Below are 52,622 nucleotides of genomic sequence, written 5' to 3' on the forward strand. Positions count from 1 at the left end.
TATTACCCGTTCTAAAATGGCGGCGGCATGGGGAGCTTCCGTTCCGGTAACCAAGATCGCAGCATCCAGAACAGGTCCCAGAAACTAAGATGGCAGCATCCTGCATCAATGCTTGGCCGCGAATAACATGGCGGTCTTCAGCCAACTTCAGTTCCACAAACTAAAATAGCTGTACCCAGGGAAGCTTCAACCCCATGGCAGTAGTTGTGTTGTGGCAGAACCCAGAGGCTCCAGTGGAAGGAGTGGGGGCACTGCAGGATTCAGACTAATCCTCTCTGTCTGCCATAGCTCAGGCTCTAACTAGCCAGAACCATGCACAGTCTAGGCCATATGTTACACACTCCCAGTCTCAACCCCACATGACCCTCTCTCTGAACCTCCTCCCCAAGCCACTGGTATCTGAACACATAGGCATAAATGAGGCTGATCCAGCAGGGATTGAATCAGGGCCGCCACAGTTTAAAGCATAAACTGCTACTGTTTGAGCTAAAGAAGCAGGCTCCGTTGCTAGGCCTGTAACAGACTCACAGGCTGTGGCGGCTGGGGACATGTAACACACCAACCAGTCAAAATACACAGACAAAATACCAGTGACTCCAGCACCCAGAAATGGGGCCTACCCTCTGCTCCACCCACAACACTCACCACCTCTCCCAGCTCTGGAATCCACACTCCAAGAAGGCCTTCATTCCCCTTCTGATCCCATGAGCTCATGGCAGGGCCCTTGCACACTCAGTGGCTTTGGTTCTAGTAACCAGGAAGATGACCCCTCCACCCTAAGGGAAAGGGGTGTTAGTGGTAATGGGAGAGGCATTATTTCCTTGCTCCCAATACCACAATAGGAAACAAGATGAGGATGCCCACACTGCTCTGGACCAATGTGATGACACCTGTGTTTTGACCATCCCACAGCCAACATGGCAGCACCCAGGGGAGGCAGATGGTGCGGTGGGAGTCACACGTTCAAAGACAAGCTGGATGTCAGGGATCATGTCTCATGTTTATTATCTGTGAGAACAAAGAGTGACTGGAAAATCTCCCAAGTGTCATGGGGCAAAATTGCCACCCAGTATCCAAAGGTGTTCCTAGTGTCCTCAAGAAGGCAGCATTTCCAGCTGGCAACAAGCCAGGATGTCCTTGAGCAGCTTGGGTCCCACTCTCTGATATGGGGCCCCAGCATGTCTCTTGGAAGCAGAAGGCTGTGGTTGCGGTTCTCTCTGGGGTGATCCCATAGCTACTTTGACTCAAAGCTCTTCTGGAAGAGAGGGCTGAGGGTAAGTGAAGGACAGAGCCAAGCACCTGGTGGGGCTCCTTCCAGAAGTCTCTTCCCCCACCCCCACCTTCCCATCATCATCCCACCCCAGCCTACGTCTGCAGCAGATAGGACATGGCTCCCCGACCCACCCTCATGGAACCATGCACTACACAGACTGCAACCCCACCGGGAATGGACGCTCTGCCAATGCAACAGGTAGCCTGGGATCTTATTGTGTTGTGGTACCTGGGAGTGCCCTGGGAGAGGGAGCCCCAGCATGGGGCACCCAATCCTGCTCTCACCCATTCCCTGGGGCAATTGGGGGTGTTAGCACTCATCTGGTGCTGCACAGAAACTGTTAGCCCAGGTCCCTCTCCCCTGACACACCAGCATTTGGTTCAGCTCCTCCACAGTCGCTTTATCCTCCAGAATCCTGAGCAAAGGGGAGAAGAGCTTCCATTACTGATGTGGCCCTTGACCCCCACATCCCCGCACCCAGAAGTCCTCCCTGCCCAGCACAGGGGATCACTAAGGCTAGATGGATAATGCACCTGGCAAAGGAGCAATGCTGAGATGGAGAAGATACATGCTGCCTGTGCCCATCCCACTGCCACTACCTGACGTCCGCAACTACTGCCCTTGCTCTCCATGTCTTGTATCCTTCTTTCACCCACGCCTGTACTACCCTATACAGTATCCAGCACCCTATGGCCACCCCTCCCAAGAATTAGCAACAATATAAACTCTACCCACCCCAGGGGAAGCTGCCTCAGATACAACGACTCGGGGAATTAACGAGTCTGAGGCTAGGAAAATTTGGGGTGGGGGTATTGCTCACTTCAGAGGCGGTTCCTCTCCGACCCTAGGACCAGTCCCCACACACCTCTCCAAGGGAAGGATCCCAAGAAGGGAAGTGGGACCCGCGGAGGATACCGGTTGCTCTATCTCCAGCCCCCCAGAGGATCCCAGGCGGGGCAGGGCTTGCCCTCTCTCCAGCGCCCTGGGGAAGAGGGGTCCGTCCCAGGCGGCGTCCCCCGGCTCATTACCTCTCCAGCGCCCCATTGATCCGCCGCACGTTGGCCGTGATAGCCGCAGTGGCCCCGCTCAGCCGGCCGAGCGCATCGTCCAGCACCTGGGCATCACTCCGCGTCCGGCTCGACCCGGCCAGCAGCAGCCCAGAGCTCCGGCTGCGCCGAGCGCCACCCGGGAGCGGAGCCGCCGCCTCCATGTCCAGACAGGGAGCGCGGGCAGCGTCGCCTCACGTGTCTGGAAACGCCCACGTGGGGTTGCGGGGGGCAGCCCAGCCTCCTAAGGAGCAGCCCACTGTCCCTCCGGCTCTGGGGCTAGGCCAGCCCCCAGAACCGCTGGCGGCGAAGGAGGTGCCGAGCCTCCATTCCCCGACCCAACCTCGGCGTGGGCCACTACCCCCCCCCAAAAAGAGCACATTAGGGCGCGTGCACGCTGCAGCGGTGACAGGTGTGGAGAGAAGCGAAGCAGGGAGGTATGGCGCCAAATAGGGCTGATCAGACAGTCGCAAAGGGGCTTTTAGGGTCTAGGAGACCCTTCCCCACATGGAGCACAAGCCCCTCCCCCGTTAGGCTCAGATTACCCCCCAGCACACGGTTCCCAGGGCCCAAACCGCAGCAGCCACTCTCATAGGGCCTGCTCTTGGGAAGAAAGGGTATCCCTTGCACAGCTAGAGGGAAAGCACTGGAGTCCATATTAACAGTGCGCTGACACTGGGCGTCGCCACCAAGTGCTAGGCCCCTCCATGCTAGGGCCCACAGCGAGCTGCATGGGCACTAAGACTTCCATTATACAGCATGGAGCAGGCAGAGTGAATGCAGGGGATCTGAATAAAGGAGCCTTATGAAAAGAGCAAAATTAGTCTGGTCTTTTGAGTTTTCTTTTTATTGGAGAGGGGAAGAAGAGCCAAAGTATAGAGACACCTACGAAGTCAGTGCAGCAACATAAGGATGTTAAGTCAAGCCAATGGTTATTTATTCTAAAAATGGAAGCTATTGCCTACATTTGCCAGAATCTGAAGGAAAGTTACAGATGTAAACAACCACACAGTTACATGTTCAATGGTAAAACCCTTTTACTGGCCACTTCAAAACGTTTTACAGTTTGTAAAAACATTTACAGCCTTCATGTTCTCTCAAGCTTTCCCTCTACAGCAACTAAGACGTACAATCATGAAACACTAACAGATCTAAAACAGGCTGCATTTCCTTGTTTACCATTTAATTTTTCTTTTTTTTCCTCTTTTTTTTAACAAAAATGTGCAGAAAAAGACATCTACTGAAGTCGCTAAGATCTCTTGGTCTTACGGACAAGGATGTGGCAGTTCTAGTCATCCCCAGAAAAACAGGTTTTATTTAAAAAGGACTATAGCTTCAAAAGTTATTCTGTTAACGATGACAGCGCCTCCTGAAGTGATTTAAGCTTTCCTGGCTCCAGTGCCAGTTACTCCATGTCCCCCAAACTCAATGAAGCTGTGGAGGATCTGCACACTGGAGGCTGCCTGTGCCCCACCAATTGGAAAGCACACCCCACGAAGGAACTTTTTAAAAATACCAAAGCATCGAACACCCTTGCCAGCACACACCTACTGCAGGCTCCTGCTTTCTCCCCTTTACCCCTGTCCCAAGAGTATTTTCTAGTGGCCTGAAGCATCATTTAAAATACCAGTTGCTTTGTTATAAAAACGGTCGTCACACAGTCACACGTTCAGATACACACATGCGGCACTGCAGTTGGAGACAGTAGAACTCTGCTTCTCACTAGTTCTTGCATTGGGAAGTGGCACAGGGCTGGGAGATCCCAGCAACCTGTTACCTGTGCTCTCTGGTGCTGGCAGAGCCATGTCTCACCATGTCCTGGTCTGGATGGAGGGGTTTAGTCTGGGCTGGGATGTGACAATGGGCATTGGAGACAGGGCAGCTTGCAATGGTAGGCAGAGAATAAAAAAATTCAATTTTTAAAACAAATTAAAATGTTTGTATTTCAAACAGCAAATCACAGAGAGTAGAAGATAATCTTCAAGCAGGGAAGGAAAGGAACAGGGGGACTGGACATAATTAGCTCCCTAGCCAAATCCAAGGCTATAGGACCAGAACCAAGAGTATTTACAATTCACTTCCTAAGAGGGTATCTTGTCCTCACTGGGAAAGAAGGATGGGGGAAGAATCGCAGGGCGGGAGACAAACTGATGAGAATGAAACAAAAGTAAAGATCAATGCTAAATTTCATAATGGGAAAATAAATCCCCCACCCCCCGCCCAAAAAACACAAGCCAGCCATATCCACTTCTGCCATGAATGCACTCCCTACACAAGTTGCTGCCCCCCTTTCTCCCCCCAACACACAACTATTTGCCTGGGAAAGGAATAATTTCTGAAATTATGCCCCCTCCTCCCACCCAATCTTACAGAAATTCTGAAGACTGAGGACAACCCAAATTTTATACTGAAGCACGCTCTAAGCACTGAAGGGATCCTCCTTCACACAGTGTCCTCAGGAACCCCCCTCCCCTCTTGTGGGACTAGACTTAACAGCTAAAGAGTGTATCAAAGTCAAAACCCTATTGTTTTCAAGCCATGGGGAGGGGAGGGGAGGGGAGGGGAGGGCAGGATGGACACACACACACTCACTCACTCACCCACCCACTTCAGGCTGGTTCACTACTGCACTCAATCGCCTTCCCTAGTTTCCTATATACACGCTCTACCAGTTTATCAAAACCACAGGAGCACTTTAACAACTGTGCCCTCTTCTTACGGTATAAAATTGTTGCTATTCTCAGCACTATCTCCTCACAGGTGAAGGTTACACACTGCATGGGTTGCCTATATACACACACATTACGCTCTAATGAAGAAAAGATCCAGCAGAAACCCTGAGAAATGTTCCTTCTCTTCCACTAAAGAGGACAGACACTATACAGAGATGATTCAGCACCTGGCCAAGCCTGCTAGCCTCGGGGCGAGGGGGAGGGAGAGAGGGGAAGAGAACAGAGTCTCACCAAGACAGTCTGCTTTGGCCAGGGAAGACCGAGAATTTAGGGACCGGCATACTAAATTCCTGTGCTTCCTTCTGCCAAAAAACAGCTCATGATTCCACTTACAAGCTTTCAGGGAAATTTAATAGCCAGGGGGGTGAAGCAAACTGCTCGGCTAAAAAACACAGCCTTTGGCCAGGGATACGTTACATCCAGCCAGCACAGCACTGCCAGACGAGACAACAGCAGGAACGTGGAACTCTGCCAGATTTTCCAAGGTGGAAACGATCCCTTCTCCACCAGTCATTGAAGAGCACTAGACTCCAGAATCACTGTGGGCAGAGCCCCACACATCACCCCAAAGCTAGATCAGCAAATGATAATCTGGAAGGAAATTAGTTTTGCAAGTGAATGATCAGTCAATAATTAATATTGCCTGCCCTCCCAACCCTCCCTCTGCCCCCAGGGGATGCTGGCCCCTCTATTCTCACTCATCTGTACCTCCAGGTTCTTACATGTTCAGTTCCCATCACTGAGCGCATCTTGCAAACCCCTGCACCTCCCTGCCCGGCTGCCAGTCCAGCTGCTCTAGAAAGTTGTTAAAGGGTACGTGGTTTTCCTGCCCAATCACAGGGTACAGGCCAGGCAGCGCTAAGTGCTGCACTCTCTGCGCAAACATTTTGATTACAAATATCTAACTAGGTTTGAAATGTTTTATAGAATAAGACAATATTCTTTTCAACAAACTTTTTAAAAAAAAAATTTACAGTTTTTTTCCTCCTCCCACCCCTCCCCCCGCCGCCGCTCTCCCCCCAACAGCCCTGTTTCCATTGGTTGTGTTTTGGGAAGTTGCAGACACCTCCGCAGATTCAGCTTCTTGGCTGAAGGGTGAAGACGGCTGGGATTTCACCGATATCCTTGGTATCCGTAGTAGTTCCTGTAGTATCGGTCTCTGTCTTGGTAGTAGTTCTGCCACTGGAAGGAAAACAGAAGCAGTTTGTATCCAGGGGCACTGTGCTGGAAAGGCCATGTTCCCCCTATAACCATACAGCTATAGCGTCTACGCAGGCCCCTGGCCTCCTTCATAAATGTCCTAAGACAGCAGCTCTCGACTATGAATATGCTACTCTGGCTTAACCTGCTTGCTTCCACACTGCTCCAACAGGTGACCAGGCTCTTCATTGCAATGAAAACTCAAGAGACCTCTAAAAGTGATTGGAACAAGAAGGAGCTGTCAAGCCTTGTTGCCAATACATAAGAGAAGCAGTAACAGGAACTGTGTTCAATAGGACAGGTAAAAACAACCAAACACTCACTTAATACCACTCTTCCACGTGGAAAGTTGCTATAGTTGCTACAGGGATGCTGGGATGATACTTCTACAGGTGGACCATGGCAACAGGAAATGGGAGTGAGGTGTTCACAAGACATCTACTCTTAAGGTTGAAAAGCCCCTCCTAGAATTATTACTGCCCCGTGGTGTGTGGCCACTCACCTCCCGGTTGTACTGCCTGTAGTAATCTCGGTATCTGTTGTAATCATACTCGCGTCCGTAGAATCGATCATAGTCCCCTCTGTACCGGTCATAGAAGTTACGGTAACCCTGTGAAAACAGAGGTAGTTACCTAAGCACACCAAACAATGTGCTCTGTAGGAAGATATGGTCCTGTGGGAAGCAGAACCCCACCCTATGGCAGCACCCCATAGCCTCCTATAATTGGGTTCTATAGTCTCTTCTACCCAAACATCTCAAAGCATTTTATACAGAGGTGGGTGCATATCCCTGTTTTAGAGATGGGGAAACAGCAAATCAGTGGCAGCCAGGACTAGACCACCTAGGTTCAGGCAGCCACCAAGATGCAGCACGTGACGGCTGCCAATACCCTGAGTACAAGATGTGGCTTAAAGGTAAGGCATGGTGCAAAGGATCCCAAAGGCTACCAGGAAGGACTCTATCAGTACAGAAGTTACATTTTTTAAAGTCTCCTTCTCATGGGAGGAAGTGTGGCCTAGAGGCTAAAACACTGGACTGAGACTCAGAACATCTGGGTTCCATTCCTGGTTCTACAACTGCATGCTCAGAGTCCTTGGGCAAGTCACTTTCCCCTCTGTGCTTCTGGCCTCCTTTGTCAAGTACTCTGAGGTCTATGGATAAGAATCACCATACAAGAGCTAGGTATTATCTCCTCCTCCTCTTGGGAAGAAAATGGAGCAAGAATCACCCCAAAACTCCCTCTTTCCCTGTAGAGGAAAAATCAACAACAACCGCCATATCCCCTGCCTGTATTTGGTATGAAGTAGTCAGAACTAATGCACTCACTCCTCTGTTTCCAGGCTGCCCCCAGTACTGCTGCTGTCCATAAGATCGATTGTCATAACCTCGGCGCTGTCCACCGACTAGAAAGGAAACAGGCAAGGTCTCAGACAAAGCTACAGATGCAGTACCTCGTAAACATCAGCAAGAGTCAGGCTGTTCCTGAGCTGCCCCATGGCTTGCAATCCCCTGATGGCAGAAGGCAAAACTTCCTTTTGTCAGACGTTCTAATCACAGGTCAGCACAGTAACTTCCTATTGGTTGCATGTTTCCCCTTTGGGGAGTGAAAGCAGCAAACATTCAGTACAGAAGAAACCAGGACTCTATAGGGAGAAGGTTAGACTAGGTTTAACTTTTCTGTTAAAACAGCTAGAGCCAGAAGGAGAGAAATGAAACCACAGATTAAGAAGAAACAAAAATTCTGTCAGGAAAAACTAGCAAAGATTCCTGTATAACCGACCATACCAGATTTTACACCCTCCAATAAAGTTACAGGACAGAAAAATCCAGCAGCAGCCCCACTTATCCCAATCTCAGTAGCTCCCAAGCAAAGTGAAAGAATGGTGTTTGGATAGGAAAAGCATAGCATGAGACAGGCAATACACCATAAGCAGAGGATAAACATTAATGGAACAACATCCCACTAGGGAGAGATGTCCAGTAATGCTCTGCTGCAGTCTATAGAATGACTAGGACTAATTCATACAGATATTGACAACCTACAGGAAGTAAAACATACACTGGGTGTTGTTTGTCAGGGATACTGAACAAGTTAGAATTGTCGGAAGTGGAAAGCAGAGGGAGAGAGAAACTGCAGGATGTTCTGGAAAGGTGAGAGAGATGGGGCAATGGGAAGAAACTCAATTCAGATAAATAAGGCAGCAGGGGGAAGCTGTCTGCAAGCAGGAGACTGGAGAGTTGAGACAAGCAAGAGCTTACATCATTGTGATGCTGCAGCAGAATAATGCACATTTAAGACTAGTAACAAAGTCTTGGGGTAGAAAGGACACATGCAAATTAAGAAAAAATTTTGTCACCAGTGAAGGTTACAAAAGCTTATGGGAACAGAGCACTCTATAATACAGATTTAAGATGGTTACTTCTGCCATGACAGTAAGAATTAAGGACACGGAGGGAGCCCAAGTTTCACTGAAAGGCAAATGACTATGAGGGCTGAGATTTTCAAAAGCATCAGTTAGCACAAAACAAGAACAATTTAGGCTCTGAATAAGGAAGAGGAAGTTAAACCATGAGGGCAACTGGGCAAGGGAGGTGCTTGAGAAAAGAACTAGAAGCTGGAGTGGTGAGAAAGTTCTGTTCTCTTGCTGAGGCCTGCACTGAGTGACCCAAGTCCCTTCTTCAAAACCTAGGGAGCAGAATCCTTACAGTTTGCCTTGACATCAAGAAAATACGGCAAGAGGAGCCTTTAGATACAAAAGAGACCAGAGAGGCAGTGCTGCCCAGCCCCTACAGAGCCTCACCATATCCCTGGCCACGGTTGCGGTTCTGACGGTTGCGCTTGTTGCGATTATTGCGACGGTTTGCCCGTTTCTCAGATGGAGGGAGCAGTTTTCTGGCCTCCTCCTTGTATTTGGTAACCAATGGCTGGGCCTCCTCCTTCACCAGCTCTTCATACATCACCTCATCTAAGTAATCACTCTTCTCCGGAAGTGAGAAGTTAGCTGCGTTAAAATGGAAACAGCAAGAGAGTTCACAAGATCAAGGCAGCTTTCAGTGGCTCAAGACCCTATTTCCCAGCAGAGAAGAGATTCAGGAGGTTAATAGACTTCCTACCCCATCACCCCAAAGGGGCACCTGGGCTCCTACCACTGCCCAGGACTCTCTGGAACTAGCTAGTTTCTCTGAATTATTTAAAGATTGTTAGAGATGCTGCACCACAATGCAACAGGCTTGGTTGAGCCTGTCTACCTTTCATTTCCAGCATCACCGATTCAGGCACATCCTCCCCCTCAACCTCCTTCCTCAGCTCCAGCCTCTTCTTCCAGTCTTCTTCATTGGGGACAATCACAACCACCTTGCGAGAGAAACCCTTGAAGGCAAGCAGCTTCCGTCGCTGGCCGGAGTTATACACATTACACTGAGGGGGGAAAGAAACAGGTTTCAGAAATTCATCTGCCACTAACTCAGCCCAGTCTGGATCCCCTCCAATCAGAATGGGACATGAGCTGAGGAGCATGCTCAGCGTGCCCTGAAGTCAAAGTTGCTCAGGTCAGGAAGTCACTGGGATTTAGTAACAATACCTGATCAAGAATGTAGTTTCTCTTGGCCCTGGGAGCAATCTGGACCAGCTTGCTAAGGCACTGGGCAGCTTGCTGGATTAACAGGTCTCGGCTCTTGGGATCCATCTCTTCATCCTCAAGGCCCTTTGTCTGGCAAGAGGAAAAGGGACATCAATAAGAGATTCTTCAGATATACACAGTGTTCTACCAGCCCTGTGGTTACCCATCTCTAGCACCAGGTGTCAGACACAAGCTATTGGTGCAGAGATAACTCATAATGCAATTCCTCTAGCTCGGCCACTAGTTCTGTCCTCTGGAGCTGAAGCCTTCTTCAGCCTGGAATCATGTACAGATTGACCTTAAAAGAGGGGAAAAACCACCCCTTTCTGCTCTTATCAGAAGAGTCCCCTCCCCTTACTACTCCACTAAGCAATTTTCTGCAATGCCATAGTTATAGCAGAACATTGGCAAGGGGATATAAAGCCACTATACTTTCTAGGATTGTCCAGCCAGCCCTGCCCAGTGAAGGCTCTAAGTGATACCACTCTACCCAAGGGAAGGGCTTACCCTCATCTGGTAGAGAACAGTCTCTGTTCCCAAGATGTTGTATCGTTTCTCTTGATTTTCCTGGGTGTACTTCTGTGCCCACTGGGTCTTCCCAGACCCTGGCAGTCCAACCATCAGCAGTACCTGCAGGAAGCACCACACAGAGGTTAGAGGAGAAAGAGCTGAAATGATTAAATATCTGAGTAGAAACAGTAAAAGTCAACACCATGCCTTGCAGGGAATGGCTCTTTCCATATGTACGTCAAGTTTTCCTTTAAAAAAAAAACAGACCAATATGCCATGCAACACAGCCACTAACTCACAGCCATGTTGACTCCTTACAAGCAATAACTAGGCCTGTCTGGAACAAACCCCATTACCTCACACTCCTCTGTGGTTTTGGGCGGAAGAGGCGTGCGCACTCGGTCCTCAACCGGGATGGCGTGGATGAACACATATTCCTCAGGAATTGGGAAGAAGGGCTCCTCCTTCTGACCGAAGTTCAATTCAACCACACAGTTTTTGCACAGCACGTGTGGCAGGAGGGCTCTGTCAGCGAGAGATTCTTTACTGATCCGGAAGGCCACTCCCAGTTCCTCCCCATTCTTGGAGAAGGACAGCTCCACCTCTTCACTCTCAAAGTTCTGTGACAACAAAGAACACAAGAGTCCTGTGACCAGCAAGTTTTGAGGGGTGGCCACTATTTCTCCCTTCATTGTCTTTCCTCCAAATCCATCTCCCAGCAGGCTCCTGCACGAACAGGAGAAAAGCCACTTCACATATATTTTGGATGCAAGGATAGAAGTCTTCCCCCTCCTCCGCCCCTCTGAGATGGCAACCACAGGCCTTAGCTACAGCAGGGGTTCTCAACCTTTTTCTTTTGGAGAGACACTCCCCCCCCCCCCCCCCCCGCTATAAAACCTCCACGGTCCACCTGTGCCACAATAACTGGTTTTCTGCATATAAAAGCCAGGGCTGGAGTTAGGGACTAGCAAGCAGGGCAACTGCCTGAGGCCCCATGCCACAGGGGCTCCCAAAAAGCTATATTGCTTAGGCTTTGGCTTCAGCCCTGGGTGGTAGGGCCCAGGGGCCAGACTTCAGCCCCAGGGTGCTGGGACGTCAGCTTTCTGCCCTGGGCCCCAGCAAGTCTAATGCTGGCCTTGCTTGGTGGCCCCCCCAGGGGGCCCCAGACTCCTGGTTGAGAACCACTGATCTACAGCACTTACCGCAAAGCAACTAATCACATCATTCTCCCCAAAGGGCTGACCAAACTCTTCAAACTGCCCATTTTCAGCCTTCAACCCTCGTCCATCATAGCCATAAGAAAACTCATCCTCACCTGGAAAAGAGCAGCAGCTATTACACACATGTTTTCCCACACTGTGTCACTGCTGAGCCAAACTGCCCACTGCAGCTCTTAGAAAATCCCAGCCCAGGCTGCAGCAGCAGCTCAACAGCTCTGTAACCTGCCCCAGTCATAGCTAACATAACAGAAAAATGAGCTCAGTTACCTAGCTGGGAACGAGAGAAATCCACAGACCATCCAACCCGAAGAAGCGGGACCTCCGTACTGCCTTCCTTCACTGGGAGATTCTGTGTTACCTAGACAAATAAAAGAGAAGGAGTCATTTAGCATGTTGTGTGCAAAGCTAGAGTCAGGCCTCTCCGAGACTATAATCCTCCTCCAGGTGCTAATCATACCTGGATTTACATGAGCTGGAGGCATGCGCAGGTCACAGATCTCTGTACCAAAGCCAGAGTTAATGGGGTATTTCCCCTACTTTCTCTGTAGCCTATTCAAATACACATCTCATCTGCTTCCAGCAGACAGGCATTCATGTCAGATACCCTAACAGTCACTACATAGCAGCAGCACCAAATCACCTCAGCCATTTAGAAGTTGATTCCCCAAGGCTTAGAACAAACAATATTTCTATAGTCTATTCCTTTGGTGCAGAGCCTAGTGAGAGACCTGACCAAGGTGTGCTCCCCCAGCCAATCCTTGCGTGGCAGGGCTATTGCTTGGATTAGAGACTGCACTGGTAGGACTATACTCACTTGCTTCCCTTTACAAGGCTCTACAGTCTCCATCCACCCATTATCTCACAAGATCAGAGACAGTAGCAGGAGTGGAAGACAGCACTGGGAACCTGCACCACATAGAAACTTGTGTTGCAATTTTGAGTGAGAGATTTTGGCAGCCTGTCTCAGAATTGGGATGAATAGATTTATGTTCTGAAACCCATTTAACAAGACTGCCAAATTCTGAGCCTCAACCTGCATCCTCATGATTATTCTCATCAGAGAGGAGATCCACCAACTAGAAATTCTCTCAAATGGGAGACTGAAGTGATAAGGGTAAACCTAAGGAAGAATGTATTCTATGCAAAACTAATTCCTGTCAGTGTATGGGCACACCAATACCCAAGGTAGAGCAGCTATCGGTGAAACAGTGGGGAATTCCCCCCCCCCCCAAAAAAAATAAAACAGTTGCTTTATATGGGAAATTCCACCACAAAGAGAGATATGTTGTGACATACATTTAAATGCTCAGTTTTTGTGAGTGTAAGTGTTGTGCTCTTTTCATTTTCCCCAGGTAGGATGAAAGCAGCCTGAAAGGTGTTTAAGAAAAGCTTTTATACATTAGATATCTACAACTAGGTTAGACAGAGGCTGCTGTGAATGAAGAGCTAGTGGAGTTAGTATCATAAAAAACTGACAGCTGAGCAATAAAGAGGTAAAGGGAGTTTTATCTAGACTGATTACAACTCTGCTTTGAGAACACCTGTATGATTGGGATGCATAATTAACACTTGGAAGAAAGGAAATCTTTGCTAAAGACTAAACCCTCCATAACCCTTCAATTAAGGACAGAAGGCTCACAAAAACAACCAAACCCCTCCCCGTCCCATCCCCCTCTCCCCTCTGGATGCCCTCCAGCAAACTAAGGGAGCCCAGACTTGATAATCCTGATATTTCAAAGCAGGGAAAAAAACCCTAAGAATTTGCAGGCCATCTCTATATTCAAAGTAGCAAAAGGGTACAATCACATAATTTTAATCAGAAATTTGTCTCTAACTGCCACAAAAAGTAGGTCTACATTTGCATTTTTAAACAGAGCCAAGGCCAAAGAGTTAATTCTGACAGATTGCCTCTCTCAACACTCTGGGCAGGATCTTCTCATCACCACAGCACCATATCCAGACCTTGTTACACCCCCCCCATGAGCTGCTCTACATTTCAATCCGTTAAATTAAATACACTACATTCCTGATTAAATTAGACTAGCACAGACCCAACATCTCATTCAGTGTTGAAAGTGCCAGTTACCCAACAGAACACACATGCCACTTCCCAACATACAGACTCAGCACATCCATCTAGCAAGTGCCCCACCTTTGCCTCAAAGCAGACTTTCCCCTTTATCACTCCATGGGTGCTCCTTGCCCCAGACCAAAGGGAGGGGAACTTCTCTGAGAAGAGAGGTTGTCCTCCATAGCGGTCCTTGCTTGCTTTGAAGTGGAGATCAGATGTATCTGTCAGAAAGAAGAGATCAGTTTACTCTAAGTTCCTTTTTCAGATTTACTCAAAAAGAATTAGACCCCACAAGCACCAGTAATAGTCTGGCTCATATCCAGATAGAAACTGACATGTTAGAAGGCAGTTTTCTACCATGCCACAGTTCCAACGCTAGGCAGGCCCAAAGGTTGCTCTAGTGTAGTGGTTTTCAACCTTTTTTCATTTGCGGATTCCTAAAAAATGTTGAATGGTGGTGCAGACACCTTTGGAAATCTTAGACATAGTCTTCAAACCCCCAAGAGTCCGCAGACCACAGGCTGAAAACCACTGCTCTAGTGCTACTGCATTAATGCTGCACTTACCCAAGTACCCCCATATATCGCCCAAAAGATCAAAAAAAAATTAGAAATGTTCCAGCTGGAGAGTTACACTTACACAATCTCCTGTAAATCCTATGGCGGCTGAAGGAGTAGAGTGGCCTCTGTTATTCTGACACACACCCCATTAGCTATGATGCTTGGTTTCTCAAATTATATACCCAATAATTAAATCTCTGAACTTTAAATTTACTATACATCAAATAACTACCACATGGCCTATACATACATGTGTCCAGGATCACAACAGTTTCATCATCTTCCTCTCTCGGTTCCTCTTCTGGAGGTGGTGGAGACTTAGACCTAGGCAGGAGTGAGAGAAGAAACAAGCAATCAGATATCAAAGAACATCCAGGAATAAGAACAATTTAGAATAGGGAAAACAACAGAATATAAAACAAGAACACACATTCTGCCTTATAGTCCCAAACCAAATTCTATCCTTTTCCTTGCATCCACATGCAATGTCTGTCTAATCCCAGAACTAGCTGATCAAATCTAGTTTCATTCATTGCCTGGGAAGTGACTTGGATTGCCAGTAAAACCAGGACCAGAGATTCCCTTCTGCTCACCGGCTATTGTAAGCCTCCTCTCGGAATTCATAATAAGCACGGCCATGTTCTTCTTTTTCTTCACGTTGTCTCTTAACCCCTCGCCGCTCTCCATCTGAGCCTGTTGGCTTTGATTTATCTTCATCCTCTTCGTCCGCTGTGAGGGACAGAAGAAAAAGTCAGCAAGCCTTACTGAAAGTGACACAAAACCTAAAGAATGCAACACCAAAGCCCTGTAGGTCCCACCTGCCTGACATGTCCTCCTGGCAATAAGATGACACCTATAAAGTGCTTCTGTCTCAGGGACATTCTATAAAAAGTCTGGTCATTTCATTAAACTTAAAAAACCCAAAAACTGTTAATGGGACACCATCAGCTTAACAATTACACTTCTGCCTGACTTCCACCTATTGTAAAGTGACAACCAAGATCACTAAAATCAGAAGATTCTGCATTTCAGTATGTTTAATTTGTGCATTTTACAGTAATTTGATTAGAGTCAGTTTTGCTATTTCCCATTTTGCTCATGTGCATCTTTCACACAGCAGCTTGGGAGAATACAACATTTCAGAAACAAAATAGGATTTTATAAAAACAAAAATTTACAGATGTACTCAGGGGTATACTTAGTCCCAGAAACTATTTTTAACGTTTTAAAACTGACTAGACTTGAAGTTGAATCAGTAACACAGATGTGCATTGAAGAACTAAAGTGTTCTTAGAAGCAAAACATTTTGAATTCAGTTTCTCTCTAACTTGCATACCAAAACCTGGGTTCAATGTTCATTAGTTAATTAGTAACATCTGTAATTGTCTGAGGATGAAGAGAGCCGTATAAGCACTAAGTATCAGTATTAATATCCCACGTTTCACCTACAAATAGCTGAGAACATGGATATGCCCTAAAGAGTGCAGGTAAAGCTCCCACCAGAGAAACAACCCTCTTCAGTCTGGTCTTGCCAGGAGAATCCATGAGAAGATTTGTTTTTAATGTATTCTAATTTTGTTAATTTTGCATTTTTATATTTTTCCTACTTTGGGGCTTTAAGGTTTTTTCCCCCCAGGTTTGGATCCTGTAAATATTTATGCACGTGCTTATCTTTGAGTCCCCCTAATTCAAGAGCAGGCAGGGGGGAAACGGGATGGAACAGGATGGTCCTGGTAGCAAAATTAAATGTGTGTTTGAAAGCTCAAGGTCTCTGTTTGTAGCCACATGCATATATTTTATAGAGAAAATGAAGCTGTACTTGTAATAGTAATATAAATCTAAGCAAACCAGAACCCAGAAAAAAAAAATCCAACTTATTTATTTATTTTTTAATGGTCAGATGGGCTTCCCCCTCCTCCAAACATCTTGGAAACCAAAATAAGGGAACAGAAAAGAGGGGGTGATGCCAAAATGAGGCTCAGCTTTTTATTAATCAATACTTTCTATCACGTATTGTTTTCATTTGCTATTTTACAAATTCATACCAATTAATGACAAACAGCTAGTAATTAACCTGGAAAGTCTCTCAAATATAGAACTTTGCACTGAACTCCCCCTCCTCCCCAATATTTTATTGTGGGAAATAGCAAAGATAACTATAAGTTTAGAAAAATTAGAGAGACAATGTGGGCAAGATCGTATCTTTTATTAGATCAACTTCTGTTGGTGAGACAAGCTTTCGAGCTTATATAGACCTGAAGAACTCTCTAATAAAAGATATTACTTTGGACCTTGTCTCTCTAATATCCTGAGACCAGCACCACTACAACTACCCTGCACCAACAATGAAAGGTTTAGCAAAATAGTTTGTTTGCTATGGACCTTTGACAGTGGTTTGTTTATAGTCGGTTTTCCTCCCTCTTTCTCTATTTTTTTCTTTAGATTTCATGGGGAGACAGCAAAAATTTTACAGTGTGTTTAGGTACCGACACTCATCACTAAAATTGACAACAGACTTAGTGACAAGTGCTGGTACCTGTAACTACTTTCAATTTAAAAACAGATTAGGATTTTATTCCAAAACGACACCAATAAAGAGAACTGTCAAGCTATTACATTGGTGCTGATAGGGCTTTACCTTTACACCCTGTAACCCCCTTCTGGAGTTTATAGCCCATGCACAAGACATAGGATTTCTGAATCAAAAGCCAATGCAAAGAGATGTTCAGAACAAGTGCAATAGTGAATTATATACAGGGATGTTATCACTGAGCCTGGAAATGCCCTTTCAGGAGGCAGGGCAGTTTGTGCCATCCAAATTGTAAAGTTATATGGATTTCCTCTGATCCTGCATATGTACCACGAATTGTATAAACGAACTTGGAATATTTAAAATATTATGCCACAGGTTTACAGACACCCATTTAACTAACATGTCAGAAACTAGAAGCTCCCAATGCTCTGGTCTGCTCCTCCAAATACCTGCTGCAGTGATACTGGAGAAAAAGAATTGGGGAAATAGGAGTAAAGATCTGGGGAAAAGTGGACCAGGATGCATGGGGTAAGATGAGGTATCCTGTAGGGTGTTTAGATATGAGGTAAGGGAACAGTCCCAGATACACAGGATAAAGAGAAACTGGTGGGGGTAAGAGATCCCCGTGAGAGATGTGGGAAGGGGCCTGGATGTGTAGGATAAAGGGAACGAATGTGCAGGGTAAGGTAATTCCATGGAAGATGTGGGATAGGACCCGGATGTGCAGGGAAAGGGGGATGCGAGGACCTATGGGGTTCCCCGCGGGTGGGTGGGAGAGAGTAACAGGATGTTCAGGAGATGACCATGATGTGCGGGGCATGACCTACGGGGGTCCCCGTGGTGGGGAGGAGGAATCGGCGGGAGTCACCTACGGTGGATATTCCCCCCACCCTGTCTGGGGCCTCACCGGGCTCCTCGCCCCCCTCTTTGGTCTCAGCCTCGGCCGCCGCCGCCTCATCCCCGCTGGGCCCCTCCTCCTGCGGCTGCTCCGCTCCATTCATGCCGCCCCCGTCGCTCCCCTCGGGCTGGGACTGCGCCTGGGCCTGGGCCGCCTCTTCCTGGGGCCCGGGCTGAGGCTGGGCCTCCCCGCCCAAGGCCGGCGTAGACTCCTCGTCAGCCAACAGCGCCTCCTCGTCCTCCTCCTCCTCTTCTTCTTCCTCCTCCTCCTCTTCGTCCTCGTCGTCGTCGCCCTCCCCACGCGGATGGGCTCCGACCGGGCCCCCCGCAGGCCCCGGCTCCACCCCAGAGCAGGCCCCAGCAGCGCCGCCCTCCTCGGGCCCGGCCGCCAGCATCTCGGCGTCCAGGGCCTCCTGTAGCCGCTGGGCAAGCTCCACCTTCAGCCCACGGGAGTCGAGACCACGGCGACCCAGCTCAGCCCGCAGCTCAGTCACCTTCAGACGCTTCACGTCCATGGCAAGGGGGGGACAAGGCAGCGAGCGAAAGACTCCGACCGACCCAGCGCCTCGGCCGCCCGCGCCGTTACTGCGCATGCGCCGAACCCCACCGCCGCCTCGCTACAGCACAGCGCAAGCGCGCCCACCGCACGGACAGACCACCGCGCAAGCGCGGGAGGCTAGTCCCATCAAGGCGCACGCGCAGCCTCCAAGCGTCGCTTCGGCCGCTCACTGCGCAAGCGCGGGCTCGAGGCCGCCCACGCCGTCGCGCAGGCGCAGAGTCCAACGGCCCCCTCGGCTCACCAATATGCAGGCGGGGTTCCCCAACGGCCGCCGAAATCCGACACGACGCACGCGCATTCTCCCCACAACCCACGCAACTGCACATGCGCACATCGCCTGGGCCCGAAAAGGCGCACGCGCCCTTCCCACTCGTTGATGCTGTGCGCAGACTCCAATTGTTTTCCCTCAGCCGCCGTAAAAACCGCATGCAGCGTCTTCGATCTAACCATTTAGCTGCGCACGCGCAGCCTCCCCCTGAGTCCCTGCCTCCCTCGCGCTGCCTACGTACGTAGCGATCGGTTTAGGCGGGTGTTTGAGGCCTCTGGGGCCCAGCCGTACGGGGAGGCTGCTGAATTTTTTGTTTGGCTAGTTCTCTCCAATCCCAAAGAGCCGAGGTCTCTAAGCTGCCTAGCAACTGCAAGGCTTGCTTTTGATTGGGTGGTCGCCGATGAGCTCTCAAATGCCCCGCACCCTGCTTCAGCCGATACAGTCGCCATTTTGTGTCTTAGTACCTGAGTCTGAGAGGAAAGAGCTGGGAGAAATGAATCGGCCCCCCCGACCCCAGCGTACCTGACCCCCAATGTATTGGGGGCATTTACCTCACCCCATATATAAATATACACACACTTTCCCCAGGAGATCTACCCCCAAATAATGGGAGCAATTACCGCCACCCCAGGATCACTACCCGCAAAGATGGGAGGCAGTCCCCTCCCCCGCCAGCGTATCTGCTTTCCCCCCAGACATGAGCAGATGGCCTGCTCTGCAAAGCTGCCCTGGTTTAACTTAGATGGGGTGTGTGAAAAATCCAAACCCAGGGGCTTTGGGAGTTGTTTTTTTGGGTTTAGTAAACTAGTTGGGAAGAGGTTTAAAATAAACCCAGATCAACTGGTCTTAATCCCACTAAGAGCATCCACACAGGATTTTGCATCCAGTGAAGTCAAATGGTTTAAAAAACAATTTAACCCAGAGCAACTTTCCCACGTAGGCAAAGCCATCTGCATAACTAGTGCCTGTAAGTACCAACATAGATTGATAGCCAGGCAGGACCACGGTCATCTAGTCTGACCTCCAGCATCAGGGCCGGCTTTAGGCCAATTCAGGCGATTCCCCTGAATCGGACCACGCGCCTAAGAGGGCCCCGTGCCCTCGCTGCTGCCAGTATGCTGTATGGGGCGGGTGGCTTCCCCAGGGGGCAATGTAAAGGGCCTGGGGCTCCCAGCAGGGGCTGGAGCCCCAAGCCCTTTACATTGCCACCAGAGCCCCACTTCTGGAGCCCTGGGGTAGGGCTCTGGGGGCTATTTAAAAAGTCCAAGGCTCCCCTTGCTTCTACCGCCCCGGCCCTTTAAATAGCCGCTGGAGGCCCACCGCTTCCCCAGGGCTCCCTCGGGTATTTAAAGGGCCGGGGTGATAGAAGCAGGTTTTCTTTTTTTTTTCTTTTTTTTTTTTTAAGTCATCCCTGCCGGCGCCGCCGAAAATGTTCAAATTGGGCCCTGCACTTCCTAAAGCCAGCCCTGGCCAGCATAACAGGCCAGAGAACTTCCCTGAATTCATTGCCATTTAAACAAGAGCATACGTTTTAGAGAAAAGATGGGGAAGAGATATTTGATGGCAGAAGCAGTGGCTTACCCAGGAATTGAAATGGGGGGGGGTGTGTTCGAATTTATAGGGGGGGTGTCAGGGCCGATAAGGGGTGAGATTGTAAGGGTGAAGGTGGGCTGTATGGCACCCTAGTAAAAACTGGAAAATGTTTCATGACCATTTTATTAAATTTAACTCATGTTTTAAAATCATCACACAAATTAAAGTTGGCTACTCAAGCCTTCTATGAAACACTACATCTACATCCTTCTTGGTTTCTTGTTATAATTTTGCACAACTCTGTTAATTAACTTATTGAATGCAATGCGTTCATCTTTGGTACTTCCATTTTTTCAGTTGATATGCTCATTAGTTCATTCACATGATCAGGCAGAAGGCGACTTCTTTCAGAACACAAAATTCTATTCAACGATGAAAAAGAACACTCAACTGTAGCTGTTGTGACTGGGAGTTGCAAGAGATGAATTCCTACTTCTTTCATCCCAGGGAACAGAACACAAATCATAGAATCATAGAATCATAGAATATCAGAGTTGGAAGGGACCTCAAGAGGTCATCTAGTCCAACCCCCTGCTCAAAGCAGGACCAATTCCCAGCTAAATCATCCCAGCCAGGGCTTTGTCAAGCCGGGCCTTAAAAACCTCCAAGGAAGGAGACTCCACCACCTCCCTAGGTAACGCATTCCAGTGTTTCACCACCCTCCTAGTGAAATAGTTTTTCCTGATATCCAACCTGGACCTCCCCCACTGCAACTTGAGACCATTGCTCCTTGTTCTGTCGTCTGCCACCACTGAGAACAGCCGAGCTCCATCCTCTTTGGAACCCCCCTTCAGGTAGTTGAAGGCTGCTATCAAATCCCCCCTCATTCTTCTCTTCTGGAGACTAAACAATCCCAGTTCTCTCAGCCTCTCCTCATAAGTCATGTGCTCCAGACCCCTAATCATTTTTGTTGCCCTCCGCTGGACTCTTTCCAATTTTTCCACATCCTTCTTGTAGTGTGGGGACCAAAACTGGACACAGTATTCCAGATGAGGCCTCACCAATGTCGAATAAAGGGGAACGATCACGTTCCTCGATCTGCTGGCAATGCCCCTACTTATACAGCCCAAAATGCCGTTAGCCTTCTTGGCAACAAGAGCACACTGTTGACTCATATCCAGCTTCTCGTCCACTGTGACCCCTAGGTCCTTTTCTGCAGAACTGCTACCTAGCCATTCGGTCCCTAGTCTGTAGCAGTGCATGGGATTCTTCCGTCCTAAGTGCAGGACTCTGCACTTGTCCTTGTTGAACCTCATCAGGTTTTTTTCTGCCCAATCCTCTAATTTGTCTAGGTCCCTCTGTATCCGATCCCTACCCTCTAGTGTATCTACCACGCCTCCTAGTTTAGTGTCATCTGCAAACTTGCTGAGAGTGCAGTCCACACCATCCTCCAGATCATTAATAAAGATATTAAACAAAACCGGCCCCAGGACCGACCCTTGGGGCACTCCACTTGAAACCGGCTGCCAACTAGACATGGAGCCATTGATCACTACCCGTTGAGCCCGACGATCTAGCCAGCTTTCTATCCACCTTACAGTCCATTCATCCAGCCCATACTTCTTTAACTTGGTGGCAAGAATACTGTGGGAGACAGTATCAAAAGCTTTGCTAAAGTCAAGAAATAACACATCCACTGCTTTCCCCTCATCCACAGAGCCAGTTATCTCATCATAGAAGGCAATTAGGTTAGTCAGGCACGACTTCCCCTTCGTGAATCCATGCTGACTGTTCCTGATCACTTTCCTCTCCTCTAAATGTTTCATAATTGATTCCTTGAGGACCTGCTCCATGATTTTTCCAGGGACTGAGGTGAGGCTGACTGACCTGTAGTTCCCCGGATCCTCCTTCTTCCCTTTTTTAAAGATGGGCACTACATTAGCCTTTTTCCAGTCATCTGGGACCTCCCCCGATCGCCATGAGTTTTCAAAAATAATGGCTAATGGCTCTGCAATCTCACCCGCCAACTCCTTTAGCACCCTCGGATGCACAAAGATCGGGTCGAGCCACTAGTGATGATAAAAAAGAAGTTGAAGTCAAATCTTCATTCATTCGTCGTATTATTTTCCACTCTGTGTTCAAATTCTCTATTCTGTCCTAATCACATGGCAGCCCCATTGCTGGTAGTGCCTCACTCCACTCAACTGTTCGTGTTTTATAGGACAGGCATCTGTAAAACCTATGTAGAGGTTGAGTAGAATCTAGAAGTTGCTGATGTAGATTTTAAAAAATCAAGTCTGTGTACTTTTTCAGTTGTCTTAACAAACACTTCTTGTCTTCTTCACTTAAGGATTCAATATAAATGCCTTTATTAGTCAACTTCTGGACTGAAGTCTTTGCTTCTTCCAGTACTTTTTCAACGGATAGATCTTTGATCCAAATGTTGCTTCTATTGCTGGACAAAGATCTACTACTGTTGTAGCAGATGCCTGGATGGCATTGTTTAATGACCCAAGTGGTTTCAACAGTAGACTTACGAGAGAGAGAATGGCAATAGTCTTCTCTGAATGTAATAGCAAAAGTAATCCACCAGCCTCACTACTTAGATCCATTCCATCTTGGTAGATACTTTCCAAAGCCAGTAATAACGTCTGGAGTAATTTTAAGACAACAGCCAAGGATCGCTCATGAGAAAGTCAGCGGGTTTTCCCAGGTTGGACTAATTTGAACTTCAGTCCCAGTGTATCTTCTATATTTTTCAAGATATTCAGTCTTTTTGGACTCTTGCTGAAAAAAGAATATAATGAAGACATTAAATGTATAGCTTTTTAAATGTCTTTTGAAGATTCTGCAGCTTGTACTAGTGCTAGTTGGAGTAGATGGCCTCTGCAGTGTGTATAGGAGAGATTAGGGTTACACTTTTCTCTGAGCAAAGCTTGTACTCCACCATGTCTTCCAGAGAAGTTTTCAGCTCCATCAAATGCACAAGCAGCCATCTGTTTCGGGTCCAATTGACAAGCATTTAACTCTTCTAAGATGTGGGTTGTCACAGATGCAGCCGATGTGTCTTCTATAACTTGAACATCTAGAAATGCGTCTACTGGCCTACCCCTGACATCAAGATAACATACACAATGACTTAATACTTGATGCCTATTTGCATCAGTGCATTCATCAGCCATGTATGCAAATTTTTTGAATATGGTGAGAGAGTTCTCCACTTTTTCAACTGTTGAGTCTTTCACTGTTGCACCGCATGCTTCTAGCCAGTCAGCTGAGTTTCTTGCAGAAAGATAGTGAGCATTTGCTGGTCTTGTTCGGAACCAGTGTTCAACTTCAGGATGAACAAGTGACAATGCACTTAACATTGGCCTCCAGTTTGTAGTGTGTGGTATCTCTTGCTTAAATAGAAAGTAGGCTGCCACAGCCAGGTTTGTTCGCATGAACTGTGTTGTGTCTACAGCATTCTTAACAGCCTCATTAAGGACTTCTAAAATTGGCTTTGAAAGTGGACTTATAAGGCTTTCTGCATGTTGATACACTCCAGAGGCCTGGTGTTTTGCAGCCTTTTCACGTAGTTTGTCAGCATTGGCTTTGCTGATCGGTTTGACAAACCAAGCTCCTCCACTTTTACCAATTATAGCATTGGGAAGCTTTCCTTCTTCGTAAGCTTTTTTGCAAGAGGAGCACCAGTAGCCATCTTTTGTAACTTCAATAAATGGGAACACTTTGACCGACAAACATCGGGAACTGCCTTTAGGTTTTGGAGACACTGTTTCTTCAATAGGTAGCTGTATTTGTGCTTTGGGCTGGTTGGATATAGATATACCACTTGAACCTTCAGGTGACATGTTGATATATTCTTGGTTCTTGATGTGTTCTTCACCTTGGTTAGTTTTTGAGGCCTTTGAGTGGAAAAATTATTGTATTGTTTTTTTGTCTTTTCATTTTCACTTTGACCTGCAACATATAAAAGAGATATGAATAAAGTAAATGTTTTGATAGGATAATGCAAATTTAACATAAGGATAATGCAAGTTACACCAAAACACGTAACAGGTCTAGATTTCTAAAAATATATAAATTAAAAAAAAAGTATTTAATTTAAATTGACTTTTGAAAAGTAAGCCCTCATGAGATAAGAGGGAAGTCCTCTCATGGATCAGGATCTGGTAAAAAGATGGAAAACAAAGGGTAGGAATAAATTATCAGTTTTCAGAATGGAGAGAGATAAATAGTGGTATCCCTGAGGGGTCAGTACTGGGACCATTACTGTTCAACATATTCATAAATGATCTGGAAAAATGGGTAAACAGTGAGGTGGCCAAATTTGCAGATGATACAAAACTATTCAAGATACTTAAGTCCCAGGCAGACTGCAAAGAGTTACAAAGGGATCTCACAAAACTGGGTGACTGGGCAACAAAATTGCAGAGGAAATTCAATGTTGATAAATGCAAAGTAATGCACATTGGAAAACAATCTCAACTATCCATACAAAATGATAGAGTCTGAATTAGCTGTTAACACTCAAGAAAGATCTTGGAGTCATTGTGGATAGTTCTCTGAAAACATCCACTCAATATGCAGCGGCAGTCAAAAAAGCAAACAGTGTTGGGAATCATTAAGAAAGGGATAGATAATAAGACAGAAAATATCATATTGTCTCTACGTAAATCCATGGTATGTGCACACCTTGAATACTGTGTGCAGATCTGGTCACCCCATCCCAAAAAAGATATTTTGGAATTGGAAAAGGTACAGAGATGGGCAACTAAAATGATTAGGGGTATGAAACAGGATGAGAGATTAAAATGACTGGGAATTTTCAGCTTAGAAAAGAGACGACTAAGGGGGGATATGATAGAGGTCTATAAAATCTTGACTGGTGTGAAGAAAGTGAATGAGGAAATGTTATTTAATCCTTCACATAACACAAGAACTAGCAGTCACCCAATGAAATTGATAGGCAGCAGGTTTTAAAAAAACAAAAGGAAGTACTTCTTCACACAACATAAATCAACCCGTGGAACTCTTTGCCAGGGGATGCTGTGAAGACCAAAACTATAACAGGATTAAAAAAAGAACTAGATAAATTCCTGGAGAATAGGTCCATCAGTGGCTATTAGCCAGGATGGGGAGGGATGCAACACCATGCTCTGAGTGTCCCTCTCCTGTTTGCCAGAAGCTGGGAATGGGCAACAGGGGATGGATCACTTGATGATTCCCTGTTCTGTTCATTCCCTCTGAAGCATGTGACCTTGACCACTGTCGGAAGACAGGATACTGGGCAATATGGACCCTTGGTCTGACCCAGTATGACCATTCTTATGTAATCAGCTGTGTCTTTAAACAGTGGAGAGGGACAGGTCCCCACCCTCTCTCTTGATGCCCTCAATCAGCACAGGCTCAGTACAGTTCTACTGCCCTTTACTCATACAATAAGAACAACAACATTTCATCCCTCCCCCCCCCCCCGCATTCAAGTGATTTGTAACCCAGCCCCAACCAAAATCTATCACTTGGGCCACACAGTTCTGTTTGCTGGATACCTAGGTAGATTAGGTGTGAATGTAAATACAATCTGGTCCTGAAGCCTTTCCCTCCAGGCCCAGCTCATCACTAGCTGTCAGGGAGAGCTCATTTAGACTTTGCTTACAAATCATCATTTGAAATTATTAGGTTGGCCATCATCACCGAAATGAATGCACTGACACTGTCATAAAAACAACAGCTGTATAAGGAAGCTAGTCTATGTTCATACTTTTCAAATCTATTATACTATTTTCAGATACATGTATTTTATCATACACTTTTTATGCTTTTAAAGTGTGTATTAATGTTTCAATTTCAATTCAAATTTCCAAACAGTCACTAAATTGGCATGTAACTAGTTCACAAAATTGGGGGGGGGGTGTTGGGAAAATTCAGGGGGGGTGTAGGGAAATCACTGGGCAGAAGGCTCTTTAATCTCATGGACAAAGGCAGAACAAGATTCAGTGGCTGTGTTGCTGAAGCTGGACAAATTCAGACTAGAAATACTGTGCACAGTGTTAACAGGGAGGGGAATTAAATTTCACTAGGGATGTAGTGGGGTCTCCATCACTTGAAGCCTTTAAAGTCTCTTTCTAAAAGATATACTTTAGCTTAACCATAAAATATGGACTGGTTCAGGTTTTGGTGACAAAAGCTTGGAAATGTGTCCCAGATGTAGTCAGAATGTGAAAGGGAAAAAAATTATTTTTTAATATAAAATACAAAAAATCAGATTTTTAACCCCAGAAGGGAACATTAGAGCTTCTGGTCTGCCCTCCTGTATAGCACAAGCCAGAGTATTTCACACACTTACTTCTGCATTGAGCCCAATAATTTGTGATTGCTTACCATCTTCCTGAAAGACAGACAGCCTGGACTGGAAGCCATCAAGAGATGGGGAATCAACCCCTTACCTTGGGAGTTTGTTCCAGTGGTTAATCGCCTTCCTGGGGAAAACAGTTGCCTTGTTTCTAATTTGAGTTTGTCTGGCTTTAACTTCCACCATTGGGTTCTTCTTCTGCCCTTCTCCACAAGATTAAAGAGCCCTCTAGTATTTTCTCACTATGAAGGTATTTATACACTGCAATCAAGTCACCTCTCAACCTTCTTTTTGAGAAGCTAAACAGATTGAACTCTTTAAATCTCACACTGTAAGTCATATTCTCTGGTCCTTGCATAATTTTTGTGGCTCTTTTCTTCATCCTCTCCAATTTTCCAACATCCTTTTTACATCATGGACCCTTTTACCTTATCCCTCTTTAACACATGAACTATCTCCATCCTCTGCATTTATGACCTTCAAATACAAATGTAGGGTTTCCAACCCCAGGGTTTAAAGATAATGATTCAGCCTTCAAAAATATTAAATTATCTTAAAAATAACAAGATACTGGATGCAGTTTTCCAGTATCAATCTCATTATTTTAAGAACAGGAGTACTTGTGGCACCTTGGAGACTAACAAATGTATTAGAGCATAAGCTTTCGTGGACTACAGCCCACTTCTTCGGATGCATACAGAGTGGAATAAATATTGAGGATATATATATACACACATACAGAGAGCATGAACAGGTAGGAGTTGTCTTACCAACTCTGAGAGGCCAATTAAGTAAGAGAAAAAAAAACCTTTGAAGTGATAATCAAGCTAGCCCAGTACAGACAGTTTGATAAGAAGTGTGAGAATACTTACAAGGGGAGATAGATGCAATGTTTGTAATGGCTCAGCCATTCCCAGTCCTTATTCAATCCTGAGTTGATTGTGTCTAGTTTGCATATCAATTCCAGCTCAGCAGTCTCTCGTTGGAGTCTGTTTTTGAAGTTTTTCTGTTGTAATATAGCCACCTGCAGGTCTGTCATTGAATGACCAGACAGGTTAAAGTGTTCTCCCACTGGTTTTTGAGTATTGTGATTCCTGATGTCAGATTTGTGTGGAAATTATTGAAATCATGGTGAAATTCCCCAAGGGCTTCTTTTCCACTCTGTATGCATCCGAAGAAGTGGGCTGTAGTCCACGAAAGCTTATGCTCTAATAAATTTGTTAGTCTCTAAGGTGCCACAAGTACTCCTGTTCTTTTTACGGATACAGACTAACACGGCTGCTACTCTGAAACCTGTCATTATTTTAAGACAATTTAATGATTTTTTCAAGGGCTGAATCATTATTTATAAACCGTGGAGATTGGCCACACTGGCAACCCTACATTTGCATTTGAAGGTCATAAATGCAGAGGACGGAGATTGTTCTGGGTAAAAGGGGCATAACAAGAAGTAAAGGCTGGGATGGCGCAAAGGAAAATAAGCTGAATATCAGGACAAATTTAGAGACAGTGAGAAGACTGAGGCTCAGGCCTAGTCTTCCAAGACAAGAAATGGGAGCCCTATTGCTGTGATCTGACCTTAAGCATTCGTGAATATAGTGAAGGAAATAATTTTGCACTGGTCCCTATTGTGGATAGACAAGAGAGACTTTAAGAGCTATTGGTCCTTTGAAATCTACTCAGTTTCAGACAAGTAATTACAAGAGTTTTAGGTGCTCTATGGACCCAAGTGTCCCCTGCCAATTTGTGTGGTTTCACAACCACATTTTGTTATGTTACTGTCATACCGAGAAGTTAGATAAAAACATAAATACTCTTTCTGGAAGGTTGTAATGTCACACTACATTATTTCTTAGAATTCAGAATGGTAACACACAAGAACCCCAAAACATTGTGAGACAAAGCAGGCTGCTTCCTAAAACAGAAAGGCAAAACTCACCACACCTTACTCTAGGGTTTCTGTCGGCAAACTGGCTGCTGCTAGGCCCAGATCACTTCTCTAACAGAGCCCCCAGTCTGTGTGCAGCACAGGAAAACCCCATGAACATTTCAAGGTATTTCAGTACAGTTTTCAATATACCCCATCACACATTTACCGTTTTTGCCAGCTCCCATGATTTCATCTCTCTTTGTTGTTTTATGAAATACAAACAAACCTGAAAACTGATTATAGGGAAAGAGATCACGCATGAAACAAATGCTAGGCAGCTGGTGTGCTGATGCCACAGACTACCAGTATTGTCTCATTGTTTCCTCAATGTTCTCTCATCTGTCTGTATTCAATTCTTGTCTCTTGCTTTATACTTAGATTGCAAGCTCTTTGTGGCAGGGACCATCTCTATTCTGTGTTTGTATAGCACCTATCACAATGGGGTCCTGGTTCATGATTGTGGCTCCTAGCTGCTATGATAATACAAAATAAATAATAATCATCAAATATACAAAGCAAACATATTTTTCAATTGACAAATTTTCCCCTTCCATACTTAGGTGTTGCTTGTAACAACAGCAACAAAATATCAATGTGATATGTAAGTTGATAGTGTCACTTTGCAGAAGGAAAAACATTTTCTAACCCAATGTTGCAACTCATGTAATAGTTGGTGTTATTTAAGCCTCTGCTCCAGGAGTCATGAGAATCTCTGCTTTCATTTAAAAACAAGAGTAAGGCCTTGGCTACACTTGCGGATTCACAGCGCTGCCGCGCTGTGAAGCGCGAGTGTAGTCGCGCCGCAGCGCTGCGAGAGCTCTCTCGCAGCGCTGCAAGTACTCCACCTCTCCGAGGGGAATAGCTTGCAGTGCTGCGAGCGAGCGTGCAGCGCTGCAGGCGCTGATTACACTGGCGCTTTACAGCGCTGCACTCCCTGCGCTCAGGGGCGTGTTTTTTCACACCCCTGAGCGCAGCAAGTGCAGCGCTGTGAATTGCCAGTGTAGCCAAGGCCTAAGTTTCTAGCCCAATTTAGGCTTGAATAGAGACTGGGAATGGCTGAGCCATTACACATGTTGAATCTGTTTCCCCATGTTAAGTATCCTCACACCTTCTTGTCATTATCACTACAATTTTTTTTTCTCCTGCTGATAATTGCTCATCTTAATTAATTAGCCTCTTTGAGTTGGTAGGGCAACTCCCACCTTTTCATGTTCTCTGTATGTGTATATATATCTCCTTAATATATGTTCCATTCTATGCATCCGATGAAGTGGGCTGTAGCCCACGAAAGGTTATGCTCAAATAAATTTGTTAGTCTCTAAGGTGCCACAAGTACTCCTGTTCTTTTCTAGCCCATGTGGCTGCAGAGAAAAGCTGAAGAACATGACCTCCAAATGCTCAAAAAGCAGAAAGTCAATAAAAAGACCCCAACATTTATTGTTTTTTAAAATCTCTTGGTTTTGTGTGGCCTGCCTCGTGATATTCGAGTGCTTGAGGTTGGTGATGCTGCCAACCTATGTGCTGGAATATTGAGTCATAAGGTTACACGGAAATTTTTTTCATGTTTTTAGTACTATATGAAGGAAGAAATTGAGACATGAGACTATTGATGGGATTAACGGGCTAATTCAGGCCTGTGTTTAACTTTACACTGAGGAGTAGACACATTAACCTTGGCTGAATAGTTTCTATGTTTGTAAGATCAGGGCCTTAATGTTATGGCATCAGAAACACACATATTTGATTTACCTCTACCAGTTAAGTAGGGATTTGGAATTCCAAGCTCACCCCCCAACCCAGTTGCAAAAATTATTTGAAACTAACACTTTAATAAATTTTTGCAGTGTCCTTGTAGCCGTGTTGATCCCAGGATATTAGAGAAACAAGGTGAGGTAACATCCTTTACTGGACCAATTTCTCTTGGTGAAAGAGATAAACTTTTGAGCTCTTCTTCAGTCTGGAAAAAGTATTCAGGCCAGGTCTACGGAACAGAACTATATTCGCATAACTGTCACTCAGGGGTGTGAAAAATCCACACCACCCCCCCGAGCAATGTACTTATACTGACCTAACTCACCATGTAGATGAAGGAGTGAAAACATTAGCGCTATGATAGGAGCATCTTCATAACGCACTACACCGGCGCAGTTGCACCACTGTAGTGCTGCACGTCAACACAAGCTCACCAGTGTCACAGCTAAATACAAAGTGGAACAGATTGTTTAGCATAAGGAGTTAACCTGGTGTAAAATACCATTCAAGGTGAAGTGAGCACTCAACACCTCTGCAGTCATAGAACAAAGGAGGATTAGTGGGTTATAGACTGTTGTAATGAGCCATAAATCCAACGTCTTTATTAAGTCTGTGATTTTTAGTGTCGAACAAAGTTATGAATGTGAGCTCCCAGGCTTGTCTTTTGAAGATGTTGTACAGGTTTCCTTTGAGGGTGAGAACTGAGAGGTCATATATGGAGTGATTGTTTTGGGGAAAGTGTTCACTGACAGATAATGTGGTGTTTTTGTCTTTACCATTTTTCTGTGTGAGTTCATCTCAGAGCATAGTGATTGTCTCGTTTCACTCACATAGTTGTTATTGTGGCATTTAGTGCACTGGATGAGGTACACCACATGTTGTGACAGGCAGGTGTAGGACCCATGGATCTTGAAAGGTGTGTGTGGGGGTTATTGATCATTGTAGCAGGGGAGATATGTCTTCAGGTTGTTATGGCAGGGTCTGATGGCACTTTGAGTGGGTGGGTCCTGGTCCATGGAGAGCTTATTTCTCATATTGAGCCTAGTGAGGTTGTGGGCTTGTTTGAAGGCCTGAAGAGAGGTTTCAGGAAAGATATCTTTCAGGATGTGGGCCTCATTGAGTATGGATTGTAATTATTTAATGATCCCCAGTAGGGTTCCAGTACGGGATGGTACATGATAACTAGTTTATGTGCTCAGAGGGATGTTTTTCTTGTCCTTATTGAAGCAAGTTCTCTTGGGGTATTTGGGTGGCCCATTCCATTAAGCAATCTACTTCTCTGGTGGAGTGTCCTTGTTTGGAGAAGATGGTATTAAGTGTGTTAAGGTGTGCATCCCAGACTTTCTCTTCAGAGCATATTCTGTAGTATGTGAGTGCCTGGCTGTAGAGAACAGATTTCTTGGTGTGTTTGGTGTGGTTACTGGAACTGTGAAGGTAGCTGAGGTGATCTGTGGGTTTCTTGTATATAAGTTGTCTTAAAGGTTCCATTGCTTAAGCTGATCATGGTGTCCAGGAAGTTGATGCTGGTTGTGGGCATGTTCTAGAGCAGTGGTTCTCAAAGCTGGTCTGCCGCTTGTTCAGGGAAAGCCCCTGGTGGGCCAGGCCGGATTGTTTACCTGCTGCGTCCGCAGGTTCGGCCGATCCCGGCTCCCACTGGCCGCGGTTCGCCGCTCCAAGCCAATGGGGGCTGCGGGAAGGGCGGCCAGCACATCCCTCAGTCCGCGCCACTTCCCGCAGCCCCCATTGGCCTGGAGCGGCAAACCGTGGCCAGTGGGAGCCGGGATCGGCCGAACCTGCGGACGCGGCAGGTAAACAAACTGGCCCGGCTGGCCAGGGACTTTCCCTGAACAAGCGGCAGACCGGCTTTGAGAACCACTGTTCTAGAGAGAGTTTGGTGGATGATGGTAGAAATCTATGAAGGAGCTTAGGTTGCCTGTCCAGAGGCTGAAAATATTATTGATGTGTACCATTGGCTTTGTGGTGCATTTGTCCAGAAATTTTTCCTCAAGGTGTCCCATGAAGAAGTACCCATAGCTGTTCCTATGGTTTGGACAAAGTGTTTGTTGTTGAATGTAAAGTTGTTGTGGGTGAGGATGAAATGGATGAGTTTGGTGATGTGTTTGGGGTGGATATCTGAGTGTTGTCCATTGTCTTGTAGATATTTGAGGTGGGCAGTGATGCCGTCGTGAGGGTTGTCGGTGTACGAAGAGGTAACATCCGTAGTGGCAAGAATAGTATTCTGAGGGTGGTGGTTAATGTTGTGGAGTTTCGGGAAGAAGTTGTCTGTGTCTGGAGGAAACTGGCCCTTTGTACATGGAGTGGTTTGAGGATGGTTTCTGTAAGTCCTAATATTCCTTTAGTAAGAGTGCTATGGCCAGATATGATGGGTCTGCTTGGGTTCCCTTGTTTGTGTCTCTTGGGAAGCATGTAGAAGGTCCTTGGGGTAGGTTTGTGGGGGATGAGGTTGTAGAGCTTCTTTTGAAGTTGTTTGGGGTGTTGTGAGAGGCTACCAGTGTGGTGCTTCTGCTTTCTCCTGTTGATATCACTCGGCTGCGTGCTTGTGTTCCCTCTGTGTGCTGTCCCAGCTCTGCGCAGATAGCTGACACAGCAGACCCGACGAGAATCCCCAATAACCACAGAGTCTACTAAGATACAAAGGCACCTCGGCCAGGTTTATTGCGATCTCGGACACAATTGCAGTTCCCTGTAGGTTTCTGAGCCTCATTCAGGGCATACTACGAGAAAAGTGCCTCTTGGCAAGGACCCGGCTCAGTGGCGGGACTTTCCACTGCCCCCGTGGCCGGACAAAGACACCACCCCAGGGACACATTCTTATATGTGTCGGCCTGTTCCATGTTATCTGTGGAATGTTCCGGTATGGTATGTCATGGTACCATGTTTATACTTTAACTTTGCTAGGTGAATATATATTTATGCAATATCAGCCCTTTCCTTGCCAACTTCTGTGAGCAGGGCCTGCCTCTTGCTCACAGCTTAACTTTGCTTTCTATGCTAGCAAAGCCTTGACCATTACTTTAGTTTGGTTCAGGCCTCATACTGGGCCTTTATTAGGCCTTTACTATGTTGCCTTCACTTACTACATTCCCCCACTTTTTGTCTTTTTAAGGGGAGGATGTTTACCCATCGTCCCGGAAAAGCATAATGCATGGACTGAAGATAACCCAGTGGGCTAAACACTGTGAGGTGGTTACCTTCTTTTATTATTCATACACTTATGCCCCATCCGTCTGTTTAGTCTGCACATTCCCTCGTACGACTGGCAGACAGATTTTATTATCTAATTATTTTTTAGTCCCTTATGGTGGGCCTGGGAATGTTAGGCCCGGGACCATGACTGAGGAATGTAGTATTATGATTGAGCCTTAGAGGCACTCCCAAATAATTAATATATATCAATTATATGGATATTGCATATATATTTGGAGTGTGTATGGGCATATATGTATAGTAGGTATGTGTACATATGACACTACCTTATATGCAAGCATAACCATGTTTTTCCTGTTCAGTGTTGTACTCTGGTACTTTTACTTTGGTAACACAGATAGAAACACACTCCTATTAGGGCAATTCTAGTTATCACTTGTCTTATCATTAGTAGTAGGCTGAGTGTTTTGAAATATTGGGATAGGGATTGTGATAGTATGTTCTACAGTGCTATGTATATGAGAAGTAAAACAGAAATTTGGAGTAGTGACACTACCACTGAGGCCTTTATATAGAAATATATAGTAATTAGTTATTACACAGTACTGTCCATTCATGTTATAGGTTACCCTTACTGCTAGTTGTCACTCTCTGGTTAGCTTCACTGGGCAGGAAATAGAAGTGGTTAACTTCTCTGTTCCATTGGTTGCACGGCTCTGCGATACATCAGTAGTTGACATAGATCCAGTTGTTTCTTATGGATGCTGTCTTCCAGATAACCTACTGAATGGACAGTAACCAATTTATCAAATAGTGCTGTGTCAGGATGTAGTATTGGTACCCAGACACTGAACACGATTGTTTTGAATAACATGTCTTAGTTAGGATGCAGTGTCGCTGACCCAAATTATGACTGGTACTAACAGGCAATTTGTTTACCCAATTTGTCATTACTATGTAACTTTGTTTGTTTACCACATTTTTTTTTTTTTTTTTTTTTGCCTTCATGTTGTTTGCTGCCATTCGTTTGTTGATTTTTACATGTGTGTTGGTTAAACAGTTTAGCAAGGTTATGCATATTGTAAATGTTGTACAGCAATAATACAGTACAGCAATAAGACAACAGTACAGCAGTACAGCAATAATACAGTTGTTTTTACATAGTAACGAAGTTGAAATTAAATGATGGATTATCCTGGTCCAGCTAGTGGTTTTTAGCTGATTGTTAACTTAATTGTCCATATATGGTAGATAGAGGTGTATTTGACCAGTCTCTTATTTATAAAGCACTTCATTTTCCTGTTCTTGATGCTTCGGGGTTTCTTTACTGTATACTGATATCATCTGGTGTCTTCAGGGTGTGATATTTTCTGGTGGTTTTGGTCTGTGGGATGCAACTTAAACAGCTAGTTAGTTAACATAATAAAGGGTTTTTGTTTGTTTTTGTTTTCAGTAACTCAAACTTAATACACAGTTTAACTTAGTTTGTTTACAATGTAATAAGAACAAGGTAATAGGGACCGAGCCTTTTATAACACAAGCTATACTTTTGCAATTGTTGTATAGACATTCATTTTCATTTGAAGTACATTACTAATATTTTTATACGAAATGTAATGCTTAACGGCTAAAATAAATGCTCACAATCTTCTATGAGAAGGTGTATTGCTTTCCCTTGCTGAACAATTTGTTTCAGCAAAGGAGTTAACAGAATTTTTACTAAGCTTTTTAGAGTTAATTTGCTTGTGATACCAATTTCACTTTTGTTAACTGTTTAGATGCACAACTTTAACAATCACTGCTTCCCATTAGCATAACATAACAAAAGCATAAAAAATTAAACCAACTATAAAATTAAATCAAAATAAATTTTAAATACAGTACTTTGAGGGTATTTGAGGGTATACTTTTATGATGCTTTGCTATGTTTGGGAGCCAAAGGTGGAAACCTGTTCAAATTGTTTGGTTAGCTTTATGCATAAATTGTTATTTTAAAACATTTTGGTTATGAGATTCTTATAACTATATTTAAAAGTGCAAACAAGTTTATAAAAAGCCCAAACAAGAAATTAACATTTTGTTGATATTATTTTTACCTTAATGTTAAGGTTTCCCCTTACCTTTTTTCTTTGAATAACAAAATAAAAAAAAAAAATCTTAAAAAACAAAACAAAACTGTGATTGATAAGAGAATATTTTTTGTTTGCAATTGCATTATTTGTTGAGGCAGAAACATATGGAAATATATGTACATATATTTGTAACTGAAACCTTTTTGAACTTTGCACAAAAAATTGGTGCTAATAATGATTATACCCCAACCATGATCTTAAAATAGTGTGGTACCACAGATATATAAATTTTTAAAAGGGTATAAAATTGACTTTTGTTGCAACAAAATAAAAATAATAAAAAATAGTCACGTGACACACACAACATACAACACAAAACAACACCCATGACATACAGGACAAACTTACAATTAACAACAAATGGCGCCAAAATTCTATTCATAACTATACAAAATAAGGCAAACAAAAATAAAAAATAAAAAGGGTTATATTTGAATAAACAAATTATTACTTTATATAAAACTTGTTACATAAATGGTTAAAAATATATTAATCTTTGCCAAATGTATTGTATTAATTTGGTAACAAGGAATTTTGCATTACTTTATATTTAACATTATTTTAAAACTCTGCTACATGGAAATAAAAAAGCCCATGTTTGAGTGGTTAGGATTAGAAGCAGAGTGTGCATTTCTGTTGCTTGGCAACCATATCTTCAAGAAAGTTAGGAATAATTTCAGCTGTTGCATTCCTGAAGGGTTAAAATACTTAATTTACTGGAATTTATTTAAAGTAAAGTTTTTACCTTGTTTTCTTTTTGTTTCTTGTTTTATTCTGTTTTCAATTGCTTTATCTTTTGGAGGTTTCTGTAAAAACTATAACTTTTAACTTTTAAAACAAAAAGAGAGCAGAATTGAGGAGAGGCGGGGGAGAGAGGGTGGGGTTGCAGAGCAATTTAGGAAGGTAGTGAGACCTGAGCCAAGAGAGATTAACTCTATCAAGATATTTGAAAGTACAGGCAGCAGCAGCAAATTTAACAAATTAAGAAAGCATATAAAGGACAAAACTTAACCGGTATGTAAAAATATTTGAGAAAGACAATTCTATTTTCAGATATGAGGGCGGAGTGTGGTTCCGTGGGTCAAAGCAGTTGGGAACCTGCACAGTTAGGAACTGTGCCCCTGTTTTTTATCCTGGCTTTGAGAGGAGAATGGGGGTAGTTACTTGCTCTAGTAAAACTTGAATTTGTTCCCCCAATGTCTGTTGCTTTTGTGTGCATGCCAGATGGATGGCGGGAGTGCCCTTTTTTGCTGCAGTTAACTGGTTTTGGGCAACTCCGTGTGTTAATGCATTAATTCTAGGTGTTAACCCACTTAATTTTGGTTTTTTACTTTGAAATGCTTTTTTATTCACTCCCCTGCGATCGAGTCGCAGCTCCTGTCTCCTAATGTGCTCTGTGAACTGTTCCATATTTTCCTTCATCTGATTTACCAATTCTGTGAAAGTATTATGTGCTGCTCTTTCCCTCTGTGCACTTACTTGTCCCGTTCTGACAGGCACCAGTCTAGGTCTCAGTTTAAGTTTAACTGGAACCTGGCTTTTATCATAAGGTATTGGTTGCAATGCAGTGGACCCCGTTTCATCTTTTAATTTTACTAGGACCACCTTTTTCCACTTCTGTCCCCATTCTTCAGGCACAGGGTAGCTACCTGAAGCCTGCTGTTTACCACCAATATTTATAACAGGGGACGGCACTTTTTGCTTCTGCAGGTTTTCTACAGCTGTTTCCAATTTTTTATTTTCCTGCTTTACTTGCTCGAGCATATCATGAGTTTGGCCCGCCTGTTGCTGTGCTAACAGAGCTTGGGCTCTCCAGTGCTCAACTGCCCGGGTTACCTCTTCTACTCCTCCTGTTTTTTCTGTGACTTGTTTGGCCAGCATTCCAACATGCTGTCTGAGCCGTCTCACTACCAGAGACATGAGTTGCAAAATTCTTGCTTTTTTACTCTTATTACTGTTTCTCAGAGCCTCGGTTTCTACCATCGCTCTACATAAGCCAGTCCATGTTTCCCCACTCTCTTTTTTAAATTCATATGGACCCCCCTTACTGGCAATCCAGCGGGTCCAACAATCATCAAACTCCGTGGGGATCATGAGGGAGGGGATAAGGGGGTTCCCTAGCTCGAGGTTTACTGCCATGTTAGATCGCGATTCCTACCACGGCAGTTTTGCTTACTCACCAGATCAGCGGTCGGGGTCACCAGTGTTGTGAGAGGCTACCAGTGTGGTGCTTCTGCTTTCTCCTGTTGATATCACTCGGCTGCGTGCTTGTGTTCCCTCTGTGTGCTGTCCCAGCTCTGCGCAGATAGCTGACACAGCAGACCCGACGAGAATCCCCAATAACCACAGAGTCTACTAAGATACAAAGGCACCTCGGCCAGGTTTATTGCGATCTCGGACACAATTGCAGTTCCCTGTAGGTTTCTGAGCCTCATTCAGGGCATACTACGAGAAAAGTGCCTCTTGGCAAGGACCCGGCTCAGTGGCGGGACTTTCCACTGCCCCCGTGGCCGGACAAAGACACCACCCCAGGGACACATTCTTATATGTGTCGGCCTGTTCCATGTTATCTGTGGAATGTTCCGGTATGGTATGTCTTGGTACCATGTTTATACTTTAACTTTGCTAGGTGAATATATATTTATGCAATATCAGCCCTTTCCTTGCCAACTTCTGTGAGCAGGGCCTGCCTCTTGCTCACAGCTTAACTTTGCTTTCTATGCTAGCAAAGCCTTGACCATTACTTTAGTTTGGTTCAGGCTTCATACTGGGCCTTTATTAGGCCTTTACTATGTTGCCTTCACTTACTACATGGGGAAGGGTTTGATTATATCCTTACATTCCTGGGTGAATGATAGTGTGGGGACTTGAGTTCTTTATAGTAGGTGGTGCTGGAGAGTTGTCAGTTGGCCTCACTAACATAGTCATCATGGTTGAGGACCACTGTGATGTCCACATTGTCTGCTGCTTTGATTGCTACCTGGTGGCTGGATTTCAGGGACTATATAGTCAGTGTTTTTCCCACGGAAAAGAGGCCCTTGAAGAATTCCACCTGGACTTCAACAATTTCCACCCCACCATCAACCTCAGTCTGGACCAGTTAGGGTGACCAGACAGCAAGTGTGAAAAATCGGGATGGGGGTGGGGGGTAATAGGAGCCTATATAAGAAAAAGACCCCAAAATCGGGATTGTCCCTATAAAATCGGGACATCTGGTCACCCTAGGACCAGTCCACACAAGAGATCCACTTCCTGGACACTACAGTGCAAATAAGTGATGGTCACATAAACACCACCCTATACTGGAAACCTACTGACCGCTATATGTACCTACATGCCTCCAGCTTCCATCCAAGACACATCACGCGATCCATTGTCTACAGCCCTAAGATACAACTGAATTTGCTCCAGCCCCTCAGACAGAGACAAACACCTACAAGATCTCTATCAAGCATTCTTAAAACTACAATACCCACCTGGGGTAGTGAGGAAACAGATTGACAGAGCAAGACTGGTACCCAGAAATCACCTACTACAGGACAGGCCCAACAAGGACAATAACAGAACACCACTGGCCATCACATACAGCCCCCAGCTAAAACCTCTCCAGCACATTATCCACGATCTACAACCTGTCCTGAAAAATGATCCCTCACTCTCACAGACCTTGGGAGGCAGGCCAGTCCTCGCTTACAGACAACCCCCCAACCTGAAGCAAATACTCACCAGCAACTACACACCACACCACAGAAACACCAACCCAGGAACCAATCCCTGTAGCAAACCTCGTTGCCTATTCTGTCCCCATATCTACTCTGGCGGCACCATCAGAGGACCCAACCACATCAGCCACACCATCAAGGGCTCATTCACCTGCACATCTACTAATGTTATAGATGCCATCATGTGCCAGCAATGCCCCTCTGCCATGTACATTGGCCAAACCGGACAGTCCCTCCGCAAAAGAATAAATGGACACAAATCGGACATCAGGAATGGTAACATACAAAAGCCAGTAAGTGAACACTTCAATCTCCCTGGTCATTCTATTATTGATTTAAAAGTCACTATTATTGAACAAAAAAACTTCAGAAACAGACTTCAAAGAGAAACAGCAGAACTAAAATTCATTTGCAAATTTAACACCATTAATTTGGGCTTGAATAGGGACTGGGAGTGGCTGGCTCATTACAGAAGTAGCTTTTCCTCTCCTGGAATTGACACCTCCTCATCTATTATTGGGAGTGGACTACATCCACCCTGATTGAATTGGCCCTGTCAACACTGGTTCTCCACTTGCGAAGGAGCTCCCTTCTCTCCATGTGTCAGTATATAATGCCTGCATCTGTAACTTTCACTCTATGCATCTGAAGAAGTGAGGTTTTTACACACGAAAGCTTATGCCCAAATAAATCTGTTAGTCTTTAAGGTGCCACCAGACTCCTTGTTGTTTTTGTAGATACAGACTAACACGGCTACCCCCTGATACTTGACACCATGCAAGGCACTAAATTTAGCCGTATGGAGTGGAAATCCATCAGCCTCAACAAAAAACTTGCACAGATACAGACAGACATCATCTTCCTCTCCAAATGCAAACAGATGGACATCATACCAAATGGACTGAAGGTAAAAAATCCACTGCAATCGACATACTACACTGACTATGGTGAGAGATTGTGCCACACACTCTCAAAGAAACTGAGGAACCACCTGATCAGCATCCTGTACAGCAGACAGGAGAAGATCAAGAATGAGCTCTCAGAACTGGAGACTCTCATACAATACCAACCTTCCACACAAACTTCCACGTGGCTGGACTTTACAAAAATGAGACAAGCCATTTACAATGCACACTTCACTTCTCTACAGAGGAAAAAGGACAGTAAGCTATCTAAACTCCTATCTGCCACAGGGGGCTACAACAGTGGTACCCTCAACTCATCTAACAATATTGTCAATCTTTCCAACCACACACTTAGCCCAGCAGAAAAGTCTGTCCTATTTTGGGGACTCTCTTTCTGTTCCACCATCCCCACGAACATGATACAGTTCTGCGGTGATCTGGAAGCCTACTTCCGTCGTCTCCGACTCAAGGAATATTTTCAACGCACCACTGAACAGTGCACTGACCCACAGGAACCCTCCTACCAACACTACAAGAAGAAGAACTCTGCGTGGACTCCTCCTGACGGTCGAAATGACAGACTGGACCTCTACATAGAGTGCTTCCGCAGACGTGCACAGGCTGAAATTGTGGACAAACAACATCACTTATCCCATAACCTCAGCCGTACAGAACGCAATGCCATCCACAGCCTCAGAAACAACTCTGATATTATAATCAAAGGGGCTGACAAAGGAGGTGCTGTAGTCATAATGAACAGGTCGGATTCCTGGAGGCTGCCAGGCAACTCTCCAAGACCACATTCTATAGGCCACTATCCTCTGATCCCACTGAGGAATACCAAAAGAAACTACACCATCTGCTCAAGAAATTCCCAGCTACAGTACGGGAACAAATCTACATGGACACCCCCCCCCCCCCAGAACCCCGACCAGGGGTATTCTATCTGCTACCCAAGATCCATAAACCCGGAAACCCTGGACGCCCCATCATCTCAGGCATTGGCACTCTTACAGCAGGATTATCTGGCTATTTGGACTCTCTCCTCAGACCTTATGCTACCAGCACTCCTAGCTATCTTCGAGACACCACCGACTTCCTGAGGAAACTACAATGCATTGATATTCTTCCTGAAAACACCATCCTGGCCACCATGGATGTAGAACCACTTTACACCAATATTCCACATGAGGATGGACTACAAGCTGTCAGGAACAGTATCCCTGATGAGGCCACGGCACACCTGGTGGCTGAGCTTTGTGACTTTGTCCTCACCCACAACCACTTCAGATTTGGGGACAACTTATACCTTCAAGTCAGTGGCACTGCTATGGGTACCCGCATGGTCCCACAGTATGCCAACATTTTTATGGCTGACTTAGAACAACGCTTCCTCAGCTCTCGTCCGCTAGTGCCCCTCCTCTACTTGCGCTACATTGATGACATCTTCATCATATGGACCCACGGAAAGGAGGCCCTTGAAGAATTCCACCTGGACTTCAACAATTTCCACCCCCCCATCAACCTCAGCCTGGACCAGTCCACACAAGAGATTTACTTCCTGGACACTACAGTGCAAATAAGTGATGGTCACATAAACACCACCCTATACTGGAAACCTACTGACTGCTATACGTACCTACATGCCTCCATCCAAGACACATCATGCGATCCATTGTCTACAGCCAAGCCCTAAGGGTACGTCTTCACTACCCGCCGTATCGGTGGGTAGCAATCGATTTATCCAGGATTGATATATCGCGTCTCGTTAAGACGCGATATATCGATCCCCGAACGCGCTCACCGTTGACTCCGGAACTCCACCAGAGCGAGCGGCGGTAGCGCAGTCGACGGGGGAGCCGCAGCCGTCGATCCCGTGCCGTGTGGACCCCAGGTAATTCGATCCAAGATACTTCAACTTCAGCTACGCTATTCACATAGCTGAAGTTGCATATCTTAGATCGATTTCCCCCCCCTAATGTAGACCAGCCCTTAGATACAACTGAATTTGCTCCAACCCCTCAGACAGAGACAAACACCTACAAGATCTCTATCAAGCATATTAACATATTACTTCATTTCACAAGGAGAACTGTAATAGAAAATTATATTTTAGTGCAACACAGCTGAGTTCATGTCATGGCAGATCCTTCACTTCTGAAATGTTCTGATTGTTGAGTTCTGATTATGATCTTGTCTGGGGTAGCACCTGGAGGCCTAGCTGCTGAACAGACTTATACTTTAGATTGCGAGCTCTTTGGGGTAGGGACTGTCTCTTTGTTCTGTGTTTGCAGTGCCTAGTACAATGGGATCCTGGTCCACAGAAGCCCTGAGCGTGGTGGCGGGGAGATTGGGGGAGCCTGGTATGGGAGAAGGTGGACACAAAGTCCCTGACATGGGGGGAAAGGTTGGAATGGGAGGAATAGGGGCACACAGAGAACCCCTTACATGAGAGGGAAAATGGGGACCCTGCTATGGGAGGAGGGGGGTATGGAGAGCATGCAGAACCCTTGGCAGGGGGGAAAATGGATGAGTTGCACAGGGTTCTTGCAATTGAGGGATATACAAAGGTGTCACAAAGGGAGCTTGTGAGGGAATGGAGGGGTGCAAGAAGCCCCTGGTGTGTACAATGAACTTGGCCTACACAACTACAGATGGGGTGACCCCCGGTACATAATAGGGTAACATAGAGACTGTCCCTGCCTCCCGGAGTTTACAATCTAAACAAACCCTTGGCTGCTGAACTGTAATGTTGAATTAATAACATTAGTCCAGTGTTTCTCAAACTTCATTGCACTACGACCCCCTTCTGACAACAAAACTACTACATGCCTCCATGCCCTGTGTTACTCTAGAATCAGGGACGGCATTAGGGGGTGGCAAGCAGGGCAATTGCCTAGGGCCGCATGAAGCTAAGTTTCTCGGGCTTCAGCTTCAGCCTCAGGCAGCAGGGCTTGGGCTTGGGCTTTCTGCCCTGAGCCCCAGCAAGTCTAACGCCGGCCCTGGTGACCCCAATTAAAACAAACTTACGACCTATTTTGGGGTCGTGACCCACAGTTTGACAACTGCTGCACTAGTCTTTTCAGGAAGCTTGTAAATTCCTCAAACACACCCTTTGGGCGTCTCCACCTCCCAGCATACGTAGCAATGGCCACACTGGTTCTGTTTAGTTCACTGTGCTGTTTCCACCAGAGCTCAGTAGCTTTAGAGAAGGGTGTAAAAATCCCACGGATGACTGTGTAGTAAAAAGCACAGGAGAGTGATTTCTTTCCAGTACCTGTCACTTTGACCTGGCCTATACTTAAAACTTATATTGGGCAGAGCTATGTCTGTCAGGATGTGAACAGCCCCCAGCCAAGCTGACACAGCTTTGCTGACAAACCCCCTGGTATAGGTGCAGCTATGTTGAGAACAGAGGGCTTCTGCTGGCATAGCTAACATCATTGGGGGTGAGGGTCCTACTACACCAATGGAAAAACTCTTTCTGTCAGTCTAGGCTGCGTCCACACTGGCATAGCTATCCCAACATAGGCGCTGTAGTGTTGACTAGCCTTCATATCTGCTCTCTGTCCTGAAATAAGAGACTTTGGGCATGGCTACACTTGCGTGTTAGAGCACATTAAAGCAGCCCTGTGCGCTCTAACTCACGATGCGTCCACACTGGCAAGGCATGTAGAGCGCTCTGACTCCGCAGCTAGAGCGCTCCTGGTAATTCACTTCGGTGAGTGGAATAACGTTTGATGTGCTCCTGCTGGAGCGCCGCAGTGCCAGTGTGGATGCCCTGGTCTGTTAATGCGCTCTGATCAGCCTCCAGAACTGTCCCACAATGCCTGTTCTAGCCACTCTGTTAATCACTTTGAACTCTACTGCCCTGCCCTCAGGTGACCAACCGTCAGACCCGCCCTTTAAATTCTCTGGGAATTTTGAAAATCCCCTTCCTGTTTGCACAGCCAGGCATGGAGTGCCCTCAGCGAATCTTTCCAGGTGACCATGCCTCCACGCGCCAGGCGATCCCCAGTATGGAGCAATGGTGAGGTGCTGGACCTCATCAGTGTTTGGGGGGAGGAAGCTGTCCGGTCCCACCTGCACTCCAGCCGTAGGAATTACAATACCTTCAGGCAGATATCAAGGGACATGATGGAAAGGGGCCATGACCGGGACGCACTGCAGTGCAGGGTTAAAGTGAAGGAGCTGTGGAATGCCTACCGCAAAGCCTGTGAGGCAAACCACCGCTCCTCCAGTGCTGCCCTCCGACCTGACATTTCTACAAAGAGCAGGACACGATACTGGGGGTGACCCCACCTCCATTCCGAGTACCACCATGGACACTTCAAAGCCCAGTTCAACAAGGGAAGAGGAGGAGGAGGAAAGCAGCAGCGAGGGTGCTGAGGAGGAGGAAGACACCTAGGGATGCCAGCATCCCTAGATACATGCAGCCAGGAGTTGTTCTCAACCCAGGAGGAAGGTAGCCAGTCGCGGCGGCCAGTGCTTGGGGAAGGACAAACACCAGAGGAGGTGCCCGGTAAGCCGCTTTTATTTTGGGAAGGAAGTTATTCAGTGCGGGCTCTTGGGGTTAGGAGGGTTAAGGCTGCATGCATGCCTAGATGCGGAATAGGGCATTGATGTGCTCTCTCACATCGCGGTAATCGGCCTCCGTGATCTCTTCAAAGGTCTCATCCAGAACTTGGGCAATGTGCTTGTGCAGGTTACTTGGGAGAGCCGAGCCACTGTGGTCCTTGTCCCAGTGAGGCTAACATGTCCGCACCACTGTGCTGTGAGGGGAGGGGGGGGACCATTGCTGCACACAGGCAAGCTGCATATGGGCCAGGGCGGAAGCTGCACTGTAGTAGAAGACGCTCCCTTCCTTCCCAGGTCACCCTCAGCAGCGAGATATTTTCCATTTCCCTGTGGAAAATGTGGGGACAGTGTTCAATATAGGGGGCCCCTGCAGCTGTTGGCTCTCCCCAAGGCACAGAAACCCAGAGGACAGTACGGCCGTGAAACAATCAGTCCTCCTTGACCCTGTGCTTACTCACCATTTTGGGGCTCCCATGGGTTATGTCTGCTTGCTTTGCGATGGGCAAATGATGCTATTGTGTAGACTGTGCTGACCCTTAAGTATGGGGGAATCATTGCTCTGTCTGGTGTGAACAAAGCTGCCTCTGTTAAGTGTTGCATTTTGCTTTTACAGATGCAACCTTGAGATCTCAGCCGTCCATGTTATCACCGGCTGAAAGACTCCAAAGAATTAGGAAGAGGCCACGTAGAAGCAAAGAAGACATGCTGCATGAAGTCATGCAGCAGTCCCTTAACGAGAATCTAAAAGCGCAGGAGTGGAGGGAGAGTGCAAGGAGGATCCACCAGCAGAATAAGAAGCACCAGCACAAAAGCGCGGAGCTCCGCCAGCAAAACACGGATCGATTGATAAGCACCATGGAGCGCCAAGCATACTCAATCCGGGTGCTTGTAGCCATGCAGGCGGAGCACTACCGCGCCCACCCCCCCCGCAGCCCTTGTCCCAAAACTCTTTCCCTTGTGCCCTCATGTCACCTCCAACCCACTTTCCCCAACATCCAGGTTCTTATCGCCACCAGCTGCTTCCAACACCTGTAGCTTCACCACCCAGCCCTGAAAACTACGACCCTTACCCTCTGCACTCAACTCCCATCACCATGCAGTATAGCCATCCTGACGTGCAGCACTCATTGCACAGCACTCCAGACAGAAAGGCTGAGTATGATAACAGGACATATGCAAATCTGTGATTGTACCATTCCCCACCTCACCCCCTTGTCCTTTCTGTTTCCCAAGCAGTTGTGTTTCTTTTCAATAAATGCATTTTCTTTTCAATAAATGGATTTTTTGGCTTTGAAAACATTCTTTATTATTGCATAAAGTAAAATATACCTTAGCCCAGGAAAGCAACAGGCACTGCAAGTCAGCGTAGCGAACACAGATTCCTACTAACAATGGAACCACTGCACTTCACTCCCGTGCAGGGCATCAAACATTACATCAAATTGCTCCCTCAAGGCATCCCTAATCCTTGCAGCCCTGCACTGGGCCCCTCTAATAGCCCTGCTCTCTGGCTGTTCAAATTCAGCCTCCAGGTGTTGACCCTCCGAGTTCCATGCCTGAGTGAATCTTTCACCCTTCCCTTCACAAATGTTATGGAGGGTACAGCACACGGATATAACCGCAGGGATACTGTTATCAGCCAGGTCCAACTTCCCATACAGAGAGCGCCAGCGACCTTTAAATGGCCAAAAACACACGCCGCAGTCATTCTGCATCGGCTCAGCCTGTTGTTGAACCGTTCCTTGCTGCTGTCAAGGCTCCTTGTGTAGGGTTTCATGAGCCACGGCATTAAAGGGTAAGTGGGGTCTCCTAGGATCACAATGGGCATTTCAACTTCTCCTACAATGATCTTCTGGTCTGGGGAAAAAAGTCCCGGCTTGCAGCTTCCTGAACAGGCCAGTGTTCCGAATGATGCATGCATCATGCACTTTTCCAGGCCAGCCTGCGTTAATGTCAATGAAATGCCCACGGTGATCCACAAGCACCTGGAGAACCATAGAGAAATACCCCTTCCAATTAACGTACTTGGAGGCTAGGTGGGCTGGTGCCAGAATTGGAATATGCGTGCCATCTATCGCCCCTCCACAGTTAGGGAAACCCATTTGTGCAAAGCCAGCAACAATGTCATGCACGTTACCCAGAGTCAAAGCTCTTCTGAGCAGGATGCGATTAATGGCCCTGCAAACTTGCATCAACATGATTCCAACGGTCGACTTTCCCACTCCAAACTGGTTAGCGACCGATCAATAGCTGTCTAGAGTTGCCAGCTTCCAGATTGCAATAGCCACCCGCTTCTCCACTGTCAGGGCAGCTCTCAATCTTGTGTCCTTGTGCCGCAGGATTAGGGCGGGCTCCTCACACAGTTCCATGAAAGTGGCTTTTCTCATCCGAAAGTTCTGTAGCCACTGCTCATCATCCCAGACTTGCACGATGATGTGATCCCACCACTCAGTGCTTGTTTCTCGAGCTCAAAAGCGGCGTTCCAGGGTGGTAAGCATGTCGGTGAATGCCACAAGCAATCTCGTATTGTATGCATTACTCGAGTCTATATCATCGTTGGAGTCCTCACTGTCAGTTTGGATCTTCAGGAGTAGCTCGACTGCCAAACGTGAAGTGCTGGCGAGACTAGTCAGCATATTCCTCAGCAGTTCGGGCTCCATTCCCGCAGACCGAAAGGGAAAACAGAGCGTGCAGTACAAACAGGGCTGGCTCCAGATTTTTTGCTGCCCCAAGCAAAAAAAAAAAAAAAAAAAAAGGGGGGCCGGAGTGCCGCCACTGAGGGAGGGGAAGTGCCCGGCCGGCAGCTGGGGTCCGGAGGCAAGGGGGCTGCCTGAAGCCCATAGCGCTCGGGCAGCTCAGCTCTTAAACAGAGCCGAAGAGTCAGGGGAGGAGCAGAGCCGCTGCGGGAGGGGAAGTGCCTGGCCGGCATTTTCCCAGACATGTTCGTCTTTTTGGCAGTTCCACCCGGACTGGGGTTTGAGTGCCGAAAAGCCGGACATGTCTGGGAAAAAACGGACGTATGGTAACCCTAATTGCTGGGATGCGAACCGATGCATCACAGGGCATTGGGACAGGACCCAGAATGCCCCACCCTCTTCCCACAAGCCACAGCGCCAGAATGGGAAGAGGTGCTCTGTGGGATAGCTGCCCATAATGCACTGCTCTCAATGCCGCTGCAAGTGCCACAAATGTGACCATGCTTGCAGCTGTCAGTGTGGACAGACTGCAGCGCTTTCCCTACTGCGCTCTCTGAAGACTGGTTTAACTCAAAGCGCTCTACATCTGCAAGTGTAGCCATGCCCTTTATCTCCTTTTTGGATGTTGATCCTAATAAAACCACCTATGCTCTTATTCATACAAGTATATCTTTCTTACAATAATACTTAGCACTTTTCATCAGTAGTCCTCAAAGCACATTTCAAAGGAGATCAGTATCACTATCCCCATTTTACAGCTATGGGAATTGAGGCACAGAGAAGGAAAGTGGCTTACCCCAGGTAACCAACACCAGCCAGTGAGAGAGCCAGGAATAAAACCCAAGTTGCTCAAGTCCCAGGCAAGTGCTCTATCCACTAGGCCACATCACTAATATAATGTAGCATGGAGTTCCTTAGGTTAACTATACATTGCATTTAAAAAAAAATCTCCCTTTGTATCATTTATAAATGTGTTGCCTTTTAATTTCATGAGGCAACTCCCTGTCTTTGGATCATACACAAAGGTAAAAGAATATTATCTGTGCCATTAATTACTTAATATACCTCTAGCAGTTCACTTCGGGCTTGTCTTCACCCTTTAGTGAAGACGCTAGTACGCTGATGGGAGAAGTGGACATAGTTAATCCACCTCCCTGAGAGGCAGTAGCTATGTCAAGGGGGGAAGCTTTCCCGTTGACGTAGAGCTGTCTACACCAGAGGTTAGGATGGCATGGATTTTTCACATACCCCTGAGCAACATAATTATACTGATATAGGTCTGTAGCGTAGACCTGGCCTTCTTATTCGTCTCCTCTCTAAACGTCCCTACAGAAATTTCTGCACATCCCTAATAATTACTGTTTTATTTCCATTCTCTGGACATTTTCTGTTTCTGCTCTCTTTGGGGATGGGGATGATCAGAAATGAGCACACTATTCCAGAGAAGTTCCTGCCAGTCATTACAATACAGTATCATTCTCTATTTATTTAGATTCACAAAGCTCTCTGTATGGACAATCCCTTAGGTGGAGTCAGTATACCATAGAAGAGAAGACAGCTGTTCCTGCCTCCACACATCAACTAACAGAAGTTTTGCCCCCAAAACGGTGAATGCCAGAGATTCCATGAAGCCTACTAGGGACTTTGCTACTGCTATTGATTTTACCTGGAAGGTGCTCAGATACCAGGGTGATGGGCAGCTGTATAAAACGGACAGATGGCTGGATAGAGGGACAGATATGTATGGGGATGGAGCATAGATCATTTAATCCAAAACTTCTCCAACCCACAGCCTTCCCCAAACACCTGGGGGTGGAAACGGTCTTTGTTGCATCCCCAGAAGGTCACTCCGTGCCGGTGGAGGGGGACCAGGGGCAGGGTAGAGCACTCTAAGTTGAGGCGCCCTGCCAGCAGCCCCCCCTGCCAGTCCGTAGTCAAGGGGCCCCAGTCCGTGCGCCTCCTCTTACAACTCGGCCAGAGATCCCAGAACACCCTCCTTGGAGGTTGGCAGTAGGGGGTACACCCAGAGTCACAGCCCTTCTGCACGCTCCCCGCTGGGATGAGGTGCCTGCTCGTGGCACAGGAGTCCCGCAGCCCTTGCACCAGTGGAGTCGCTCCTGGCGTTTGGGGCGGCGGCTCCCTGCAGGCAAAGGCTGCGGTCTGCCTGACTCCCCACCGCGGGATGTGAGCGCCCCCGAGCGGCTGAGGCCGGACAGCGTCACAGTGCAGGAGCGGGAGAGACTGGGGGAGCCTCGCCCCAGCACGCCCAAGGCAGCCCCCGGCCATGGCACCAGCCAGCCCCGCCCAGCTCTTGGGGCAGAGAAGGCTGCTGCCAGGGGCCTGGCTCCCTGGCCCTGCGCGGTGCCCAGTCACATGGTGTCTGATCTCCCTGCCCAGCGCGGCCGGTCGCGCTTCCTGGGCCGGGCAGGAAGCAGCATGGAGCTCGGCCGCGGCTGCTGAGAGAGGCGGCATCGGATTGGACTCTGCGTCCGGGGCCCCGGAGCGGCTGCCCGGATGGCTGCGCAGGTACCAGCCGCAGCGCGGCCCTTGCCCCGAGACAGGACGCGGAGTCCCGCAGCCCTTCCATAGCTCCGTGCCCCATGTGGTGCTGCGCCCCCCAAACGGTGCAGCTCCATGCACCCCCCTCGAGCACCGAGCCCCTTCTCCAACAGCCCCCTTCTATTACACTGAGCCCTACACCATGCACCCTCCCTATAGCTCTAAGCCCCATGCATCCCCCTAGCTGGCAGCAAACCCTGTGCCCTCCCTATAGAGCAGAGTCCTGGACTGAGGAGGACAGGAGAGGGCCCCTCCCCATGGAGTTGAGCCCTACTTATTACCTGTGATCATTAAACACCCCAGGGCACTGGACACTTGGCCTTGCTTTCCTGGGAGACCCTGGCCCACGCACACCTCCTCCGTGCGGTGTACGGTTCTAGCTGCTCCCCCTCCCAAGAGCCAGGTACATGGAGAGGATGTGGTGTTTGGGCAGGTGGGTCAGTTTGGGAAGACCCGATGTCTCCTGGGAAGAGTCTGTTTGCAACTGCATCTCTCTGTGCAGGGCTCTTCAGGGGAGGCCATGGACCAGCGGCTCCAGCAGGCCCAGAGATTCAAAGAGGACGGGAACCGGTGCTACAAGGAGGGGCGCTTCAGAGATGCCGTGAGCCGCTACCACCGGGCACTGCTGCAGTTGCGAGGGCTGGACCCCAGTGTACCCTCTCCCCTGCAGGCCTTCGGGCGCGAGCAGCCGCCAGTGACACCTGAACAGGAGAGGGCACTGCACGGCACCCAGACCGACTGCTACAACAACCTGGCTGGTGAGGGATGGAGGGTGGCTGCTTTCTTGTGACATCACCACTGTGTCCCCCACGGGTGTCCCAGCTCCCCAGTGACATCGCAGTGCACCCTCCCCCTTCGTGACACCCTGCCGTGCACCCTCCCCCACCATGCCCTGCTTGTGGGCTCCTTCATCCTCTGGTTGGCACTGCCACCACCCCACCCCCCATGGGCTATTCAGCCCCCTGGGTGCCACATCCACCGCCATCTCCCTCCACGCCATGAGCCACTTGAGCCGTGGATCTGCCACCACCATTTCCATCTGTGCGTGCCAGTCTCGTGGTAGTGATGCCACTGTGCTGTTACAGCAGTGACACTCCCTGCCCCCTTGCTCCATCTCACTGGTGCTGTTCCTTCCACCCCCCCCCCCAGCCTGCTTGCTCCACATGGAGCCAGTGAACTATGAGCGGGTGAAGGAGTACAGCCTCAAGGTGTTGGAGAGGCAGCCTGAGAACCCCAAGGCCCTGTACCGCGCTGGCGTGGCCGCCTACCACCTGCGGGACTATGACCAGGCCCGGCACTATCTCATGGCGGCCTCATGCAGCCAGCCCCGAGGTGAGAGCTGGGGCAGGGTTGCTCATGGAGTGGGGGTGACTGGGCGGGTCACCCTTGATTGGGAAGAATCAGGGCCCTGTCTCCACGCAGCGGGGAGCTGTCCTGCTGCACCCCATCCCGAGGGTGACCCCAAGCCGAAGGGCAGTGGGGGAAGGGGCAGCAGGACAGCTACCCAGCTACAACAGCACTGGTGGCAGACACCTCTCGGGGCTAGGCAGCAGGGACATTTCTTGGGGGCAGGGGACAGCTGTCGTCTGCAGTAGCATTGGCAGCAGGTAAACGTCTGGGCGTGAGGAGAGCGTAGTGGTGATATATCTGTGGGTGGGCAGGGTGGACACCTCTGGGGCAGGGAGCAGCTCTTCAGCTGCATGGGCATTAGCAGCAGGTGCCTGGCTTTGTGCTGGCGGAGGATGCTGGCGTAGGGAGTACTGGGAGTTAGATCAGGGCACACGAGGAGGCTAGCTTAACACTTCAAATTGTGGGAACAGGGCGTAAGGGGAGGGGATGAGTTTGGGCATTCAGCTCACGCCTTGGCCTGTTCTGTCTTTCTCCTCTACTCCATGGAGACGCCAACGTCAAGCGGTACCTGCAGCTGACAGAGTCCCAGCTCAGCACCTACCACCAGAAGGAGAAGCAGCTCTACATGGGGATGTTCAGCTAGCGAAATCAAGGCTCCCCCAACCAGATACCACCAGGGCCACATGGATGCACCCCCCTTTCCTGGACAGAACTCCAGGGCCACGTGGATGCACTCCCCTTTCCTGGACAGACTGCCAGGCCACAGGGACACCCCCACTGACATAACACCAGGGTAACGGGGATATGTCTGGCTTTCCATTGATGGCCTAGGACCCATAAGGTCACTTGGGACCTGGATTGCTAGAGAGGAAACCCCAGGCTGGTGGCTAGGACCTGCTTGGACTACTCCCCTTTCTCTTGTCTGAGGACCAGTGTCCTCTCTGTTGCTCCCAAGGGCCTGGGCATTCCCAGAGTCACAACTGCACAGGCTCAACCACCCCATGGTTGTGGGGCCACAGACAGGGAACGTGGGCTGGATCATTAGCTGTGTCACCCTGCTGGCCCTCTTCATAAAGTGACCTGTCTCCCTGCACTGTGTGTGTGTCTGTCCCTTCCCTGCCTGGGCTCTCCTTCAGAGGGAGCACTTGGGGAGCAGGGGGCTGTTTCAGGGACGTTAACCCCCTGCTCTGCTGCTATTGGTCTCATTTCCATAGTGATCGTAGCTGGGTCATTTTTATCGTAAGGCGTCTGAGCTGAGCCTGGCATCCTGAGCCACATGACCTCCCCCCACCTGGGACCCTGGCCCCCTCTGGCCCTTACAAGTAATTTCCACTTTCCTCACCCTGTCTGCAGCCAGCTGCCTGCAGCACTGGGGCTCATGCAGTGACTGCATGCTTTACGCACGCTGCAGGGGGGCCTGGATTAGACTGGGACTGTGCAGGGAGGTGGCTT

General features: G+C 47.2%; 2 protein-coding genes across 3 annotated transcripts; one reads left to right on the forward strand and one right to left on the reverse strand.

The window, feature by feature from the left end:
• Positions 1 to 3,234: 3,234 nt before the first annotated feature.
• Positions 3,235 to 18,270, reverse strand: HNRNPUL2 (heterogeneous nuclear ribonucleoprotein U like 2). Its single transcript, XM_054036124.1, has 14 exons — positions 17,674 to 18,270; positions 14,827 to 14,962; positions 14,484 to 14,557; positions 13,755 to 13,894; positions 11,870 to 11,960; positions 11,585 to 11,697; positions 10,739 to 11,002; positions 10,380 to 10,502; positions 9,834 to 9,962; positions 9,502 to 9,670; positions 9,054 to 9,254; positions 7,579 to 7,655; positions 6,754 to 6,861; positions 3,235 to 6,233 (listed from the first exon to the last, which is right to left on the reverse strand). Exons 1-14 carry the CDS (start codon positions 18,254 to 18,256, stop codon positions 6,165 to 6,167), a joined length of 2,277 nt encoding a protein of 758 aa, XP_053892099.1. The 5' UTR covers positions 18,257 to 18,270; the 3' UTR covers positions 3,235 to 6,164.
• A 14,349-nt stretch (positions 18,271 to 32,619) lies between these two features.
• On the forward strand, positions 32,620 to 52,263 carry TTC9C (tetratricopeptide repeat domain 9C). 2 transcript variants are annotated; one of them, XM_054035788.1, is made up of 5 exons: positions 32,620 to 36,374; positions 48,754 to 48,868; positions 50,323 to 50,578; positions 50,970 to 51,152; positions 51,719 to 52,263. In XM_054035788.1, exons 3-5 carry the CDS (start codon positions 50,341 to 50,343, stop codon positions 51,811 to 51,813), a joined length of 516 nt encoding a protein of 171 aa, XP_053891763.1. In that variant the 5' UTR covers positions 32,620 to 36,374; positions 48,754 to 48,868; positions 50,323 to 50,340; the 3' UTR covers positions 51,814 to 52,263. The 2 variants fall into 2 exon arrangements, with proteins under 2 accessions (XP_053891763.1, XP_053891762.1); XM_054035787.1 differs by lacking the exons at positions 32,620 to 36,374; positions 48,754 to 48,868 and adding an exon at positions 49,644 to 49,787.
• The last annotated feature ends 359 nt before the right edge of the window (positions 52,264 to 52,622 follow it).

This window comes from Malaclemys terrapin, chromosome 7 (genome assembly GCF_027887155.1).
Source record: "Malaclemys terrapin pileata isolate rMalTer1 chromosome 7, rMalTer1.hap1, whole genome shotgun sequence".
Lineage (NCBI taxonomy): Eukaryota > Metazoa > Chordata > Testudines > Emydidae > Malaclemys > Malaclemys terrapin.

Coding starts and splice junctions, on each gene's coding strand:
- HNRNPUL2 (XM_054036124.1), bottom strand. CDS start 18,256: ATGCGCAGTAACGGCGCGGGCGGCCGAGGCGCTGGGTCGGTCGGAGTC. Junction 14,558..14,826: donor GAGGAGGCTTACAATAGCCG/GTGAGCAGAAGG, acceptor ACTCCTGCCTAG/GTCTAAGTCTCCACCACCTC. Junction 10,503..10,738: donor AAACCACAGAGGAGTGTGAG/GTAATGGGGTTT, acceptor TGCTTCCTGCAG/GTACTGCTGATGGTTGGACT.
- TTC9C (XM_054035787.1), top strand. Junction 50,579..50,969: donor CTGCTACAACAACCTGGCTG/GTGAGGGATGGA, acceptor CCCCCCCCCCAG/CCTGCTTGCTCCACATGGAG. Junction 51,153..51,718: donor CTCATGCAGCCAGCCCCGAG/GTGAGAGCTGGG, acceptor TACTCCATGGAG/ACGCCAACGTCAAGCGGTAC.